Source organism: Pollicipes pollicipes, unplaced genomic scaffold (genome assembly GCF_011947565.3).
Source record: "Pollicipes pollicipes isolate AB1234 unplaced genomic scaffold, Ppol_2.1 Scaffold_7261;HRSCAF=8764_pilon_pilon_pilon, whole genome shotgun sequence".
Classification (NCBI taxonomy): domain Eukaryota; kingdom Metazoa; phylum Arthropoda; class Thecostraca; order Pollicipedomorpha; family Pollicipedidae; genus Pollicipes; species Pollicipes pollicipes.
Window position 1 is genome coordinate 59,152,639 of NW_023597054.1, and position 69,727 is coordinate 59,222,365.

The 69,727-nt window shown below is 52.6% G+C and overlaps 4 protein-coding genes across 8 annotated transcripts; 2 read left to right on the forward strand and 2 right to left on the reverse strand.

Moving 5' to 3' along the window:
* The first annotated feature begins 1,271 nt into the window (after positions 1–1,271).
* LOC119111976 (melatonin-related receptor) lies at positions 1,272–2,351 on the forward strand. Its single transcript, XM_037235887.1, has one exon. It carries the CDS (start codon positions 1,415–1,417, stop codon positions 2,246–2,248), a length of 834 nt encoding a protein of 277 aa, XP_037091782.1. The 5' UTR covers positions 1,272–1,414; the 3' UTR covers positions 2,249–2,351.
* A 1,771-nt stretch (positions 2,352–4,122) lies between these two features.
* LOC119111978 (SET domain-containing protein SmydA-8) lies at positions 4,123–8,654 on the reverse strand. Its single transcript, XM_037235888.1, has 4 exons — positions 7,452–8,654; positions 6,193–6,319; positions 5,705–5,823; positions 4,123–4,934 (listed from the first exon to the last, which is right to left on the reverse strand). The coding sequence occupies exons 1-4, from the start codon at positions 8,613–8,615 to the stop codon at positions 4,773–4,775; spliced, it is 1,572 nt and encodes a 523-aa protein (XP_037091783.1). The 5' UTR covers positions 8,616–8,654; the 3' UTR covers positions 4,123–4,772.
* Positions 8,655–12,906: 4,252 nt separating this feature from the next.
* LOC119112448 (oxidoreductase NAD-binding domain-containing protein 1) lies at positions 12,907–18,365 on the forward strand. Of its 5 annotated transcripts, XM_037236644.1 has the most exons (7): positions 12,907–12,994; positions 14,248–14,374; positions 14,574–14,663; positions 15,258–15,399; positions 16,081–16,323; positions 16,843–16,936; positions 17,997–18,365. In XM_037236644.1, the coding sequence occupies exons 4-7, from the start codon at positions 15,304–15,306 to the stop codon at positions 18,158–18,160; spliced, it is 597 nt and encodes a 198-aa protein (XP_037092539.1). In that variant the 5' UTR covers positions 12,907–12,994; positions 14,248–14,374; positions 14,574–14,663; positions 15,258–15,303; the 3' UTR covers positions 18,161–18,365. The 5 variants fall into 5 exon arrangements, with proteins under 5 accessions (XP_037092539.1, XP_037092536.1, XP_037092538.1 ...); XM_037236641.1 differs by lacking the exon at positions 14,574–14,663 and having other exon boundaries at positions 14,248–14,412; XM_037236643.1 differs by lacking the exon at positions 14,574–14,663 and having other exon boundaries at positions 14,248–14,405.
* Positions 18,366–44,754: 26,389 nt separating this feature from the next.
* On the reverse strand, positions 44,755–53,225 carry LOC119112697 (uncharacterized). Its single transcript, XM_037236954.1, has 4 exons — positions 53,204–53,225; positions 52,208–52,419; positions 49,510–49,689; positions 44,755–45,510 (listed from the first exon to the last, which is right to left on the reverse strand). The coding sequence occupies exons 2-4, from the start codon at positions 52,313–52,315 to the stop codon at positions 45,397–45,399; spliced, it is 402 nt and encodes a 133-aa protein (XP_037092849.1). The 5' UTR covers positions 52,316–52,419; positions 53,204–53,225; the 3' UTR covers positions 44,755–45,396.
* Between the last annotated feature and the right edge of the window lie 16,502 nt (positions 53,226–69,727).

Consider the following 69,727-nt stretch of genomic DNA (forward strand, 5'->3'; position numbering starts at 1 on the left):
ACCTTTCAAAACTTTTTAAAAACATTCGGTGACATGTCTGACGCGAACGTGACAAAACGATTGCAGTATTCTGGCCGCGTCGCTGTTCATAGGTACTTACGTAACTTGCACGCCTGAGCATGATCCACGATGAATGATCCTTGAATTGAATGATCCTAAAAGCCTACCTTGCTTTACACAGCACTGGTGTGAACAATACCGGCGCATTCGGCATTTAACGCCCTCGACCGAACCACACGGCTGATTGCCAGGCCTGGTATTTGCTTAGAAATAGGGCAAACTAAAGGCACTGACTCAAGAGAAATGGCTTTAAAAAGTATCATTTTACACAATAAACTCTTTCTTAGATACACGCAGTTGAGCTATTGAATGCCGATAAAAATGCATGCAAACAATCAATTTGTGTCAGAGGGTAAAGTTTATGCTATAACTTCACAAAAACATCTCGCAAACTTTTTACAAACTTTACAGCGCATCAATCCATCATAAAAACGCGTACTGCGATAGTTTGGAATGCCTGCTTTGCTTAAACCAGCTATTTTGAGTCCCAAATTTTGAGCTTCTCTTTAATCAAGCACCAAAAGATCACGAGATGGTTCTCCGCAACACAACTTCATCTGGTTCCAGATTTCTGGAAGCCGGGTAAACTACTTCCGTTCTCCGAGAGAGGCCTGGAGGCATCAAACCTAGTGGATGAGCCCCTGAAGTCTCGGGGCCTCCACAAAGCCCCTTCGAGACGCGTTCTTCCAAGGCGTTTGAAGAGGAGCGCGCAGACAGCACTCAAAGACACCCGAGCAAGGAGAGCAGCACAGGTATACGGGTTTTCATTCGGAACCGCCCACGACAATGACGGCGCTGGCGCGGGAGACTACTCCGTGGCGGTAGCACCGGCGTCGGCGGCAGGCGGAGCTTCGCAGCGCGATGGGCCTGCGACGAAGCGGGAGGTGGCATCGCCGAAGGAGCCGGAGGAGACAGCCACCAAACGGCCGTTGCCACGGTGGAAGCAGAGAACGCCTGCAACAAAACGGCCTTCGACTACAACCAGGCAACCAGCCGTCACGACCAAGCGGTCTTTTCCACGGTGGAAACAACGAACAGCTGCAACGAAACAGCCACTGACTACAACCAGACGACCAGTCGTCACGACCAAGCGGTCTTTTCCACGGTGGAAACAACGAACGACTGCGACAAAACAGCCTTCGACTACAACCAGACGACCAGCCGTCACGACCAAGCGATCTTTTCCACGGTGGAAACAACGAACGACTGCAGCAAAACAGCCTTCGACTACAACCAGACGACCAGTCGTCACGACAAAGCGATCTTTTCCACGTTGGAGGCAACAAAATCCTGCAACGAAACGGCCATTACGATCTTCAACGACATCAGCCCCAACAACTAAACGATATGTGGAATGGTGGAAGCCACGAACAGCAGCAACAACAAAACGGCCTTTAGTCACAGCGAAACCAACAGTTTCTACGACAAAACGACCTTTACCTCGCTGGAAACAACGAACTACCACAAGCAGACCAACATCACCTACAACACCAGCCCCACCAATAAGGCGATTTGTTCCCAGATGGAAGCAGCAAGCTTCTACGACAAAACGGCCTCTGCTCACCACGAAGCGATCTGCTGTTCGTCCAGCGTCACCGCGAAAGCCACAAACCACCACAACAAGACGGCCACTGCGCACTACAACACGGCCGCTGCGCACTACAAAACGGCCGCTGCGCACTACAAAACGGCCGCTGCGCACTACAAAACGGCCGCTGCGCACCACAACACGGCCACCGCGCACTACAAAACCCCCGCTGCCCACTACAAAACGCCCACTGCGCACTACGAAACGCCCGCTGCGCACTACAAAACGCCCGCTGCGCACGACAAAACGCCCACTGCGCACTACAAAGCGCCCGCTGCGCACTACAACACGGCCGAGAGTAATAACCAATCGCCCGGTGCCGAGGGTGCAACAGCGTCCTACAACATCGAAGAGGCCAACAGCAAAACCTACCACCACCACAACCAAGAGAACAGTCCCGACAACGCCGAAGCCGCGACGGACTACGGCGCGTCCCGCCCCACCGCGCCCGAGCGCCACGCCAGCGCGGCCGGCGGCCCCGCAGCGCCCGGCCGTCAGCGCCGCCCGGGCGCCGGCGCCGCTCGCGCGCCGCCCGAGCTCCTCCTCGCCACGCCTCAGCGACAAGATGGCCGAGCTGCTGATGCGGATCGCCAGGCTTGAGCCGCGCCGCACCGTCGGTAGTCCGTCGGTGCTGCTAGCCATCGCCGCCCTTGCCTCGCCGGTGGGCGAGGCGCCGCCGGCGCTCGAGCTCGACTCCCAGCTGCGGGGCTTCCAGCGGAGCCTGCGCGTCAAGCCGGAGGGCCCCTGCGCGCCCTGCATTCCCACCTTCGTCGTCGACCCGGAGAACTGCCAGCCTTGCGTGCTGATACGCTGAGGGGAGGGGGGTCTCGCGAAATGATGGTGAGGGTTTGTGACTTACCGGGGTCAAGTCCCGAGTGAGGATTAGGAGCATCGTGATTCGGACCAGGGTATCCTGCCTGTGTCTTTGCCGGTCAGACTTTCTTTGCCTGGTACAGCGTACACGCCAGATGACGTGCATGATTGGTTAAGTCTAGCTGGCATGACCTGCGGCCTCTAAATTGGGGTTTATCGTCCGGTTTACAACGATTGCCTGTCCAAACCATAGGATCATGCGCATTCCTGTTAGATGGGAGACGGGTCGCTTCCATATGCTCCGCTGGTAACCCCTGTTTTGTCATTAGATATGGGCTCGCGGTGGGTCACTGTTGGCAAGATCGCTCCTAATATTTAGGTGGCAATCCAGCAACAGGTGACTTGGTCTGCACTTGTAGCATACGACGCCGAAGGGTGCCCCTGAAAGGCACACGAACAGCACGCTGAATGAGCCAGGGTGGGCAGGTAGTTCGCTGTCGCTGGCTTTCCACGTGATCAGTGTCTGCCAAATTCCAAGTTTAGCTCGTCCATGCGCAGAGGCACACGAATGTACCTTGCTAACGAATTACTGCGATGTGTCTGTTTGCCCCTCGGCCCGGTCGCATGGACGTGTTTGGGGCATTGAACCACTTCCGCTGAATTCGGACGCGACAGCGATCAGGAACATCTGCATGTTTTGCTGAGTTTCGAGCCCTCGATATGTGCGAAATTGCATTTGTTGAAATATTTAGCCCAGCCATTGGAAGTGTTCTTGCCGCGTAGAGTGTGCTGTAAAAGTGTGTGCCAACATGCCGTAGTGGGTAGTGCCTAACGATGTAAATTACTGTCCGCTTTCCTCGTGCAATGCGTAGAATACAGCTTTCCGCCCGTGCAATGCTACTTTGAGACTGCTCGCGAACTTTTGCTCTCGTGATGCATCGCTATACATGCGTTATACATGTTCAACAGCTAACGCAGTTTTTACATCGAAAGACGGTGTACCATTGCGATTTCACTTATCTCGCGGAAGGCCACCATTACACCCGACTCGTGTTTTCCTTGCATGACGGTTTGCTTGGTACTCTCTTGTTTCGCACTAGTTGTTTTTGCTTAGACTCACTGGGTTAAATGTTTTTAGGCGTGTGTTAACCTCTGATTAAACTTAACCTAATGCACATAGTTCTTGTCGCAAACAGTTGCCCTGCATTAGTAAAACCTTTCCCTCAGAAAAGTATTTTGGGAAGGCTTAGCATGCTCATATTATCAGGATTATGTTACACCGCTTAGAACTGCTAAGCCGTCGATTCCCCCCATTCGGTGCCGGCTCTTCCTGTCGAGGCGAGAGGCATGTGATGTCATAAAGCCTCAGGTGATGTCATAAAGCCTCAGCAGCCGACGGCGTCGTATAGCCCCAATGGCACATACAGCTGCTGAATCGTTATCACTCCGCACGATCGTTTAGCTGCTTGGCATAATGACCGTTACAAATTCCTCGACAGATAATGACGTTTGGTCTTTGCAGCTGAGTCCAAGCTTTGAAAACATTTGTCATATCCGACCGCCTCGTTGCCTTCCAATGTAGGTAAAGCGTACCGTATCTACCGCCCCACGAATTCCTACATTCTTACATACGAGTTTCCCACTATTTCAAACCAAACATGCTCCATCAAACCGACCATGTATTACAGCATGCCATGTAGGTTCCTGATTGCTAGGGTTTTCTTGTATGCAGTGAAATAAATCCAGAAGTGGGTCAGCGGCCGTTAGGTTCGAGAAACAGACAAGCATTTCACTGGACACTTTTGAACTCTATCGACAAGGCGAGTTGGTTTAAACGCTGTTAAATGAATAACACTTTTGCCCTCATCTTGCTTTGAGGAGCAAGACAGTGACGGCATAAAGTCCACTAATATTGAAACCATACGTCAAATGTCCCAAAACAGCATAGTGGCTGACCAACCAGAAAGCTTACGCTTGTAAGTGCCGTTGTATAATGACCAATCCCCACCATGAAGATGACATAGTCTGCGCATGCCTGACACCTGGCACGATGCCGTCCCAAGTTTCGGATGACGCCCGTGCCCCGACACAGCAACAGGCGTTTACATGAACAGCCATTTACAAACCACCCCAGCGCGCCAAGTTTGACGGACCACCGAACCGTGTGCACGCGCACACACACCCCCATAGCCGCCCCCTGTCCTACCTACACCCGATGCTGGACGGAGTGGCTCCAGGCGCGGCCTCAGGCGTCGCCAGCCCCCGGTCCTGCCAACACCCGATGCTGGACGGAGCGGCTCCAGCCGCGGCCTCAGGCGTCGCCAGCCATGAAAGCCCGCATACCAGTGACGGCCAGCACCTTGGTGAGCGCCTCCAGCTCGCCGGAGGCGCGCTCCGCCAGGTGATGCTCGCTGCTGGAGGCCGGCTCGCGCTGCAGCACCTCCACGGTCTCGTGCAGCCGGTCCATGCACGCCTGCGGACGGGAGGCCCGCGCTCAGCAGCGCCGGCCGTCGGCCCCCGGCGCGCCGTCCGCACGTCAGCGGTCGCCGGGCTGGCCGCGTTTTTGCGGACACGGCAACAACACGTCACAGCTGCGGTGGTGTGGAGTGCGCCGGCGAGGGTGTCGCTTGTCATGCAAAAGCTGCGGACGTATTTTGATCGTTTCTTGCTCTCTGCGTCACCTTGCAGCTTGGATCACAACACTGGACCCCGTACCATTCGTCAGCCGCCATCGCCATTTCGGTTAAGGCAAGGTCTCCGCAGATAAGGGATCCTACGCACGCACCCAATCGCAGCAAGCTCTTACCCAGCTAAACGTGCGGAGCAAGCGTGATGGCATCTCCCTGCTTAGCAATCAGGATAGGCTACCGCAACAAACAGTTCTCCGTAAGCGCTTAGTGAATACGAAGGGACACGTCCGAGGTGGGGTCTGAGCCGGATCAGCTCAGGGCTCCGCACGACATCCGACTGCATCGAGCATTAGCCCCGAACTCGTTACTGAAACGGATGCCCCCCCCCCCCTTCAATGACCCCGCGACCCCTAATAACCCCGATGGCCAGAGGCGTCGCAAGTGGGTGTGGGAGAAGAATGAGACCCGTGGCAACCCAGAGCCTTGTCTGGCCCCCTGGTGGGGGCGACAATCCTGACGTTCAAGCGGTTTGCATCGCCCCATTTTCTCAGTTGCTTTCCCCTCCCCGGGCATCCCATTCTAGTGCCGCCATCACTCGCTACCCATCACTAACCTGCGCGCGCATCCGCCAGTCCAGCGCGCTCAGCGAGCCGCTCTCCACCTCGATCTGCGCCTTCCGCATGATGGCCGTCTGCAGCTCGTACAGCAGGATGCCGCGCAGCCTGCTCTGGCCTGTGGCAGGGAGGGCAGGTCGTAAGGTGACCCGCCCAGGGAGCCGCAGCATGCCTCGGGGACAGGACCGGGTCGGCCTCCGTTCGGTCTTAGATCCGGCCGCCCGCTGACACGTCCTCTTGGCGCCAGATCCGCTCGGCACGTGCTGATCGGCGGGGGGCGGCGCGCTGGCCTCGATACGCCATCAACTCCGCGCCGCCGGCACGGCCACGGAACGGGTTTTGCGTCATTCCTATCCGCGGGCTTTTAGCGGGAATTGGGTAACTGGGAATTTGCCAGAGTTTGAGAACGCCAACATGACAACAGATAGAAAAATGTGTTTCAATCAATCAATCAGAAACAATGCGAATATCTTCAACGTGATCTTACCAGGATAGACCTTTTCCAAGACGGCCAGCAGCTCAGAGGCAATCTCCTCCTTTCGATCTGCCTCGGCGCTGGTCAATACCGTCGTTTCGTCTTCCGAGTCTTTGCCGTACAGCAAGCACAGCGCCGTCTGGAAATGGGGCGCGTTAGTAGAACTAGATTCAGAACCTCAGAGCGGCTCAGCCCGCCTGCCAGGCAGTTTGTCACGTGATGCGCACGACTGACGGATAAAGTTATGACAAAACGTGACGTTCCCGGAGGTGTTAGCAATCGGAGACATAATTCTACCCGTCAGGCCAAGAATGCTCAGTAAACACTACACATTTTGGCCTAGCGCCGCGAGAAAATCATCTGTTCTGCAATGAAATGGCCTTAATTGCAGACCTCGATGAAAAATGATATCGTTTTGTATCATATCATTACAACAATGTCATTTGATATCACAATATCAAAAACATATTGATCTTTGAGAGATCGAATCAGGTCACATTGTCAGATTAGCATTCGTTAGACTTCTGTTATCTCAAGGACTAACTATACCATGGCAAGCGGAAGGAGGCATTTAACAATATGTTGAAAAACTATTGGATGAACATTGAAAAATGTGACCTAAGATGTGTCATGTCAGGCCGAAGGAATGAAGGCTTTGGCTGCATGAGGACAAACGGCTTAATCAAGAATTAAACAAGCCACATCAGTGAGGAAAGGGAGTCAGAAATACATTTCCAAAGCTATAAAATATTTGACATCAGGGTTGACATCGTACAACCTACCAGTGATCAAATATATTAAGTAGTGACAAAGGGCTAAGTTCGACCTATCTAGGCTTAAGATGATCTGACGTTACAAAAGCCCCCTGAACGGTAACAATGCACTTCAGAATGATATAGTTAGGAAAAACAGTCTTAAACAGCTTTGGAATGCATTTCCAGCGATAAACCAACGTCATTTGTCACTTTTAAGCAAATTTTCACCAACATCGCACCAGTAACAGGTCATAGATCACAAGCTCTCGAGGTCGGACTTCAAATTACACATGACTACGAATGATCTAACCTCAGCCATCCGAGATCACAGTACCGTGTCCAAAACAATTCTGAACTCATAACCGAAAGTATACTCAGGAGCCTCCTCGTAGTGGGGCAGTTGGCCGGTATTCCAGCTTGTAGCACATCCGCATCGTCTCGTACAGTAGTGGAATCAGCCAGCAGGCCACTCACCGCCCTCGAGCCCTGGCCCGCTCCTGCTACGAGGTCACCCACCTTGACATCGCACATGTAGAAGTGCGTCGGCGCGAGAACGGGCGCGAACGCCTTGATGAACGCCTCGGCGGCAGCCACGCTGCCCTTCTCGATGTTGACGAGCTTCTCGCCGACGTACTGCACGATCTGGCTGACCTCGGCGCCGGTGAGCGTGCGGTCGCAGGCGTCGCAGGCCCAGGGCGCGTCCGGCTCCAGCGGCGCCGAGCAGCGCACGCGGCCCTCCTCGCACTGCGGGCAGCGCAGCGTGCTCAGCTCCGAGCCGAACTCGGTCCGGTCGGCGCACCGCAGGCACATGCAGTCGAAGAACTTGGACTGGCGCAGGAAGTAGCGCCGGTTGTCGGTGCCCCAGAGCGGGTCCGTGTAGCTGGTGGTGATGTGCGCGCCCTTCGCCACTGCGCTGCTGGCGCGTACCACCAGCGTCAGGTCGTCGTTGAACGTGCGCGTCGTGTTGGGCGAGCAGTTGTGCTCCAGCAGCGCGGCGCGCGGGTACAGTCCTATCACGTTGTGTAGGTGGCCCTCGAAGCCGTTCACGTCGAGCACGCCGCACACGAAGTAGACCATCTCCTTGTCGACGTCGACGCCGAGGTACTGGAGGAGCTGGATGGCGTGCTCGTCGATCTCAGCATGGCGGCCGCTCAGCTCCCTCTCGCGGTCGTGCGACTGCAGCTGCTCCAGCTGGCGCCAGGCGTCGGTGTCGCGCAGCGCCAGGCAGCGCAGCAGCGTCACCGCCTGGTACAGCGGGTTGGGGCTGACGCTGACGTCGATCTCGAGCTTGCGGCCCGAGCGGCGCGTCGCCTCGCACTCGGGCTTGTGCGCGTCGCTGGCGGCGCAGCGCTGGCCGCACATCGGGTAGCCGCACGCGCAGCGGTACGAGTCGGCCGTCACCGGCTGGAAGCAGCCCAGACACATCGCGTCCGAGAACTGCTTGGGCCCGACGACCAGCGGCTGGTTGGTGAGGATCACCTCGCCCGGCTGGATGTTGCGGATGGCCACCAGGTGGCGGCCGAGCTCGGCGTTCTCGGCCACCTTGTACGGCACGCACGCCGCCTTGTGCTGCTTCCAGTGCTGCTTCTGGTGCGGCTTGCCGCAGTAGAAGGCGGCATGGCAGCCGCTGCAGCTCGACTTGGCCGGACACTCGCACACGGCGCAGCGCGTCTCCGTCATTGCGCGGCGAGACCGTCGCCGACCACCGACCAGCGCCACTGGCCCCCGTACCGGCCCGGCCCGGCCCGGCCGGCACCGGCCCGGCCGAAACCAGAGCTGGCCGCCGTCGCAGACGCAGCAAGGGCGATATTCCATCGCTGGCCGGGGCGTGGTCGGCCCTTCGGTGCCGGCCCGAATGAGCCGCTGCAGAGCCAAAAATAGCGGCCCCATGCGGTCCCCCTCCGCCTGATTGTGACACGCGCCAGCGTTCTAACGTACTAAGGGCAAGGGTCGCAAGACGGGTTCAGGATGTAAACACCTCACACACCTGTGGAATAGTAACTCGCATTGACTGTAACTATCCCTGGCGTGAAGCGGTCGTTTGCACAGCGTGTTTGGGAAATGCTAACCTGTGAAGGAATACATCCGTACAATCACGCAGCATGCGAACGCATTTGAATAAACGGGGACGACTGGCAGTCGTGTTTGCCGTCTTTTCTCATCGCCAGTGGCAGTTCCATAAGGGGAAGGGTGCACGCAAAATTTCACAATGAGAGGCGCAAACTTTTCTTCTTTTTATTTACTGAAAACCGAGTTTAGCGTGCCGCACGCAAACGGAGTGTCTGGTGTCGTAAAGGTACTTTGCATGTTCTTTATATTCTAATCTTTATCTGCATATCATGGACTACCTAACTGTCAGTATTAAGTCACGTACATAGTAACGCATGCCATAAATTTGGTAATGGGGGACACGTGTCCCAGGAGGCATCTGTCTGGCCATGGGGCCACGGTCGACTCCCGGGCTTTGTATGGGCTGATTGCCGACTAAATAGATGCATATTCTTAACAAGGCGCAACAAATAAATATGACCGTTTTCGAGCCTCCAGTCGACCACTTACGGTCCGAAGCGGAGACAAGGCGCCTGCGAGCAGACAAACGGAATTCTTAGCTAATTGGGATGGCTGTGGTTAGGCAGGTTTTAGGGCTCATGACGCTGTCCACGGACCGGGGGAGGGGGCATATGTCCACTTGCCGGGCACTTGGCCGCTCAGTCCCTCCTTTGCTTCTTTTCTCGGAATGCTGTACGCTACTACCGGGGCCTTATATTTATATCCGCGCGGCGCTCTTGATCGGCCAGGGCTTTCCGTGCTGATTTTGAGGGTTATCCACTTGTTCGAAAGGCCATGCAATGTTGCTGAGACCCTGGGAGTAAATCTATCGAGACACCAGCGATGTTCATGGGTCCCTCTAAATTAGTATAAAGTTCATGCATTCAGTCATTCATGGATCAATGCATGGTTCATAGTGCTTGGTATGAGGTATCATATGGTATACATATATATATATATATATATATATATATATATATATATATTACCAAGGTATTCCCGATCATTCAGCAGCACAACACATTGGCTCTTGTGTTGCTCTCGCTTGTTCTGAGGACCCAGCGCTGGTGACCGGAGCCCTATTCGCCGACCTGCCGCACCTGCCGCGGCACCCTCGATCGCTCGGGAACCATCCACATTGGTTTCGCGCCTTGCTTTATCTCGGACAGCGTTCACTGCTAGCGGATGTTACCGTATGGTAATCACCTGGGGGATTCTTAATCGTTGCAGCATCCATTGACTTTAGACTCTTCGCAGTTGCACGGAGCTGTTTTGCCGGCCAAATATGTTGACTTTCCACTGGCACACGGGCTTCGAGCGCGGTCTGAACTGTGACCCTCCAGTGAGGTGAGGAAAACCTAATGGGTGTGATCAAGTTCGCCCTTTGACCTTTCTGACCTGCTTCTTATATTCCTTCTCTGTGTGCACTGGTACGCTCCGGTGTTTTATAACATTGATGATGTCCGGGTCAACGTGAAATGCTCCGATAAACATCATACATAGTATGTGACTTAGTTGTTTGCCAATGGTTGTTACAGATCCTGCGTGCATTGCCCGGATACTCGGTCGTGTCAGTGAGTGTCAGTACTGCTGTCATTGTCAAGGAGTGTCAGCACTGCTGTCGTTGTCAAGGAGCGTCAGCACTGCTGCCAGCCATAAAGCGATCAGCGAGTTTGGCCTGCTCACGGGTGTGAAGTGGAGCCGTCCGAGTTGTACGGAAAAGGAAGGCTGTATGTAGCCCCCAAACACCTCAACGCCTTCATTTTTGTTTTATCGTTTTAAACAGTGTGAAACGACTTGATGGCGGAGGAGGGCAATTGAACATATGGACCGAATGGTTTTCGTTTCTAGGCAATGAAAAATCCCTCCTACTTCTAACCATCGTTGAACATCAGTACTCGGGCGTTTTGGGCTTCCGCGTTCGCAAGATGGCCCGCCGCGGACACCCGGCGTCGCAGTCTTCGTTGGCTGCGCGGCGCCCGTCGTCGCAGCTGACACCCGGAGGTGGGACGGGCGCGCGGGCACATCCGTGCGCCGGGAAATAATGCTTCCAAATGCTTCATGAATTAATCTGCATGAGCTTAAGGTCGTTTAGAACGTTTATGTCCCCTTTGCAATCTATAGATTGATCCTCGGAACGGGTAAGCTGCCGTTTACAGCAACACGAACAATCGAGATTTCCCCACCACGCCAATGCTTACGAGTGAATGTGAAGCGGCGTTCGTCCTAATCTCAAGTAACGCCATTCTGGTCGTTACTGGTGCGTCTCGCAACAACTCGTAAGAGATAAGATGTCATGGTTAACCACGCCATTAAATCTACGACCCCGAACAGGCCGGTGCGGCTAACGCCTACACCAGAATACCCAGTTTGATGTCACTTGTGAAATTTATTGGGAGTCGCAGCGTGCATGTTTGATTGGGGATTACGTGTCATCCGCATGGTAAGAAAGGTTCCAAAATTTATCCCGCAGCGTCCAGCTAGTCAGAGCTCTGGTTCCGCCGTTGCAGCGCATAGTCCGACGAGCTATCCATCGCAGTGGCTGATGAGCTCATACGGAAGTCACTGCTCTGGCAATCCTCGCTGCTCCTGTCGAGGAGATTCGTCAGGAGGTCGTGACTAAGACAATCTCGGTACCAAGAGCAGGAGTGCGACGAGGTGCGGCAGAGCCAGCCGTCGCACAGTGGCTTCGACGTCATTGCGTACACCAACTTAATCGATCAGTCGAAACAGCTAGTGACCAAGCCGCCACGCACTGCGCCAGAGGACGTAACAGGGCTACTAACCGGGCTAACAGGGCTGCTAACTGCAGGTTAGCGGTCAGCGGTTGCAGGTTATCTTCGTACCCAGTGCACACTGAAGCCGCACACCGACGAGGGCAGCTCGTCACGCGCGTGGCGTCTGCAGGGATGGGACGGGACGTACGTCATGGGTACGTGCGCAACAAGTGCGGCACCGGCGGGACATGCTCATGCTCTAGTCAAAGCAGTGCTAACTTAACCGACGCTGTCTTGTCCGAACCACATGGTAACCGAACCACATAGCTACGTGTGAGTGATCTTTTACATTGCCAAAAGCTGAAAATATTACGACTGTTTCGTTTTCAACGCCACCATATTCTTTGTACAGTCGGGATTAGAGCCCTTTCAGCCAGCAACATTGTTCGGCTATGCATTGCCTCGAAATGTCCCATAGGCTGACCGCGGACACATTCCTTATTCCATGGGATATGGAAAGCATCCACAGACATGGGATAAAAAGAGAGATGGGGCGGTAGGGCAATGCTGCGGTCATCACAAGAGGCCTTGACTAACGGTCCACAACCAGCAAAAAGCCCCTTATTTGGGGTTGTGCTGGCGCTCGAGGAGGGCTCCTGCCAGGGCTGTAGTAACCAGAAAGAAATGGCCGACAGCCACCATCAAGCTTACTATAAAAATGTCAAAAGTACAAATGAATTCGCAATTTAAGCGCCAAATAACTGCATTATCAGGAGCATGATTTCACGCAATGAATTGGAGGCTGAATATTGGAAAATGACCAAACCAAGCCCTTAGATGCGTCAGCAAAAAATAGATTTCTCCCCTGATTTGACTTGCTTTCCTCCCGAATGTGGGGAAGGGGCTGGGGCCCAAGCTGGCGGCTGAACCCCCCTCCTTCCAAGCGGAAAGGAAGCTATATCCCTGGGCATTATTCCTTTGGAATACTAGGAAAAACATACCGTACGATCCGGCTCAACGTAGGTCTCGCAATAAGCAGCTAGGGTCTCTGGTAGCTAGAACGTTTTAGGAAAAAGCCTAAAAACGTGAAATTTTGTTGTTTTAGCCAAGATTGGTTTCTAGAAACGAGACGTCTGTGCCGCTCTTGTTACAAAATAATTCAAGGCGAATCGTACAACTCTTGCCTTTACTTCCGTCCTCAAGTTGCTTGAGATTGACTTGTGGTGCTGGGTCTAGAATGCTACCTCGTGCTGCAAGGCAATTTCTTCGTGTGTGGAATTTCACCACCTCAAGGTATGCCACAGAGTGACATTGAGTTTATGTTTTATAATGTCGTAGTAGGAATCAATATTGGCGTTATTGTCAAATTGTTACGATGCAACGTTTTATTGATATCTTAGTCTGTTCAGCTTCATAGTATAGCTCAATCTTCTTAGTCTGCGTACACTGATCCCAAGAAATGTATTCAGCTTTTGACTGGCTGCTTGTGCAGACTTTGTTAAGGTGTATGTATATCTGTTCTATCATGTCATGATTTCAGTTCTTTTTAAGATATGATTTCTGCTTTAACATGTGCTCGGGTGGGGGGTCAAATTGACCCCAAAGGTTTTTCTAGAATGATTTACAAACAATGTGGCATGGCTGCTCCAAATTTTGCATAGTTCTAGACAGTTGAATGGCAGATCATTTGGTATAAAATTTCAAATGTCCCTTGTAAGGTTGCTGACCTTGCAGATCAGCAGGTCAAGCTCAGACCATGTATTCTGATTCCATGAAGTCAGTTTCTGGGGAATCATTCAATCTGATGCAACAACAGAGTGTTAGACAAAACCTTACATTTCTGAGATACTTTAGTAGGCAACACAGCAATTGAATGAACAAGTTCAATGAATGTAAAGTCAGTTTTGAAGGTCAGACCAAGATCAAAACCAATCTGTTTTAGTACTCAGGCTTGCTTTATGGGCTAGTTTCTGGCACTCATTTTGAATTTATTGATAACAGGAAGCACATTATGCATCTACCATACACTTCTTGAAGGTCAGAATAGGTCATTGACCTAAACTGGCCCAGGTCAACATTTCGGTTTTAGGAATATACCACGTAGCATAATCTTTGTTACTGTATTCAGATGCAAAACACAGGACAGTCTTGTGTGATTTTGGTCACCATGACCTTAAAAAGGTCAAGCAAGGTCATGGACCTTAACTGATCATGTGAGCTTTTGCTTGGAGCAAGTATAAAGGTTCTGGGGGCACTTTGGAGAGCAACCTGGAGATTGACCTTGTTTGACCTTATTTTTCCTGAAGGTCATGACCTAGAAACCTCAAACTGTGATCTTAGTGAGTTCATGTATAGGCTAACACACCCTGCAATTTTGGTGTCTTTAGCTCTCTTAGTTCCGGAGATCTCAGTGGGGTCAAATTGACCCTCACTTGAGCAAAGGGCATCCAGTTGGCGGTCCGGACGCATGTCGAGGTATGGTGTTATGGACGGTGTATGAAGTGCATTAATGGCAAGTGATGGTAAGGAAGTATTGTTTATTTCAGAGGGATGTCAGCCAAGAAAGACCATCTGAATGTCACCGCTGGACAGTTTCGTCATGAAGTTACAACATCAGCAGTGGTTGCTGATATGATAACTATTTCACCAACAGTCTGCAGCCTCATAATGAAGGTTGAAGATAAAACTTTTGGCTTTTATGCAGGCCAGTGGCAAGTTAACAGATTTGCAATTTGAAACTTCTGTGGGTGTGTGGGTGTTTTTCTTACACTTTAGTGTGTGAACCTAGATTATGAAATTAATTGCTATTAATTTAAATAATTAGTGCACAGCTGTTATGTTAGTCTAACAAACTGCATGCACATTGTTTCAGTTGCTGGAAGTCACAGCTATGGTAAATATTGTTATTCATTGATGGTTGAAGTAATGGAAGTAAAAGATTGTATTGTAGGCATTCCTATCAGTGAGTATAATACTTTCTGAATGGCTTGCACATAAATTTCACATTCAGGGTACATGTTAAGCAACTTTTGTTGCTACATCCCCTAGCCCATCACTAAGTTACTGCACTTTGACTTGTCAGCTAATTCTTCATCCTGTGTTTACAACTATAGAAAACCACAGCAATATATCAATGTATGATCTAGTGCTTCAATGAATCTGTCATTGTTCAGCCGAGCCTGTCAGGTGTCAGCTGACTTGTCATACCAGCTGTCAAATTGCAGTGCAAGCCAACTGGCAAGCTAGCAATGCACAATCCTGGAATTGGTCCCCAGTACCAATTTGTAACAAGTTATCATCTTTCTCCTAAACCAATGGGGCTTGAACTGATATGTATGTTGTGGCGCAGCTTTGCAAGCATGGTTTTAGTATTTTTAGTTATTTTGAGTTTGTGTGCCACTGTCAACTTTGTCAACCTGGGATTACAAATGTTGATGCATCTCAACAAAATGTTATCATGTACACATTTTTATGTTGGTGCCTGGCCCACACTTTCCACATGCAGCACATTGCCAGGGCCCACAATGCTGATGTAATGTCTCACCTGTCTGCACAGGGTGGACTTCGCCATCCCTGGCACAGACCTGGTGGGCGGGTACAGCATGTGCTCAAGCCCAGGCCAGCTGCGGCGTGATGGTACGCTGGAGCTGGCTGTCAAGCGGTCCAGCTGGCCCCCTGCTGTCTGGGTCCACGGCCAGGTCAGGGCTAACACGCAGCACTCTGGCAGGAATATTTCCAAGTGTTCATGAGTGTTCCTGAGTTTCAGAAAATGGCATGAATGTCGCCGAGGGGGGGGGGGGAGATGAAGGGCTTTGGGTGCGTTTGCAGCAAGCCATCATTCAGGCAGTTTGTTCACTGCGCTGCTGTACGCAGCACCTATCCCGAGGTGTCGAGAATGTGTCAGCACGTGGTACGTTGGTGGGGCAGAGCCCGAATAGTATCCCACCACATCGCTCATGTCTTGCTGGCGACTCCTCTCAGTGCTTGACACTTATATCAGTATGGTCTTCTTCAAATGCATGAAGTGTCTGCTACGTCATGAAAAGTGATGACATATTTCTGTATTGTTGTGCTCACTGGGTACAACGTTGTGACGATTGTGACGAGGGCAGACCATACTCGTGTCAGAATGCATATGCAGCGCATGTTGGTCTATTCTGATGCTGTCCCATGTCCGTCTCTGTGTCCTTCCATGGTAAACTGATCCCAGCCTGCAAGTCTGATGCCGTGCTTGATATTACGTGACGCTGACAGAGCGCTGACGAGAGCTCTCCTTCCGCAATCCTAGCGGATGCCAACAGTTCCGGTCGCGCTGCTGATGCCTCCGACGGCACCAGTCGGCGAGCAGTTATCTTATCGTCCTCCTCTGCGGTCGACAGTGTCGTGTCGGCAGCCGCGTGACGCTGAAGGCGGGCGGCAGCTTCTTCTTCCAGCCGTCGGCAGGCGCGCCGGTGCGGCCGCTGCTGCTCGTGGCCGGCGGCGTCGGCGTCAACCCGCTGATCTCGATTCTGCGCCACTGCCGCGACCTGCGCGACGAGGCGCGCCACACCGGCCACGGCTACACGCCCATGCCGGTCGCGCTCGTATACAGCGCTAGAAGCCCCGCCGAGCTGCTCTTTAAGGTAGGCGGGAACATCAGCTCGGGCTGTGGGCTGTGAGAGCTGTTCCAAAGTTGTGACTTGGAGGGAAGTGTGCGATTGTGTTGTGGGACGGTTTCAAAGGTGTGACTTGGAGGGAAGTGTGCGATCGTGTTGTGGGACGGTTTCAAAGTTGTGACTTGGAGGGAAGTGTGCGAATGTGTTGTGGGACGGTTTCAAAGTTGTGACTTGGAGGGAAGTGTGGGAATGTGTTGTGGGACGGTTTCAAAGTTGTGACTTGGAGGGAAGTGTGGGATTGTGTTGTGGGACGGGGGACGTTAAGAAACTACACCCAGCCTCGGTGGGGATATCCTTTTCCCAGCGAAAGCTCCTGCTCATCCGCCGTGGTATTGTCGTTGGCAATCATCTGAGGAGCGGCGGCATTGTCTCAAGATGTCGTGCGCTATCAACAACTGATCGGTCTAGGGATTAGATGCACATGGGAGTATGGTGTCCACTTTCGGAGCTGCTGGTGATATGCTTGTGACAAGCGGCTGTCAACAGGAGTGCATTGGTGCAATGGAGGAGGAAGGTTTGGTGACAGCTCACCTGTTTGTCACTGGGAAAAGTCTTCCCGCGCAAGACGGACGCTATCACCGTGAGTAGGCCACAAAGGCTACGATTCGTTTGTTTTACGGCTGGGCTAGACTTAGATATCGTTGCATTCATTTAAATAAGTAATGTTCAGGACTGGGAACGGAGGTATGTCCTGTACGGATTTACCCTGCCTGGAGACGAGTCTACAAAGCGTTTTGCTGTGGGTTAGTCTGCTCTGCTTCCCCACGTCACAAGGCGTACTTCGCCGTGTTTTTAATCTTATTTAGTGACCTGAGTTGGCTCTTGTGACGTCATGATCAGTCATCGTTAAACCCAGCCTGTCGCGTGGATACCGACATCGCTATCCAAGTGGTCCGCCCTGGGCTGGTATGATCCCTGAATGGTGGGTCACAGCATTCGCGCTGCGTCCTGCAAAGAAATCGTACTCTTCCGATGGCAGAGTTTTTTCTGATTGCGTGGGAAAGGCGACAGATCGTGTGGGAGTTGACTCATGCCGTGGCTAACCTTGAAATCACTTTGTCTTGCGCTTGCTGCGAAATAAGACGGCCACAAAACTTTGTGCCACAGCCTATGATCACGACTCAAACCATCTGACGCACCGCCTGTCGGATTTGGCGCCTCCATCCCCTGCTGACGCACCGTAATGTGCGCCACGCATGGTGGCCGCGGGAGCTATAACTGTTTGAAATGTTGGAACAACGCTGCAAAAGGATTACTGCCGGAATGGCGAGTCGCGGTCTTCTGCGGCACGGCCCGGCGGCGCCGGCGGGGTTCGGTCGGCACGGCCGGGTGGCGCCAGCGGGGTTTGGTCGCTCGGGCCGTCACGGTCCGGGGTCCAGTCGGCTCGGGCCGTGACGGTTCCGGGGTTCGGTCGCTCGGGCCGTGACGGTTCCGGGGTTCGGTCGACTCGTGTCGTGACGGTCCCGGGGTCCAGTCGGCTCGGGCCGTGACGGTCCCGGGGTTCGGTCGTTCGGGCCGTGACGGTCCCGGGGTTCGGTCGGCTCGGGCCGTGACGGTCCGGAGTCCAGTCGGCTCAGGCCGTGACGGTCCCTGGGCTCGCTCCCCTCGTGTCGTGACGGTCCGGCCGGTGTCCGTTGCAGGCGGCCGGCTGACGAGCGCTGACCTGCGGGAGGTCGTGCGGCGCCTGGGAGCCGACCCGCTCTGCTACCTCTGCGGTCCCAGCGCCATGATAGCGGACGTGGAGCGGTGGCTGACGGAACTCGGCGTGCCCCCAGAGAGCGTGCGCTATGAACGGTGGTGGTGATGGCCGGCCAGCTCACCCGGCCTGTGCGGCAGACACTGCTTTGGATTGGTGGCCGTGGTGCCCGGTGTAACACTCCGGCGCCTGTGCGGTATTTCGCCGGTTCGAATTACACGGCTGTTTGGTGTCTGGATGTGGAATGTGATTGGGGGGTTAAGATTTTGACTAAAGCATATGTTTACCCCGAATATATGAGTCCGTTGTCGTGTTTTTTTGTGCTTTCGATAAGACCTTGAAAATACTGCATATTGTCATAAGTTTGTATTGTAAACACAAATTTTGTGCTGGATGTTTAACCTTCCTACGATCTTGCATGATCAAATTATATATTATTTTAATGTAGACGCGCGTCAGCTTCCTTTCGGATGTTGGGGTGCGGAAACATTTTCGGTCTCTGTTACGAGTTCTTTTTCTCCGGACAATTAGTTATAGTAAATAACCTGCGATGTGCATACGACGATAAGTGTGGCTAAGCAGTATTTATCAGAAGTTTGATTGCTATATTTTCAGTATTGAAGCTTTATTTCATATTGTTGACATGCTTGTAACGCCTCGGCCAGGACCATCATCAGGAATTGCAGAACCCAACACGTCATTCGAGTCACAAGTTGACCCGTGCGATCGGAAACGGGTGAATCCAGCGATGCCGTATATCGTCGGTATGCTGACACCGTGCGCTGTTTAGGACAGCACGCGCCTCACTGTCCCGCTCGTGCTGCTCTCGTCGTCCCAACGGGCTCCTTGGTAGGCATCGGGACCGTTCACGGCTGGGATGGGCCGCTGTCTGCTGTGGCGTTGATCGCCCCGCCTGACCACTTCGCACCGGCTCATGGGGAGAGGAGGGCACACGCGCCACCGTCGCTGCCGGCGTGTTTTCAAGCGCGCTGTAGACCAGCTGTTACAGAGCACATGAGGATTGCAGTAGGTGGAGGTGGCGCCAGTTGGAGAATGGGCAGTCTTATTGTCAGGCCGACACTCATATTGCCTTATCCCCATCGATCTGAGTGACGGGCGCCATACGAGCGCGCAGCCGCAGCGCCCGACAGCACACTGACCAACCTGCCCCTCAGTCTGAAGCTGAGGGATTCTCCTCACCAGTGACAATGCTCGGGTTCGACGCCCATTCATTCCCGTCGCTAGATGGATCACGCGGTCTGAAGCTTCTCGACGCCAGCTGGAGAGCAGCACCCTTGGCAGTTGGCTGCACATGCGACGAGTCGAAACGCACAGCCATAACTGACTTCGCATGCTGTGGCGGCGTCTATGAAAAAGACACCCAGGCTGTTCCGGCGTTGACCTGATCTCTTAAGATCGTCAACAGCGCTGTGCGTGACCCCCTAATTTGTTCCGAGGGCTTAGATTGGGTTGTCTGTACCCCCTGCTCCCTAGGGAGATGATCCGGGATGACGTCGGCGTCCGGACGGGCCACCTGTGTCGTATGTGGTGGCGTGCCGATCGTCGAAGGAAGCTTGGATTCTCGCTATGCCGCTAGGTGGCAGCAGGGAGCAGACGGCACGTCCTCAATGTTCCAGACATGCGCTACCGCAGGGTTACTAACGATCGTGTCGGTCGCGGTGGGCTGATCTGTGTGCGGCCGCCTGAAGTGGGCACGTCAGCACGCCTGTAACGTGTGGCGCTCGCGGGTGCAAGGTGCGCGTCGTACCCCAGCCAGGCTGCGGTCAGCGGCCCTCCCCGTCGTACCCCAGCCAGGCTGCGGTCAGCGGCCCTCCCCGTCGTACCCCAGCCAGGCTGCGGTCAGCGGCCCTCCCCGTCGTACCTCAGCCAGGCTGCGGTCAGCGGCCCTCCCCGTCGTACCCCGGCCAGGCTGCGGTCAGCGGCCCTCCCCCCCCCCCCTCTCCGATTACAGGCGGCTTGGGTGACACCATCTGATTCAGAATCTGAAGATAAATCAGGTCACCAAATTTCGCTTGGTGCCTCCTAATGCGAATTTACATCAGCCAATCAAACGCATTAGACAAAGATTTGAAGATGCTTTTGAACGCAGGCATTTACACCTATTATTGTTCATATTTCAGTCGTTTTTTTCAGCCTACACCGAGCATCGTGCTCGGAATCACCCCATGGTCCATTTTTCATGCAGCACACTGTACGAAGGAAGTGTGCCAAATCCGGGGAGAAACTATTTTGCAGGTATTTAGGGTAAGGTTTCTTCATCGTTCACTGTTCATCCACCTCGCCCCTCCACCTCCCAATTCATTTCGTGGAACTACATCCTCGCGTCACGGTATAATTCTGACTGACCTGAGGCGAAGGGAGTTGAAACGAGGCCAATCCAGAAGAGGAATCATTGTCATGCGTAACAAAAAAGGTGTTCAGGTCCAGTTTCCTGGCGTGATCTGCGATGATTATGGGTTCATTAACATCAAAACATTCCCGTTAACGCCAAATTTTCTATCTAGTTAGCATTGCATCAAAGCTGCTTAGAACATGCGCGCTGGCCTTTCAGGCCCCGCGCCGCTACGCGCCGCGGCTCAGAGGGGCTGAACGACGACCGAAGCGTCCGCGGCCGGCACCGGGGCCAGCTTCAGAGGCAGATGTGGGAGACACCGGGGGCGAGCTTCAGAGGCAAATGTGGGAAATACCGGCGCGGGCTTTGGAGGCAGGTGTGGGAGACACCGGGGCCAGCTTCAGAGACAGATGTGGGAGACACCGGGGGCGAGCTTCTGAGGCAGATGTGGGAAACACCGGGCGGGCTTTGTGGGCAGATGTGGGAAACAGCGGGGCGGGCTTTGTGGGCAGATGTGGGAGGCACCGGGGCGAGCTTTGGAGGCAGATGTGGGAGACGGGGGGGGGGGCTTCGGAGGCAGATGTGGGAAACACAGGGGCGGGCTTTGTGGGCAGATGTGGGAAACACCGGGGCGGGCTTTGTGGGCAGATGTGGGAGACACCGGGGACGGGCTTTATGGGCAGATGTGGGAAACGCCGGAGCGGGCTTTGTGGGCAGATGTGGGAAACACCTGGGGCGGGCTTTGTGGGCAGATGTGGGAGACACCGGGGAAGCTTCGGAGGCAGATGTGGGAAACACCGGGGCGGGATTCGGAGGCAGATGTGGAAGGCACCGGGGCAAGCTTCGGAGGCAGATGTGGGAGACACCGGGGCGAGCTTCGGAGGCAGATGTGGGAATGAATAAATATCACTCCGAAGTGATTCTATCACACAAAAGTGTCCATTGTAAACATTTAATTAGGTTAAGCCTTACTGCACGCATGTATTAAAAGTTGTTGTCATGAAATACCCTTATTTTGCGGATGGCATGCGGGTGAGTGACGAGCATTTGTGCACGCGCTTATGGGACTGAAGACATAAAGGCATGTTCGTTCAAACGATCAGACGCACATGACGGCATTTACGCCGCCTTTTCTTCGGGCCATAAGTTTCCTCCGTCGATTTCGCGGACCACTGCCCCGGTCAGGAAACGCAAATGATTCTTTTATGGCCTGTAATATTGGTGCTCATTGCCGGCGCATCGCATGTAACGGTCGCTGACACAGGTACCTTGGCAGCAGTGCAAGGTATCGTATCGAATGGCGACACTCTGTCATCAGCTGGCGGGCCTCTGTCGCGGACGCGAAGCCCACACGTGTACGCCGGAGCGGGCCGGCCGGCTGGGGTGACGTAAGCCGGCGGCCGGCCGGGAACGTCGAGGACCAGGGAAGTTTAGCTGCAGGCAGGCTCCCCAGGCTCACGCTGGGCGCTGGCTGCAGATTGGTTTGCGGCCGGTTTGGTCTATTGGTCTAGGTCTATTTATGCGCAGGGATTGAAGGTAGTTTGCCGTCGATCGGCTACCGCAGGGCTCAGATTCCTGTTTCTAATGCTAGTTAATTACTATCACAGCCGTCGGTCGCGTTCAAAAACGGACAAAATCGTCGATAACGCGACCACTGTTTACCTAATCCGCAAAACCTGAAATACTTTAAGCAAGCTGAAAGCAGCAAGACGGTCCCATTCGTACGTGAACGGTTCTGCTTCGGTTTTAACAGTGACGTTTTCTCCAAGATCTACCACCGGCTGGCTCCGCCATAGCGGGAAATTTCTGGGCAAACAAAAGGCATCTGGATCCATTCATCTGTGCTTTGATGCGACCTGATGTGGCCAGGCCTGTGCTTGACACCAACGGAATGTGGTCCGATTCCAGAAATAAGGCTGTTGTTGCCGGAATCAGGTCCAAATTCGCCAGTTTTTCAGCTAAATGGCATTCGAATTGGATCGCATAGCTTACGTCAGAATACAAAGTAGCTCACCTTTCATTCGAAAATATCAGGTTCACAAAAAAAATTTCACTTCAGTCCATCGGGCGTGTAAAGTGATGAATTCGCACCTTACAAGGTGAGTTATCTAGCCAGTTGGTGATGAGCATTAGCTGCATGAGAATTAACCATAGCGGCGGCCTGCTGCCTCCTATTGTGCAACGGCTGGAGGCCACCCACGTGTATGTGTGATGAAGCCGCTGCTACGCTGGGTAGCGGCCTCCTCTCTGTGATGGCGTGGGTCCCCCGCAGTGCGGTCGCATCTGATCCACACCCGATCATTTCATAAGTGGGACCTAGCCTTGATCACTACGGCATACGCTCTCGCTCATGGACGGACGCCATCGCTGCTAATGATTATGTGTGTTGGATGCATCGGCTTCCATGACTTTGAGGATTTTCCTTCCCTTGCAGGGTGGGCAAAAACTCCCGTCTGCCCGCCTTGTCCGAGGGCAGGATGCGTACCTCTTCACCCCGTGGCGTGGCCCCCTGCTCCTAGCCTCGGGGACCCAGGTTCGATGCCATGCCGCCAGGCCTGCTGCGGCCGTTCGGCAACGGCGGTGGTTGAAGCAAGAAGAAATCACTCTCTGCATGAGCCCAGTCAGGGTCTGCATAGTTCACTTTTGAATTTATTAGCATGGCATTCAAATCGTGACGCGATCAACGGACGGATACGTTGTTAGCTGTTCTTGTAATCCCTTTGCGCTGCACTTGGCTGTGTTGGCTGCCGTTTTGCCCTTTTCTCACCCACTGGATGGCAGTCTTCTCAACTGGAACTTGATGCATTTCCTGGTCATAGGGTCATCAAGCGAAGTACGTCGTGTTCTATACCAGAGCATCATTTCGTTTCGAACGCCAACAACAATAAGGGGACACGGTCGATTGGCGTCTTAGAAATGACCGTAGGTCCTAAAGAGCAGCGCTTTAATCAGGAGCCATCAGCGTTAAGAAATGACAGCGTTTGGGCGCCAATGTCCGCTTTGGTCGCACAGCGGTCAACTACAGCTTGACCATCGAGTCATGTGAATAAATGCCTTATCTGGCCGCAGATGGATAAAAACAAGGCATATGTTGAAAACAAACACTTCTTGTTCGTCGTAAGCATGAAGACAGGCGGAACGTTTGATAAAAGTAACAATTACCGCTATGGAGATCCGAGCTATTGAGGAAAGCACTCACCTGAGCCGTTATTTTCGCGGATGCAACGGCTGAGTGACGACACTTTGGCTGACTAGCTGGTGTATGCACGAAAACCTGGACAGTAACGAATCGGCAACTCATGCTGCCACTCATGATAGTTTCAAAATGAGTCACTTGAGAACCTGAAGAGTGCCCAAACAAAACGGCACATTCGCGAACAGTTCAGAAACTCTACGGTGCTGCTCATCCGCCTGACAATGTTACGTTGGCCGAGCGACAATGTCACGTGGCAGGTGATATATATATATATATATATATATATATATATATATATATATATATATATATATATGCATTAAGAGTTGTTGAATACCTTGGCACATGTATTTGCAATGGGTTTGTCGTGCTTGCTCACGTTTCGTATAAGCCAACCCACGCAGTGACAGCTGAACCACACCATCGTGCGACACGTAAATCCCTCCGCCGACGACATACGGCTGAAGGACTGAAGGGCAGAGGCTCAGTTATTCGCTGAACCGGACGGCACAACTTGGCTCTTGTGTTGAAGGTACACAACAATGCAATGAGAACGCCGAGCCTAGCTGGTAGTCTGAACCCAAAGTCACTAACGTGAAAAATTCATGATAGATGTGCTTAAGAAAATAAATAAATGACATCGTTTCACGTACCATATGCAGCGCCACTCTCCTGAATGTTGTCACGAAAGGCTCTGCGGATGCATGTAGCCTCCGAAATTAGATTGTGTATTTCCTTATCCTGCTAGTGGGTGGTTAAAACGCAGGGCAATCCAGCAAATAGCATAAGTTCTCATGTAGATCCAAAATCTTATTATTCAAGGCGTACCGCAACAGATGTAATTACTTTCTACCTGCTAGCATTACGATGTGGTGGATATATTTTTTTTAAAAACCCATGTCATTTTACAAGTCTGAATGCTTGCATCGCCTCTTTCACTTGTGCAACAGCCCATTGGGATGAGCTTCATGAACATTAATTCATCAGGTGATGATGGACTGACCTGAGAGGCATCGAAAGACTCTGGACTACATGGTTGTCACGACGACGGTGTGGGACATGGCGCCTCTGGAATGGACAGAATCGACGGTGTGGGACATGGCGCCTCTGGAATGGACAGAATCCTGCCAGCGACCAAACGTTCCATGCTAAAATGTTGCAGCCGGTTCGAAAATCGTCTGATGGAACAGCAAATCAGTAGTTCTGAAAGGAACAACAGGCATGGTTTAGCATGACAATTGGTTTGGAGCGCGTCGTGCGCGCATCAAAAGCAGGTGACGTCCCGAGGCATCAAAAGCAGGTGACGTCCCGAGGCATCAAAAGCAGGTGACGTCCCGAGGCATCAAAAGCAGGTGACGTCCCGAGGCATCAAAAGCAGGTGACGTCCCGAGGCATCAAAAGCAGGTGACGTCCCGAGGCATCAAAAGCAGGTGACGTCCCGAGGCATCAAAAGCAGGTGACGTCCCGAGAAAACTGTGACGTGTAATGCACACCTGAGGATGCTCAAAATGGGATTCAGGACCGCTTGTTCGTCGTATTGCGCATCAAATCTGAGGTCGAGGACCTGCTTAGATCTTCTTAACCACTCAGGTGCACAACAAAGGTGTACGACAAGGTATATAACGAAGCCGCAATCTAAGAACCACCACTAATTTTTCAAATATGTCAAAATAGTTGCGTGCTAAGCATTCAAATATGCAACCAAACTTGCTTATGGCCCTTCCACCCAAAAGAATGCCTAATAGGAGTCGACGAGGGATGGAAAAAGACAACATGTTCTGAATGCAAATGCGATAGCTGCTAAGAAGCGCCTCAAAAAATGTGTTTGCGGGGTTAAGAGAAGTTTTTATCATAGCCTGTAACAACCCAAAAAAAGTCACTTTGGCAGTAACGTTTCGAGGCCACCGCAGCGACACGAAGCTACCTCACCGGAAGACGAGGGAATTAACAGCTTCACATCTCTTAGAATTTCGGAAGTTCGTGTCACCCGGAGCTCCTCGGCGCCCGAAAATCGGAGATGTGATATTACATGCTGTCCGATGTTTCCTAAACTGCGCATAAGAAGCGCACACGGGACCTGATTATGCACAATAACCTCAAGAGCAGTCGGGAATCAGGGCAAATGTTATTTCCTGTCGAGGTTGGCGTATGGATCAAATGCGCTACGGCGTGTTACATGAGTGAGGGATCACAAGGAATGACAAACGCATCACATTAAGTAATGATGGCCACATATATGTTCAAGGTAACCCAGGTACAATCTGAAATGTCATAAGCGACAAGTCGCCACAGGCTTGCATTGGCGTGCGTTTTGGGGATCGCCTTCAAAAATGACGCTTGAATTTGGAACGTGGGAACAAATTTCATTATTGGAAACATATTTGCGGCTTGGTACATAGCGGGTGGATAAATGGACCAACCGAACGCACTCTTTTTTCTACAGAAGTGAAAGAAGTCTGGCAAATGCATTTGAAATTCACAGCCAGCCAAATGTTTCTACTTTATTATTCATAACCTGGCGTGTGGGGATGAAGCCTGCATCGATGTACGACCACACAACGGTGTGATAGAACACACTATAGTGTTGGCATCGCAATCTTCTTAGATTAAAGATTAAATTGTAGACTGGATCATTTTGCCCGCAGAGCAGCAATCTCTCTCTCTCTCTCTCTCTCTCTCTCTCTCTCTCTCTCTTCTCTCTTCTCTCTCTTCTCTCTCTCCTCTCTCTCTCTCTCTCTCTCTCTCTCTCTCTCTCTCTCTTACTCTCTCTCTTCTCTCTCTCTCTCTCTCTCTCTCTCTCTCTCTCTCTCTCTCTCTCTCTCTCTCTTCTCTTCTCTCTCTCTCCTCTCTTCTCTCTCTCTCTCTCTCTCTCTCTCTCTCTCTCTCTTCTCTCTCTTCTCTCTCTCTTCTTCTCTTCTCCTCTCTCTCTCCTCTCTCTCTCTCTCTCTCTCTCTCTCTCTCTCTCTCTCTCTCTCTCTCTCTCTCGCTCTCTCTCTCTCTTCTTCTCTTCTCTCTCTCTCTCTATCCTCTCTCTCTCTCTCTCTCCTCTCTTCTCTCTTCTCTCTCTCCTTCTCTCTCTCTCTTCTCTCTCTCTCTTCTCTTCTCTCTTCTCTCTCTCTCTCTCTCTCTCTCTCTCTCTCTCTCTCTCTCTCTCTCTCTCTCTCTCTCTCTCTCTCTCTCTCTCTCTCTCTCTCTCTCTCTCTCTCTCTCTCTCCTCTCTCTCCTCTCTCTCTCTCTCTCTCTCTCTCTCTCTCTCTCTCTCTCTCTCTCTCTCTCTCTCTCTCTCTCTCTCTCTCTCTCTCTCTCTCTCTCTCTCTCTCTCTCCTCTCTCTCTCTCTCTCTCTCTCTCTCTCTCTCCTCTCTCTCTCTCTCTCTCTCTCTCTCTCTCTCTCTCTCTCTCTCTCTCTCTCTCTCTCTCTCTCTCTCTCTCTCTCTCTCTCTCTCTCTCTCTCTCTCTCTCTCTCTCTCTCTCTCTCTCTCTCTCTCTCTCTCTCTCTCTCTCTCTCTCTCTCTCTCTCTCTCTCTCTCTCTCTCTCTCTCTCTCTCTCTCTCTCTCTCTCTCTCTCTCTCTCTCTCTCTCTCTCTCTCTCTCTCTCTCTCTCTCTCTCTCTCTCTCTCTCTCTCTCTCTCTCTCTCTCTCTCTCTCTCTCTCTCTCTCTCTCTCTCTCTCTCTCTCTCTCTCTCTCTCTCTCTCTCTCTCTCTCTCTCTCTCTCTCTCTAAACGGCAACGCTTTGCAGAAATACAAAATGCGGCTTGGCTGGAATCAATATAAGACCAGCTTTCAAGACCTCGCGAAGCCGCTTCTTTTCTCTTCTGACGGACTCGCCGCCCGCACACGTTAAAAGCCTCTTTGACCTCCGGACTCGGGGCATTGCTGTTCATTTATACTGAGTTTACCCGATTAAAACTCCCGCACGAGGCTGGAGAGCAAACTGAATGGAACAAAAGCGCTGAAGAGACATAAATTTATGGGGGCATATTCGAGAAAGTCGGTCCCATTACGAAAACCATTAGACGTGATCGATATGGCTCGCAAGTCCCTTGCAGTTTCCGATGTGTTTGCTATGTACATTACGTCTAGGAGGCAAGATGCGGTGAATATTTTTCGTTGGGCCCGCTCGATATTCTGCAGCAGTTGCTTTCAGGTGCAGCAGACGGCCTTCCATCACGTGTTGTTTGCGCGTGACAGCTTGCATAGAGTGGCGCAGCGGTCGCCGTTTGCCGTCCTTCCCCCACGCAGGCGCTGCCTTCGTCCTGCCCGCCGGCGCTGCTGTCCTGCCCCCGCCGGCGCCGGCGCCGCCGCTCGTCCGTTGGGCGCCGCGGCGCGGGCTGCGGTCAGGAGCCGGCCCGTTGGCGGCGGCGATGGCGGCACACCGATGGCTGCGGCGCGGTCTCAGCGCCGGCGCGCTGCTGGCCAAGCTGGCGTGCGTCGGCCTTCTGCTGGCGCTCTGCCTGCAGAAGTACGCCGAGTTCCGCAAGGGCCTGATGGTCACCTCCGTGCACACGGAGCCGGGCCACCTGCCGGCCATCAGCGTGTGCTCGCTCGCGCGTGACCCGGCCGCCGTCGCCCGACTCGATGACGCCTGGCAGGCGGGCAACCTGACGCCGGCCGATTACCTGACGCAGACGGCGTTCCCGCTGTCGCAGCTGGTGATGACCTGCCGCAGCTCGATCGGCGTCTGCGGCACCCCCGGCGGCGGCCTAAGCACGCAGGCCGGTCGCTGGACTCTGCGCCACCTGCCGCTGAACGGCGAGTACTGCTACACCCTGCCGGAGCAGACCAATGCCAGCGGCATCCTGTTCCTCCACATGATGATCCTGGTGCGCAGCGGGCCACCCACCCTGGCCCCCTTCATCCGGCTCCACGGTGACGGCATGTTGACCCGCTACATGGGTCAGGGTGCGCCCAGCCGACACTTCCAGGCGCGCTCGGACTACGACGCGGCCGAGATCGAGGTGACACTGAAGGAAAATCGCCGACTAAGTACGGCTGCCATGCCCTGCGTCGACCGGCCTGACTACGACTCGATGCAGGTGAGGCGCGATGAGTCAGGGCTTCTTCCAGGTGAGATGCGAACGGTGTTCGTTTTGTTCTAGGTAGGCTGCGGGGGGCCGGGGCTGCTTCCAGTTGAGCTGTGGTGAGTTGTATCTTCTACCGGTTGAGATTTCTACCGTGGAGTGGTCCAGTTCCTTCTAAGTGACTATTGCGCGTCGGTCCATGAAATCTGCGAGAGCTCCGTTCAGGTGAGCTGTGAGGTGTGAGATGTCGGTGAGCTCTGTCCCAGTGTACTTCAGTGTCACGGGATATCCCTTAGCTGTCTACCAAAATGAAAACGTTCATATATTGTGTCCCCGTACGCTCCCGTGCACCGCTAACAGCCGGGACCGGCCTTCCGGCAGTGTTTGATGGAGTGCACGGTGCGTGACCTGGCGCCGCGGATCGGCTGCGTGCCGGACCACCTGTCCGCCGGCGGGCTTCAGCTGCCGCTGCCGCCCTGCTCCAACATCACGCACTGGCGGCGGTTCGCGGCCTCTGTGAGGGAGAGCGTGCGCGGCTGCCAGTGCGTGCCGCGCTGCCGCTACCTGCGGCCGCGGCTTGAGGTGGCGGTGACCCGACTCGACGGGCCGCCCCTGCCCCTTGGCGTGCTGCCGTTTCATCTCACGCTGGTCGACTACATGGAGGTCATCACCGAACGTGCGGCCACCAGCGTCGGTGACGTGCTCGCCAACTTCGGCGGCAACGTCGGCCTCCTGTTGGGCTACTCGGCCTTCACCGTCATCGAGTTGGGCGCAGACCTGCTGCGCAGGGCGCTCCAACGGCCGCGTCGGCCGCCTGTACAGGTGCTGCCGCCTCCCGGTCAGACCCAGAAGCACTGAGCCAGAGAGCGTTCAGAGAAACCACGGGCCCGAGTCTAGCAGAAGAACATCTCCCAAAAGCCTTAAATGGTGCTGACCGCTTACTGGTGCCAGACGAGGTGCATAGGTTCCGGCCAAGCGAATGACAATGCTTGACTGGAAGTCGGTACTGATATCGGCCTTCAGCGCAGGCAAGAGAGTCAGGCAAATGTCTTCGGGGAGCTACTGGGGAAGTCCCAGCATTGTCAGTTGTGTGAACTAAACTGACACCACCGACACTGATTTAGCACCAGCTGCTTGTAACACAGCACCCGAATGTTACACGCTTTATCTGTACAAACGCCGATGGCCACCATCGAATCCGCTGATGGCTAGCATCAAATCGCACAGAGTGATCGACACATCAGCCGGCGCGGTACATAGGGGCGTATAGATGGCAGCACTATAGCGTTGAATTGAGCGTGCGTGTCTGTCGGAGATCACAAGCCACATTTCACATAAAATTGTTCGGCGACAACCGTAGCTCCTTTGATCGTTGATGTCACAAATTATCCTGCCGACAGAAACGGGAAGCATAGCGCAGCTGATTGGTGGTCACAATCCCACACCATTGCAGCCACAGCTGAAGCATATGTCAGGCAATAACGCAACTGGGGTAGGCACGGTACAGTTGTTACGTTCCCAAGTTTGCACTTTCCTGGTCACTTTTATTCAGGAAGAAGCTTTGAACCCGAAGGCTCTCTGTGTTGCGCAAGCCTCGGGTGTGGTCTTTTGAGCCCCGGTCCACTTTGGCTCATAACGATCATTGTCCAAAATATTGGGTGGGATATGACCAGAAACGTGATATAATGACGTCATATGGGACATTATATGGAACCGAGGAAGAATGCTGCAGTTGCCTGGTTGATATTGATGTACTATGAAACCGAGAAAGGCTGCTACAGTTGCCTGGTTGATTTATCGGCTACTGATGCGACTTTTTGGAAGTGGGTGCAATACTTCAAAATTATTCCCATACACTCATTTAAGTTACATTCGTGAACTTTTTCCCCTTCTGATCGAATGCAGAAAAGAGGCTTGCAAAAGTTTTAAGATCACGTAAAGAATACGTTTTTGTTAACCGATGAAAATGTGTTGCTTTTCGTGATGGTGCAAATGGCATTTTCCGGACACTTCTGCATGCACTTGATGCTTAGAGACCAAAAATTAGACTGATACCGACCCCACTCCTTTTACCCCCCAAAATCGCGTAACGGCTCATCACGCTACTATGCCACCAGTCACGCCTCAACTCAACTACCTACCTATCACACACGCTTGTAATTTTCATCAGCCAAATCCAAAGGAAAAATATGTAGGTGACGATTTCGATTGTGATGATAAATCAGGTTCCGAAATTCGCAAAAAGCATGTTCGACAATAGCAACAAGAGCGTCCCGAACCTAGGGCGGGACGCTCATTGGGTACTGGCGCAAAACAGAACCACATTCTCGACGCAACCGACCTTTGTTATGGCATCGACACCGTATTTTATTACTCGTATAGCACCCGGACCCGGTTTATCCTGTTCTGCCCACGCTTATGTCGTCCTCGATCACAGTTCATGCTCGAACATGATGCTTGCGGTTGCGCTGATGCTATGTTTAAGTGGCTATTATATACAGGAATGTTTCACTCATCGCGTGCAGAAACCTGCCTGAGTGTGATTTGTTTCTCGACCGGCACAGCTTTGGAAAAGATTATCTCAAGGATTCATGTGTTATGAACAAGCCCACTACAATTGTCTGTGCAAATGTGATGTGGCACTACAACTGTGACAACCGGGTGTGCTTAGTAGCACGAGGTTATCCGTTGCATTCGGTGATCACGTGTCAAAAACGGACGACTTCGGCATTTGCGATCTACGCACGAAGTCTGCAAGGCACTAATGTTATTCAGGACCCTACCCTCTCTATGCTTATATATGTACAACGGTATTTCCATATTTAATAAAATTATTTCTGACGTTGCTATGGTGCAATAAGGCCACTACCAACGCTGATGACAATCTGTGGGCACACAGTAATGCAGGAGCGACATTGTTGCTGACGTTGAGGTTATGTTAAATAGGCGACGCCCCAGGACAGTCAAACAAATACTGGTGCGGTGTCAGGTGACAGTCTGACAAATACTGGTGCGGTGTCAGGTGACAGTCTGACAAATGCTGGTGCGGTGTCAGGTGCAAAAAAGGCCGAAAGTCACGACTCTGCTGAAGAGCTAGCCAATATAACCTCCAGTCCTGAATTCAGGCGTGTATATGCATATATATATATATATATATATATATATATATATATATATATATATATATGCGTGCGTGCGTGCGTGCGTGTGTGCGTGTGTGTGTGTGTGTTTTTTGTTGTCATATCATTGAAAATACGTACAAATAGCCGAGTAGCAAGTTTGAAGTTTGAACATAGCAAATGGGGTGCAGCAAACAACACCTCTCCTGTAACCTGTAACCTGTAACCCGTTAACAATGCACATTTATATTACCTGCAGCTAAAAAAACAAGAAATGATAATTATTTGCCCATTCCAAAACCGGCAATAGTCGTTGATGCAGTCCCCGTAAGGTCACATTCCGCGACACACAATCCGCGTATGAGACGAAACGATATTGCCACTACTGCTGTCTTTTCATGCCTCAGCAATAGCATTCTTACAGCGCTTCAGATTGTGAATAAGGGGTCAGGCATGGATTTGTTCAGTTGTTATAACAAATGACACCGCAGAAAGGTGACGAGCCCTTGGATTTATAGGTGGCAGACAATCCTCCACTGCTTTAACCATAGGATTTGGGAAAAAAGATGTCGGTATCTTGCATTATCCTCTGGTTCCTGGCTGAGGCTTAGCAAACCTTAGATCAGGATCAGGATCAGCAATATTTGTTTGTTGCTTATAAATTACAGTCACAGGCTTTGTGCTGATTTTGTAAAAAGCTATAGAGCTAAAGCTGCATGTTGTTCATTTTATTACTCTGAAATGGGCTGCTAATTTTCTGAGACCTACTGCGCTTCCTCATTTTGCCATTTTCATTTGAGCCGTATGGTTCAATGAAACAGCATTTTTAGAAATGATCGGCTCACGATTCATCTTATGAAACTTACGAAAAGTATTATTCGGTTCTTGGCTCAAGGGGGCATTTTTTTCTAAGGAGTCAACTCGGCCCGCGACTCACCCCAACAGATTGGCTCGCAAGCCAATCCACGATTCAGCTCGAGTCGAGTACATGTCAGGTCCCGATTCATCTTCTTCGTAGCCAACGAGACGTTGAACGGACGCTGTAGTTTCATTACCTCAGTACCAGCTAAATCAACAAACACGCGTCATCGGAGATGGGCTCTGCCTGTGATGACGTCATTGGAGAGGGACTCTGTTTGTGATGACTCGGTCATTGTGACGAGGACCTGTCGACCTGCAGACCACGTGTGCATGGCATGGTGCGGAGGGGACGGAAGGGAGGATCGCCAGTGACGGGCGCCGCCCTCGTCTCAGCTCCCCGGCCGTCTGGTGCGGAGAGGACGGGACAGAGAATCGCCAGCGGTGGGTGCCGGCCTCGTCTCAGCTCCCCGGCCGTCTGGTGCGGAGGGGACGGGACAGAGAATCGCCAGCGGTGGGTGCCGGCCTCGTCTCAGCTCCCCGGCCGTCTGGTGCGGAGGGGACGGGACAGAGAATCGCCAGCGGTGGGTGCCGGTCTCGTCTCAGCTCCCGGCCGTCTGGTGCGGAGGGACGGGACAGAGAATCGCCAGCGGTGGGTGCCGGCCTCGTCTCAGCTCCCCGGCCGTCTGGTGCGGAGGGGACGGGACAGAGAATCGCCGGTGGTGGGTGCCGGTCTCGTCTCAGCTCTCCAGCCGCCACAGGCGTCAGACACGCGTGACTGCCAGGCCCCCTGTGAATCAGCAACCGGGAAAAAAAACGCTGCCTTGCCTTGGTTGGCGTGGCAGCGAGCTGCAGGACCGCAGGCTCTCCGCTTGTCTAAGGCGCAGCGTACGTATGTGGATACACACAGCAAACGGCCGTACATAGATTATTACGCTACGCTGCAAGGCTAGACGAAAGTGCTCACCAGTCTCAAAAGCGGAAGTGGCTGTTAGCCCGAATCAGTCGGCATGGAAAGGGCACTGACCTCAGCAACATCGATGCACGAGATGACAAGTATGGGTATTTGGCTGCAGGGGTGTTGGAATGATTTTGGAGCTTGGGGGGCAGGATTGCTCCGTGACTTCTACCGATATAAGCGGAGTCCACCGCTTCGGAAGCGTTGGTACGCATGTTTCAGGTGATTTGTGCGTTAAGAGTACAAGTTTCGGCAGGACTATGAGTGGATAGGTCCTTTAAACTGTGAATATAGCACTGAATCAGGAGCCCTAAAACATTACGTGATTGAGGACTCAAGGCGCGCGCTAGCATATGTTGAAAATTTACCTCCTCTTATCAGCGATGGACAATTTGATCGGCAAGACTAGTTTGCGGCCGATGTATCACATCTCTGGAGGGCTTTCGTTTGCTCGAGGTGCATGAAATCAACAAACTCGACATTCCATCAGGTGGCATAAAATGAAACGGGCAGATTCGTTTTCCAGGGGTAGAGGATGGGTAGCGTGCGAGTGAACAGCAGTTTACGCTCCAAAGCTCAAATGGAATCATTAGAGTCTTAATGCCCTGCACTAAATATGCAGGCACTGGTGTTTGGAGAGATGATTTGAGATTATGGCAAGTTATAACAAAACTGGTGATAACACACCAGCTGGTGTCAATGAAGCAAGAACCCTAGCCCCTTTTTTAGGATTTTTTCCAATTATCAGCAAGACTGAGTTAAATGCCTGCAGCACATTAAAAACCTCCACCTTTTTGCTTGAAGCAGCGTAGCCGCGTAGTTTTATACAGGGCTTATACAGGGGTGTAGTTTCGCAGAATAAGTTGAGGAGCTGAACAGTGAAAAATGACTAGCCATACCCCAAAACGCACCAAAAAGAGGACATCTCTCCGAACTTGGCCCACTTTCTTCCTTAAGCTCGGGGGGGGGGGCGGGACTGGAGCTTATCCAACTGAATAAGGAACTGTATCTCTGAGTAGCTACCGAGGCGACATGAATGTATTGAGCACCAAACAGCAATGTGACTCGTTTCTCTTGAGCTGATTTTCAAATTAATGTGTTAAGGGGCCCAGGGACTTGAGAATTGTGATTTAGTCTTGGGGCACTGAAGGGACGCAATTGACCCCACTTTTCCGTTTTCAACGTTCAGGTTAGTTTTGGTTCACTGGTTTTTAGTTCGGTGGCTAGCTGACCCGGTATCAGCGGGTGGTCGGCTCACCGATTCTGTTACCAGATGATGGATAATGACTACTGCAGAGACTGAAAATTGCTAGTGCTGTTGAGTGAAAAGTAAAAAATGGCACTCAATATGTTTCAAATGTACTCAAAAGAAGCTAACTTTGCCTAAAAATCCAAAGAAAAGACAACTGCCCAAGGTCTTAGTAAATTTCGCAAGGCCTGTCACACTTTGCGGATGTTACAATCTCTTGGTAAACAGTGCAGTAGTTTGGCGATGGTGTAGGTTACATCTTGCTACCCTGTACAATCAGTAAATCTTGGATAAATGGCCATCACAGATCATAACAATCTCGGCATCCCCTAAAGATAATCCATTGGTCGGCTTATGCCCGGCTTTTCACTGTGTTTCCGCCAATCTAACGCCATACTGAGCCCCACTTTACTACGCAGTGATTCATAAGGACCTTGCCAATGACTAATTCCGGCCCGTGTTCTCGTTCCGTGTTCTCTCCGCGGCTTGCATTTTTGGGCTATCACTCACTGACATCCCGGCGAAGAAAATAAGCCAGGAATGCAGCACATCTGTTTCGACTTGAGGCCTAAAGGTAGGGTGGTCCCGGGGCTGTGATACGGTATGAAGCCTGTGTATTTACGTTCGCTATACCGAAGTCTTAAAGTTAAGGAATTGTATTGTATTAATTATATTAATTGTATTGTAACTGGATTGTATAACCGTGCCGGTACAAATGTATATTCTGACGAAAACTAATAATACCCCAGAACATTTAGGTAATCTCTTTCATTGAACGGTGACCGGAAATAGGTTCGCATAGCATTTATCCGTATCGTACTGGTTTATACGCAAAACTTCGTTCTCAGATTTTCGTATCGTAACTTGGTGTACGCAAACCTTGGTATGGGAACCTTGGTATCAAAATCCTTATATCTAAAATCCTAGCATGCTATTTCTTGCACGCAAACATCGGTACCCAGAAAACTTTGTATGTACAAATTTTCGCTTATTCAAAACTTCAAAAGATTCATTCGCATAGATCCATTACCGTCGGGGTTCTGGCTACTACAATACTTGTATTCGCACTTATGTACTGACACCATTAAGAAGACACCCCCAGCCTGATTTCACTGGTTCAAGTGCTTCCATGTCTTCGCTCGCTTCGGGGTCTTGGTGAGGCTTAGCATATGATTGGTGCTGCCTGGTATAATCTATGAAGCATGGCCTGCATCGCACGGTACGAATGTCATGTATGTGGTTTGGCAGTAGACGTAATGACGCTTTAAGTAAAGACTATACAAGTTTTTGGAATACAGACAATGACGGTTATAATTTTTGCAAGTGTATGTTTTGCCGATTAGCACTATTCACACATATAACTCTGCAGCATAAGTAATGTTGTGTTGGAGTATATGTCTGCATCTGCATAAGTCTTTGCTCTACAAGTAATGGTAGGTATATGCTTTTAAAGTAGAAGTTTTATCGTGGTGCTCTCCCGCGGTGTACATGTATTTGCGGCAGAGGTAATTGCGCGAGCACTAGCGTCGTACCACTCTTGTCGGTAGTTTTTCCTTAGCACTACTGTCGTGACACCATCGCCTGAAACGTGCGTACAAGCGCTGTTTATGGTTGACCTCATCCATATCGGCATACATGCTCAGAATAATCCAGCGCTCCCCCCCCCCCCCCCCCATACTTGTTCACATGTTCCCTGCAGTCAGCATGAGTGCGACGCACGCAGGACACGAGATGCTATAACCCGGGGCCAGGCACGTGCGTCTGACGCGCGTTTACAAGAAATGCCCGTTTCAACAGTCTGTTATTCCTTTTAGCACGGCCTATTCTCTCCACTAATGGTGTAGTCAGCCCTGCCTTGGTGCCTATTTCACATCAGGTCAAAGATGGCTAAACCACGTGTGATTTACTGAGCAGTTGCACTCAAAGGGAATGTTCCACGTTTGAAGATATTCAAGCAGACATCAGATATAATGAAATAAGCTCATTTATAATTATTCGAACGCTTTAAAGTGGAATGGATTGCTCTAGGCAATACAAATTCTCTTTTTAGCAAATGGGTTTCTCCATACGTCGTTGTTTGATCGAGTCAGTCGCATTTAATGCAAAATTGATCAAGAGCCAATTGACGGCCGTTATGTCTGAAATCGTGCTCACGAACGCCAGATATGAACGACTAGACAGTTATCTTTGTCTTGGCTTCGATTTCCGCGCAGCCAATGGAATGGCAGAACTTGAATAATGTTATTATGGCGTTCGGGATGTCTGGGTGACCTTGAAATAGTCTGCCTATTTTCGCGGGCGTGTAGCTCAGAAACTAGAGGGGTTTGGGTCCTTTGAAGGACATGCCTGTCAACTGCGCCGAATTATCTTCAGGGTGGATATTTTAGTTTAAAACTATGTCAAAATGAGGAACATTCCTGTCCTCCATGTCCTGCCCGTCCAGCTATGATTGCTGATCAGCACAGCGCGCTGCGTTTTATTCTGGCTTCGGTTTGGCCAATCGATTATACCGATTCCGGAACCAGAATCGGCTAACCTGAATCGGTTGCACTGATTGACACCGGACTCAAGGACTCTGGCAGGGGGACTTTCAGGCACGACTCAAATTACACCTGTTTTCAGTGGTCAATTTTGTTCAATGTGCAGAAGCTTGCATCAAGAGGAAAGATGATCCCGGCATATTTCACAACTTTTTCGGGAACAGTGTTCTTGCCGACCCACCACAACCACCACCTTTGACTGTAAGGGGTCATTGTAGTTTATGCTAGTGCCGCATCACATTTGCATCTTGTTGCAATGAAGCAAGTCTCTTACAGCGTTCTTTTTCCTCTTTTCTCAGTACCTGATTCTGCGAACACCAGTGCATATTTATGTCTAAGGTTTTACGCCGAAACTGCAGTTTGTTTTATACCGAAGCCCATTGTTTAATACGTCATGCTACAGTGGTATCCGCGATGCCTGCCTCAAATACGGAACGGAGTGACGATTTTTCTAAAGCTTAGAATACTGACTTGCGGAATTATCTGTGCCTTGCGACAGTGCACCGAACCAAGACCTTTACGTAATATGATGTGAAGAAAACCGCTCCAGCCACCCACAAAATACAGAGACCTAGGTTCTTCCATGGATTTGAGCCCCTTTTTTCTCTGGAGGGCAGCTCCTCCCCTCCCTCCCCCCCGACAAAAAATGAATAAAATACTTTTTCCTTGCACTCCACATCCATCATTCAACGACCACCTAGTTCGCATGGGCATGATAAATATACTCGAATGTGAACAGCTTTAGAAATCCTACCGAACCCTTTTTCGCCAAGGCCGGTTTCATGAGCAATGCGAGTCATGCATAGAACACGCCCCACCCGCTCCAAATTTGAATCTTCACCGGCCCGCCCTCTAACGGCCGTGGGTTTCGCGCCCGGGTGACGTCCCTCATCGGACTTGGGACTTGGCGTGGAGGTTTCAGCTCGCGTCCTGCGTTGAATAACTGACGGTTACGTTATTTGCATTGCATGATGCCTTTTTGAAAGAGGCATCATGCAATTCATCGTGTCAATTCATCACGTCAATGTTCTGTTCTAACAAACGGAGGGAACGCTGGTGCAGTGCGCTCGATCATGCTTCGAATCGGCGGTGCTTTTAAAGGCATGGGACCCGTGCAAATTAGGTAACTGTTACCTTCATGTCAAGGATGCGACAGCTACAGGGGCCGAACAGGCTAAGATCCCCCGCCCGCCGCCCCACCACCACACTGTTTTGAGGTTTGGTATCAGCACTGCGGGCGTTCACCAAAACGAAATGGTCCAAATATTGCCACCATCGCCAACCTGGAAAACTTCCATTGCTCCCGCCTATTGTGTGCCTTCTTCGACAAATTTCTGAGACGTCACCCGCTTGATCGTTTTCATGAGCGAAGGCATGGTCATGGCACATCGTTATTTTCCTCTGGCACCTGGCAGCATCTACATTCACATTTTCAGTGACAGCGTGTTCTGTTCATCGAAAACGATTGTCTAGGAACAGGCTACACAGTCGTCACTATGTAGACCGTGTAGCTTGATTCTGAGGTTAGCAAATAACACTCAGTTGGCTTGATCATATCCCGTAATATTGTTTAAGGTATTGCAGCATTACGCAGAACCAGATCACGCGGCAAGTTGTCGGCATACTTTTACCATTACCTAAGAGACCGACAAACCTCAATACATCACTCACGAACACTTCTGCTCGAAGAGCGGACCGCGCAGCCTGGCGGTCCTCGCCCCACCCGCCGCCTCCGACGGGCGGCAGGACGGGTCACGTGACCACCAAGTGCCGGAGCGCCCGGGGCCTATCGCCGGCGGCCACCAAGGTGTTCGGACTGGCGCGGCGGCAGCCGCCTCCGCCGCGCCCCGGGGCAGCGACTCCCCACCGGCCCTTATCAATTCTCCGTCCAGTTGTCAAGCGTCAGACTGGCGCGGCGAATGACAAGGAGACGTGGGGAGGGGGAGAGGGGCGCGGCGCGTCGGTCGTACACCCCACCCTGGCCGAGGGCGGGGCGAGGCGGCCGCTTCTGGCCACCATCCACGCCGTCGTCCAGGCCCTGTTCCCCCGGAGAAGACAGCGCTGCACTCACGCCCGCGTCTCACAGACGGCCCGCCCTTCAGCTCCGCGTCCCACCGCACCGCGCTGTCACTGCAACCCGCCGCTCCGCAGCGCTAGCGGCGGCCCGGGCCGACCCCCCGCCGGGAGACTGGGCCGCGGCCGACGGAGTATCGACCGCGCACAGCATCCAGAGGCGACGCCAGGCTCGCCGCCGGGGCGGGCCAGCGGCGGGCGACGCGGCGCCGGCTCTGGCTCTGCGCATGTGTCGGCGCCGGCGGTGACAGGCGCGGAGCCGGCTCTGGCTCTGCGCATGTGCGTGGTCGGACGCCGGCGACATGAAGATAACGCGCGGCAGACTGACGCGACGCTTCGCGCGGACGTGGAATGGGCTGACGGGCTTACGGTGGCGGACGGGCGGCGGGGGGAGGGGGGGGGGGGGGGCACCAGGGCGTGAAGTGGCCCACGGGCCGGCGTTTACATGCGGCTTACAGACCTCTAGTGAAATCAAGCGGCATGGCTGAAGGCTCTTAAAGTGATCAAAGGAGACAAGGTGGGCGGTTTTGTCCTGCTGTGTTTACACGAGAGCCATAAACACGACGCTTTCGTCAGGCCGTCACCGCTGGCCACGAATGAACACTGGCGGCGGACAATGTTGTGATAAGTCTCGCTCAAGTTGTTCCTTTTTGAAGTCCAGTGCGACAGTAACATTTTGCTTCGAGATGCAGAGGATGGGAGGTCGTGTCATGGTCCTTCGTATTGCGTTTTTTTACGCACAATGTCTACCATCACATATGCCCTGAAATAATGCATTCTTAAAGGGAGTATGCCACCTTTTTGTGTTTTCCATTTCTTGTTAGATCAGACGCGTCAAATCTGATCGGTAACATGAGTTGTTCTGGAACCTGTACTCACCACTATGAAAGCAATACAGTTCATTTGCCTTGTTTTTTCCAACATGTGTATGCTGTTATGACTGCATCACACCAATTTGTAAAAAAACGCCAATGTAATTGATCCTATGAAAGCTCGAAGCACTCCGTTTAGAGAGAAAGATATGCAAACAGGAGGCTGTTATCCGAGGAATGCAATGGAACGATATGCTATGGTTTTTATTCCTCTCCATATGGTGTTTACCACAGCCGGTCTTTTCAAAACGCACTGACGTTGGGAAACGGAGCATCGCATAGTCCATTGTGGCGCACTGCTTCAAACCTCAATCGATGCGTCTCTCGCTAGCTGGCCCTTGCCGTCCGCTGTGCCAATCACGAGCGTTCATTTGTGCTGACGTCATTCATGCCAGTAGAGGTGCTACTTTTCAAGAGGGCATTCTGCATTTGGAGATAATAAAGCAAGCATCAGATATGATGCAAAAAGCTCACTTACATTCATTGATATTCTTAAAGTGAAAAGACTGCTCTAGAAAACATAATTTCTCTACTTTTTTAAATGCTCTTCAACACGCCATTGTTTGGCTACGTCATTGCACCCTTCTCAATGCTGATTGAGAGCCATTTGACGGCCGTTATGTGTGGAAATCGTGCTCATGCACGTAAGGTATCAACGAATCGACAATTGTATGTTGCATGACCTTGATCACCGAATGATTAACGGAATAGCAGGATTTGAATGACGTGTGTGTGTGTGTGTGTGTGTGTCATTGGGGCTTCACGACGCACTCAGCTGCTGAGGCTATATGGCGTCGCCTGCCTCTCACCCTGGCAGGAAGGTCGGGCACCGCGAGGAATCGAACCCCGTCCCTATTTGAATGACGCTATCATGGCGTTATGGATGTCTGGGTGACCTTGAAATAGTTTCCCCGGAACAGTTTATACATCTTTGCGGTCGTGTAGCTCAAAAGCTAGAAGGGTTTAGGTCTCAAAGGGGGCAGGGCTGTAAACTGCACCGAATGATCTTCAAGACAGCTGTTTTAGTAATAAAAAACATACAAATGTGGAACACTCCCTTTAAACCGCAGCCCCACGATGTGTGGGTTAAAACAGCTCAAAGGTCTTTCCTCATTCGAGATGCGTCGTGCGGACCCGGGGTGCACTCTGGGGCTACCAAGGAATGGAAAAGTGTAGCGCTATTACGAAGGGTGGGCGGCGAAATTTGGAGTCACGTAGTGCGAAGGTTTTACTAGGGCATGTTCTTGAAATATGTCGTATAGGAAGGACATTCCCTTTAAGAGGCGTGCGCTACCTTTTCGTATTATTCACTCATTGCTAGATTAGATGCGTCCGATTTGATCGGTAACGCCAGGTTTTTTTCGAAATCACTCCGATTAGATCAGAATTTTTATTCGAAGTAGCCGCTCCTGCGTGAGAAATTGCAATGGACTCCCCACTCACAACAAATGTTATGTCATGGCTTTGATTTCCCCCCTTTTTGGTGTCTACCACAGTCACTCTTTTTGAGGCCCACTTTGGCTTTGGAAATGGGTATACCACCTGACCCATGTGGCACACTGGCTCAAACTTCAGCCAATGTGCTTCTCGGCAGCAGGCCCCTGCCCGCTTTGGCCAACCACAAACGATCTTTTATTTACACCAAAAGAGGTGCGCACGGTCGTTAGTATGACGACGTTGGTCGCGATTTCAGGGAAGAAGAGTAGTGCCGTTGTGAAGCGTTGACAGCTTAATTTGGGCTCAAAAATAAGTAAAACTGATATTCTCATTATGTTTTGCCGGTGCTACAGTAACACTACCCAGTGCTACTAGACGTAACTGGTCCCGAGCTTTCATTGGAGTTTGCTTTTGAATTACTATATATAATCGAAACAGGTCAAAGCTGCATCTCTAACCCGTAACAGCATACAACGGCCTTCAACAGATTCTGTCGTCGTCATGACGACGGTGGTTGTGATGACGGCAGTCGCGACAGCTGCAGTGGTCGCGGAAACGGGGCGGACTCTGGGGCTACCTCGAGGGGAGGAAGTGTAGTGCTGTTACAAAGCGTTGACAGCGTAAGTTTGACTCGAAAATAATTAAGATGTCTTTTCTTATATATTAATGGTGCTGCAGTGGCACTACCCAGTGCTACTATTAAACGTAGGCAACATCATACGAAACTGATAAAAGCGGCAAGATACACTGCATTGGAAAACACAAAACGGATGGCGGAAGAAACCCCTCCATATTGACGGCCACCTAATATCTACGAGCACGCATGGGGCATGCATTATTCCACATCACTGGCGGCGCCCAAAACCCGCATGGTGGCAATATATAGAACTTCCATACCTTACGTAGGGGCTCATTGTGGTGGTTGGAAGCGGTGAGCCGGGTGGGTTCCTTTGCATTTATTCTGCTGTGTGTACCAACATGCTGAGATATTGATCACATTTTCGTGATCCTGCCCTGGATACACTTGCCATCGTAGCGACGGTGTGAATAATTTGTTTGTCTATGTTTTGGCATGGTTATTTTTTCCATTCTGGTTGCAGGCTCAGAGGCAATTGATTTTCGTGAAAACTGATGAGAGAGTTTGCAACATGTAGATTGGTTGCAACATGTAGATGGTTAGATCATAGGTCGGACTCCTTGGCCACAGTCGACAGTCTACATGACCTACCATGGTAATTGGTGCGTTGCATTGCTCCTTGTCTCAATAACGTTCTAATAATGTCCCAGGCCACAAAACCGCCATTGGCACCGAGCTGGTAGCTGGAGGGACGTCACTGACCGCCACTGGTACGGTGCTGGTAGTTGGTAGAGGAGTGTTACTGGCAGACAGAGGGACGTCACTAGCCGCCGCTGGTACGATGCTGGTAGTTGGAGGAGTGCCACTGACAGACAGAGGGACGTCACTAGCCGCCGCTGGTACGGTGCTGGCGGTTGGAAGAGTGTTACTGACAGACAGAGGGACGTCACTAACCGCCACTGGTACGGTGCTGGTAGTTAGTAGAGGAGTGTTACTGACAGACAGAGGAACGTCACTAGCCGCCGCTGGTACGGTGCTGGTAGTTAGTAGAGGAATGTTACTGACAGAGGGACGTCACTAGCCGCCACTGGTACGGTGCTGGCGGTTGGAAGAGTGTTACTGACAGACAGAGGGACGTCACTAGCCGCCACTGGTACGGTGCTGGCGGTTGGAGGAGTGCTTCTGACAGACAGAGGGACGTCACTAGCTGCCGCTGGTACGGTGGTGGTAGTTAGTAGAGGAGTGTTACTGACAGACAGAGGGACGTCACTAGCCGCCACTGGTACGGTGCTGGTGGCTAGAGAGACATCACTGTTAGCCAGAGGAACGTCACCAGCTGCCGTTGGCATGGTGACGGTAGCTGGAGGGACGCCAATAGTAGCTGGAGGGACGCCAATAGTAGCTGGAGGGACGCCAATAGTAGCTGGAGGGACGCCAATAGTAGCTGGAGGGACGCCAATAGTAGCTGGAGGGACGCCAATAGTAGCTGGAGGGACGTCACTGACAGCCGGAGCGGGTCACTGACGGTCGCTGACATGGGAGGAACGTCGCTCGCCGTCGCTGGTTAAGTAGAGGTGCCTCTGACAGCCGAAGATCTCAAGGTTTTTGTCCTCTCGTTTGCCCCTCCTTGTGTTTTTTTCTTGTATTCTCCTTTTTCTTTTATTCGCACCAGTAGAGGTGTGCACGGTCGATGTTGTGATGGCGATGGTCGCGACTGCAGGGAAGAAGAGTGGTGTTGTTATAGAGCATTGATAGCGTAATTTGGATTCAAAAATGAAGGACATCACTAGTCCTGAGGTTTCACTAGAGCATGTTTTTTAACTATGCCCCAAAGGTGGACCCTCCCTTCAAGGGTGTCCGGCTCGCCCTCGGGACTAAGACCACTGGGGCGCCCGCATTAGTCCTCGTAGGGCGCCTTCCAGTCCGGGGCTTGCGGCATCCTTTTAATTTTCAGGGCATTTTTCTAGACTCCTAGACTCATTTTCAGACCATATGGGTGCTCTTACAGCCTTATGGGGCGCCTTTCTCCTCCCCCAAAGCTTGGGGCGCCTTTGGATCTTCATGGTCATTAAACATCCTGCCCCGTTCCGGCCCGCGCCGGGCGCCCCTTTAGGAGTGCCGTCACAGAAGGGCGCCTTTGGCACCCTAGAGAGGCCCTTAGAGGACACCTTTTCACTCCAGTCGGGGGGAGGGGGCGGTCTCGTGCCTCCAGTGCCTCCCCCCTCTGGATCCGCCCCCTGACAGCAAGCAATTCGCGCATTGTGGTCTCTGTGAGATGCGCATCCCGACTTCTATGGGCTATTTTAGGGATTAAATGGGTTAATTTGTGTCTGCATTAGCAGCTACATCACTTTATTCAATAAGGAATTGAGTTAAGTGCGTCTTCTGCTTACAGGTAACCAAAAATGTACTGAACTGTGTTTACATGCACAGCAAACAAACATTTTTGGAATCATGTATTGCACTCCGGTTCCAGTCTCCCTTGTTAATGATTGTGATTTAACATACGCACGTTCTAAGACATGTGACTAACAACAATATTAGGACGAGACATCAATCATCCCAATGAGCCGATTGCTCAGGCTGTTGTTTTCGTCATATTCCTCAAACATTAGCACAACACTTCAGCGGACGTCTGGCCCCGGGGAATGTTGGCTCGGTCTAAAAAGGCCACGAGAGGCCTATCCTTTCCTGAGCCCATGCTATCGGCATGCACCAATCGGATCTTCACGGATCCGTGGACAGCCAGCTACGCCGTCAGCGAGCGCAAGGGGCGAAACGGTATGCAAACGACGCGTGGCAACGAGGATGAGCCGGCCGGTCAGCAGACACTCTTGCGTCGAACGTCTATGAGAAGCAGCTTCTCCGCTCCGACACATCGCAGTCACCACCAAGCCGCTTGACAGTCACCACGAAATCCTACTTAACAGTGCTTTGGCAGCTGTGTGAATAAATGTGATATTTGCCGTAACGCATAGGAGTACGGAATAACGATCGCGTATTGTTCACTGCCGGCATTGGCTAACTTTCAAGATCAAGACGATGACACAAGCGATAGCTGTCGATATAGTATGAAAGTCCGGGCAGTCAGACTAGCATGGACGATACTGACGCATCAGCGTGATCTCCAGGTCGAACCTCTGCTTCAGGGCGCTGATCCAGCACTGGTTCTGGCCAATGTCGTAGAACGGGAAGAAGAACAAGCACTGGAAGTGGAAACAGAGTACGAGGGTGATATTCGCCTCGGCTCAGCTGATCAACGCCGCACGGTTAGGCCCCGCCCCGTGTGGGCAGACGATATTCTTGTTAGATGTGGAGTCGAGGTGATGATGCGACGACCTGCTGTTCTTCTTGAGGTCATACATCGTCTCGTCTGAGCAAGTGGAACCGCTGGCCACTGAACTGGTCCGTTAGAGGCCTTAACGAGACATTTCCACCTGTAAGCTCGAAATTGAAATGCGCAGAAATGCTGCTTGGTGTGCGTGTCTGAATTGAAATGCGAACTATGTTTTCAAAAAGATATTTTCCAAAGCTTAGAAGTGTGAGTTGAGGGAACGGTTGTCCGGACGCTTTTATGTTGGTGGATTTCACTTTTGATCATGACCACTCAAGGTATTTAATTAGCTTACATTGGTTTCAGTAAGCATCCAGTTTCAGCCAGCTTGGTATAAAAAATTATATTTAGCTTGCAGTGCTCCGCAAGCTCAACAAATCACACTTAATGCCATTAAAGTGTCTCTTGATATTTGAGCTGTTACAGTGTATGCTCAATGTTGGTTCGGTGGCTTAAACACACCCAAATGCGCATGGCAATCCTGTTTTAAACATTCGCACAATGAGGGATGCGGCTGCTCGGGGCTTGGTTCTTACTGCCGCCTTCAGCTGAGCGACTGTCCCGGGTTACGTTCATAGGCAGGGTCCCTCAGGCGCTCCCACAGGTCCTTCAGGTTGGACAGGATCCTGCAGGTGCTCCCACAAGAAGTCGATGGGTGACAACAGATCAGGGTGACGCACCACCCGCTGCACAACGAATCGGCGGATAATCACTGCAGCGATCTTGAAGACGCCCTGGTGATTTGAAGGGACAATGAGGGGTGGTCTGCCCTGCTGAGGCCACTAGCCAGGTGGCCTCAGCAGGTGCCAGCCAGGTGGTCTGCCCGTGCAGACGTGCTCTTCCTGCATGCCACCATGCCCTCCCTAACACCTGACAGTACCACTCCGCATTCACTGCATCCGCGCGGCCGTTGCCGGCTCGAACCGAAATGATCAGGTCGCACCACGCTTGGACATTGCCATCGGCGCGGCACACTTCAGTCGGTGCAGCGATCGCTGCCGGGCAAAATCCGGCTTGGCTTCTCTCCAGTGCACGTATAGCTCTTCGAGTTAATATGGCCAGATGTGGTCAGGCCTGTTGGAAATATTTGGTCGTAGCTTAGTTTTCAAAACGAAAAATTTTTTCTCGATTGCAGACCAAACATACGTCATACGTCCGCCAAACCACAGCTCTAGCACTAAGAAATGTTTCAGCTAAGCCGTTATGCCATGCGATGTGCTCTGCATGTGGACTGATGCGCGAAAAAGCAAATTTATCCTCAAAATTACGCCTATCAAGAACAAAGGTAGGTGGAACGCGCCTTTGGGACATCCGCAGTCCATGAAAGCCTGCTTCGCCTTAGGAAACATCCCAGTGTCATTTGCGGACCATCGAACACTTGGCAGTCACTGGGTGTAGTCTAGCGCGCCGGAGATTCACGCATTTATAAAGGATATGTTGGCTACAAGGAAGAAACGGCTTCAGCTCCTGTTTTTTCGGTATTGTGAGTTCGAAGTTCATATGCTGAGTTAACGAGCTTTAGATTATACCGCCATTTAGGGTAACTTTAGCCTTCAGGGTAACTTGAGCCTTCAGGGTAACTTTAGCCAAACTGTGGTTCAGACTTTAAATCTATCATGTGCATGTTATGTTTCAAAGTGGGGAGTATGAACTTTACCCATGTAAGTTACATTCTTATCAGACTAATTTGTAACTGAACAGCAGTAATTTTGTCAATCAGAAATCACTATTTCGCGGCTTCAAACACTGTTCAAATTTCCTCAAAAATGAGGTGAATTTGATGGTGCCCTAGGCAAGTAGGAAAAGCTAATACAGCAAAAGTAAGCATTTTTGCACAACCTTTAAAGTCTCCGCTGTCATTGCCCACTTAGTATTACATGATTGATTGGTTCTTTTTTACTGGAGCTGCGACTAAAGGTGGGGAGGGGTGACTAAAGTTGGCATCATGCAAACTTTAGCCACCCCTATTTCTTTAAATGGGACCCTAGGAGGTATGATATCATCCATTAAATAGTGGATACACAAGTGAAACTCTACATAATGCTATACGTAACTTTTCCATGTTTTTTGTTAGTGTCATGACCTTTCCTCATCCATGTGTTTCTGTTCCAGGTCAAAGCCTAGTCCATAAGGTATCCTGATTTGCACCACGCCTCGTTCTCGTCCCTAAGCAAAGGGGAAGAGAGCATTTGTTTCCCCAGATGCAGAAGATGTTGCCGTCATTGACGCGTGTGCTGTGGTTGGCAAAATCACCAACATCGTCCCTGACCGGCGTGGGTGTACCTGGACCCTGCCGTCTTCGCTTGACAAGATCGTGTGAGACGGTTATTGTTACATGTGAGTGAGACAGACAGTAATTCTATTGTTTGTACTTCAAGTTTAAAAAGTTACAGGCTCAGTTTCAAGTTAACTGATTCAGGTTTCTGGAAGCACATTTGTGGCAGCTTGCAACATTAAGGCTCAATGTCACAAGTAATACACAGCAGATTGATTCCTGATGTTGGTCATGATTTTTTAAAAATTTTGAACTGGCTTGAGGTAAACAGATCTGACCTATCTTAAGTCACCGCCCAAAATTTTTCATGAATCCTGATAAGTGACTTTGGGTGGCTAAAGTTAGTTGGGATCCGGTTAACTTTAGCCACCGCATATTTTTTTTAATCAACATTCAACAAGCAGAGCCAACAACCTGTACATACCAAGCAAAAGAACCCACCTCTCCAATAGTTCTCCAACCAATAATTTAAATCTGCTGGCCCCAACAAAACAAGGAGGCATAAAAATATCCAAAAATATGCTAAAGTTACCCTCAATGACGGTATTTGGTACCCTCAATACTATCCTTATATAGTGCTAATGCGCCGCATAATCGGTGCCTGTTTGCAAGACTGAAGCTTGCTTTCTCAACAAAAAACTCATACTCATTACACCCTCATGGAGGCGCTTGGCAAAAGTCTGTCATGATCCAGCGCGACGAACCCGAACATTTGTGGGGGTGAATACACCTTGCTGGCCATGTTTGTCGTGAAAACGCCCTTAGGCAGAGCATGCTGGCGAACTTGTGGACATTTGGATGCAGACACAGAATCAACCATCGAAGCATGCCGAATCTGGGTAAAGCAGCCTTGATTTGGATTAGTTTGCAACTAGGTGAGATGAACTTATTGCGAATCGATGTTTTCTCTGTGTTTCGGTGCTGGTTGGAATCAATGCAGTTATTCCCTCAGGTCCGCGCATTATGGATGCGCACACCACTGACGGAAGGCGGGCAGCGATGTTCCCCATGCATAAATGAGACGATCAATGCGTTAGAAATACAAGACCATGACAAAACAACCCTCTTCAAAATGGACTTGCATATATTAGTTTTGATGACTGCCACAAGACGTAGTGTTCTTTAATCCTGCTTTCATTTTTCGAGACCGCAGGTCAATATGTACGTTTAGGGCACGCACGCTTTAGCCTACATGGGCTTTACCTCTGTGGTTATGCAAGCTGGGCGTGCACTTGACATGCTTAACTCGCGTATCAGAAGGTGAAAAGCTGTATGGATTGCCATCACCGCTCGAAAGCAGACTCTACTCCATATGCGTAGCTCTCAATATCCTCAGGGGTCAGGGTAATGTGCCCTTAGCATGTTCAATGTGACCAGAGTGGGCCAATTTCCTTCAGAACCCACGCCAGGGCTCAGGTTCACCATGTCCAGCAGCGGCGTCAGAGGAGAGCTCAGCACGTTTTGGAGCGTCGCCAGAGGAGGGGGGGGGGGGCTCACCACGTTCAGGAGCGGCGTCAAACGGGAGCTCACCACGTTCAGCAGCGGCGCCAGAGGGGAGCTCACCACGTTCAGCAGCGGCGCCAGAGGGGAGCTCACCACGTTCAGCAGCGGCGCCAGAGGGAAGCTGACTGGGAAGAGGCCGCTGGAGCAGGAGCGCAGCGTGATGAGCGTGGATCCGTCCATTGGCGTAAGGCTGATGTCCACCACGTCCAGCCAGCCCATGGAGTCCGTAAAGAAGTAGAGCGTCGCTCTGGCCTGGTCCGACCACTCTGACATCTGGCGGGAGGAATCGGAACTCCGTCGAGACGGCGCCAGCGGCGGGTGTTGCAGGCAAGTTTGTGCATGAAAGCTGAAATGAGCGGGAATGACGAACGCTTGCATTTCAAACTGTCGAACGAGGTTGATATTCTGGTGCCGATTTCACATTTTTCACCTGTTCGCCTACGAAAGGTAAATAAAATTCAAAAGCGTCCCAGCCATTTTCGGACATGACAGTTCGTACCAGATAGAACACCAGTGTTGTGATTGTAACCAGGCAGTGGTCTACAAATAACACCCAAGTTAGACGTTTGCTGGATGGATGCTTGTTATGTAGCAGTCTTGATGCTTCAGTGCTGTCTGCTTCGTGAGCAGTCGTCGAACAATCAGTGCCTGGCTATTTAAACATGCATTGACTGATGGGTTGTAGTTGACACTGGCCTTCAAGCTCGATCCCCTGCTGACCCTTTGGTGCGCCCTCAGTGCAACACGAGCGTAGATCACGAGTGTTCACACGTGAACGTGCCGTCATTCTGACCGGACGGATCGGCGGCCGGCGGCGGCGGCGGCGGCGGCAGCAGCATCTGCCGCAGCTGAAGTGGATTTTAGACGCCAGGAAATAGTGTTGTTAGCCCCGCGGTCCACCCCTAGCGGCGACGCCCATGTTTGCCGCGTGGCCAGCTGGCCATGACATCTGGCAGAGTTAATGGCCGTCACCTCGACCTCATTGCCCTGCACCTGCCCCGGGTAATTCCTGCCACAATCGGATAAGGCGCACGGGACCGCGACGACACCCTGACTCAGACGAAAAGCTTTGAATTATTTGAAGCTGAGCAACGTCACAGCTGGCTGCATGCACTTCTAGCCATCCTCTCTCATCTTTCACTAATCTGACGCTCAGTTTTGGTCAAAGGATTGTTGGGCATTTCCAGCACGTGCTTATCGCAGCTCACAAGCTGCAAACCCCGGAAAGCTGTACTCCGTGGGCTAGCAACCGTCTACAGTCACTTCATAAAGTATGATGTACTGCTTGGTGCTTCGAATATCGCACGAGAGCTCGCTTGGTCTGCTCAGTACTCCTTTCTGTGTGACTCATCCGATGGTTTCATCGGCCTCCTGTCAGACTCCGGCCTCCAAGACTTCAATAGACTCCAGCCCGACGCTACGTGCCCAGCAAGCCTAACCGTCCAACTCCCACGTCCGATGCGTCTAGCTCTCAGTGTAGTCTCTCTCGCGCACCGCTCCGAGCTGACCCCCCTCTCCCGTCTCTCCCCGAGCCGTTCTCTCTCTCTCTCTCTCTCTCTCTCTCTCTCTCTCTCTCTCTCTCTCTCTCTCTCTCTCTCTCTCTCTCTCTCTCTCTCTCTCTCTCTCTCTCTCTCTCTCTCTCTCTCTCTCTCTCTCTCTCTCTCTCTCTCTCTCTCTCTCTCTCTCTCTCTCTCTCTCTCTCTCTCTCTCTCTCTCTCTCTCTCTCTCTCTCTCTCTCTCTCTCTCTCTCTCTCTCTCTCTCTCTCTCTCTCTCTCTCTCTCTCTCTCTCTCTCTCTCTCTCTCTCTCTCTCTCTCTCTCTCTCTCTCTCTCTCTCTCTCTCTCTCTCTCTCTCTCTCTCTCTCTCTCTCTCTCTCTCTCTCTCTCTCTCTCTCTCTCTCTCTCTCTCTCTCTCTCTCTCTCTCTCTCTCTCTCTCTCTCTTCCTCCCACCCCTCCCCCAAGGTGGCCCCTCTCCCTCCCCTTCCTGGAGCTGGTCCCTCTCTCCCGCCCCTTTCCCGAGCTGGCTCCTGTTTCTCTTGCCCCTCCCCCGAGCTGTCTCACCTCTCTCCCGCCCCTACCCAGAGATGACTGCTCTCTCCGCCTCCCCCAACGTGACCCCTCTCTCCCTTTCCTTCCTGGAGCTGGCCCTCTCTCCCGTCCCTCCTCCGACATAGCCCCTCTCCCCCTTCCTGGAGCTGGCCCTTCTCTAACGCCCCTCCCCGAACTGGCCCCTCTACTTCGCCCTTTTCTCTGAACTGTCCTCTCTTTTCAGCCCTTTCCCTGAACTATGCCCTCTTTCCCGCCCCACCCGAGCTGGCCTTCTCTCCAGCTCTTGCCCCGAGGTGGCCCCTCTCTCCCGCCCCTTCCCCGAGCTTCCCCTCTCTACCGCCCCTCCCCGAGCTGGTTCTCACTTCCGCCCCTCCCCTGAACTGTCCTCTCTTTCCCTCCCCTCCCCGAGCTGGCCCCTCTCCCCACCCCTCCACTGAACTGTTTCTTCCCTCCTGTCCCTCCCCGAGCTGGCCCCTCTCCCCACCCCTCCACTGAACTGTTTCTTCCCTCCTGTCCCTCCCCGAGCTGACCTCTCTCTCCCGCCCCTCCACTAAACTGTCTTTTCTCTCCCGCCTCTCCCCCGAGCTGGCTCCTCTATTCCGCCCCTCCCATAAACTGTCCCCTCTCTCCCTTCCCTCCCACGAGCTGGCCCCTCTCTCCCACTCCTTCCTCGAGGAAGCCCCTCCTCCCCTCCCCTCTCCTCCCCTCCCCCGGCCTGGCCCGCCGGCCGAGTGACTCACACGGTTTTGACCTGGCACTTCATGGAGCGTCGCAGCTGCTTGGCGGCGCGCACGGCGGCGAGCAGGCACACGCTGGGCGATGAGGCCACTCGCCAGCTCTCCTCGTACATGTGCGGCGTGCGCAGGCCCGGCAGCCAGCGGCCCGGCTGCAGAGCCCCCTGCACGTCCGCCTGCCACCGCGACAGCGCGGACAGCTCCGGCGGCGGCGAGCCCACTGCGGAGGAGAGATGAGGGTTGGCGTGTCAGGCGGCGAGGAGGCTGCGTCAGCATCCTTCAGGCCATGTGGCGGTGAGCCCACTGCGGAGGAGAGACGAGGGTTGGCGTGTCAGGCGGCGAGGAGGCTGCGTCAGCATTCTCCAGGCCAGGCGGCGGCGAGCCCACTGCGAAGGTAGAGAGGCAGGGCTGGCATGTCAGGCTGTGAGGTGGCTGCGTTAGCGCGAGCAGAAGAGGTGAGGACTGGCTGGAGTGTGACAGGTGTGCGCAGTGGTCGGCTGGACTACGGGGTAGCTCTACGCTGATGCTGATGCTGATGCTACGCTACGCTGATGCTTATGCTGATGCTACGCTACGCTGATGCTGATCTGCGATGACCGGGTTTCCTCGGCTGGGCACGGGGAACGCTGAACAGCGGTGCGTACATTGCTTGGGTGATATGCAGCTGACCATGTCGTTTCAAAAGAAGCGTTTTGAGCCCACCGTCAAGGCCAGGAGGTGACTGTACTCGATCGATAGTCCAAGGTCCTACCAAACAAAGACGCTCAAGCATGCCGAAGAGAGTCCTCCCTCAGATCAGCTAGAGCCGTCATCCCAGAGCGGTGCAGAGCAGGGCAGGGCCGTAGGTGGCTCACCTGGCCGCAGCGCCCCAGCCCGACAGGCTTGTGTGACCCAAGCCACGACTTAGGCTGCATGCAACACCGCAGACGGTTAGCCGCACGACGAGCCAGGCCAACCGCGCCTCACCCCACTGCTGAGGCTGCCCGGCGCGCCGGCAATCTCACCGTCCAGGGCCAGCTCGTTCCAGGTGGGCGGCGGCGTCGGGGCGGGCCCCTCCATGGCGAGGCCGGCGTGCGTCGCGTCGAGCCGCGCCGCCCGGTGACTGCCTGCTCCGCGCGCTGTGGCCGAGGTCCGTATCGGGCCCGCGTCGCCAGATACCGCCGCCCAGCTGATAGCGAGCAGGGACACGGCGATCGCGACGCATGAGGCGCCAGGTGACGATATCAGCGGCTGCATAAACCGACGGTCGCCCTGCCGTGCGTCACCGGGGCACACCGCGGTGGAACGCTGCGATACGGGCCGATCTAGTTTCGCTTTGCCCTTACGTCTCAGCGTCCGGCTTGCCCACTTGGAGGTGTGAGCGGGGTTGGGTCAAATGAGTGTGTGCTCCTCGCCTAACGTTTTTGAGGCTGTTTTTAAATCAACACCCAGCTCTGCGCAGTGCTCTTAGTTTTGACATTCGCACGTTAGAGGCAAACAAAACTGAAGGTTTGTGGTCGGGGTTCCTGTTCACTACGCACAGACGCAAACAACAGTTATAGCGGATATCGACAAGCACACGATGCAGCATCGGTGCCGCTAGGGACAAAATACCGTGTTGTCCACCACTCAAATAAGGCAACACATCAGCATCAAACCAAGCGGCTTCAAGGGACTGGCCAGCTCAACGATCGGCAAAACGATTCTTCCAACGCAAGGGCGTTGAGTGGCTGCCCCGCTCTCGCTGTGACTTCTCGGCGGGCTTCAAACCCGCTGTGAAGCCTCTGAACCGTGCAGATTACAAGTGTGGCGCATGCACATCCGTGACTCGCATGTGCGGATGAGCGTGACCGCTCGGGACCGGTCGACTGAGGGCGAAGGATGCCGTGCTGGTAGATTACGGCAAACGCCGGTCCGTGTGATTGATACCTCAGCATTATAGCCAGACAAGCTACAACATATGCGAATGGCGTCTGTTTGCGCAATGGATTGGTTCACCGCTCGGTACGCTGTGAGCTGTTTAAGGATTATCGTCCGAAAAGCAGGATGCTCTGATTTCGGTGGCCGCCTCACGTGATGCAATAAGTGTCCGCCATGGGAACCCGGTCAGCATCGGCTGCACCGGCGCACCCAGCCGGACGTGTGGGCTGTGGCGACGGTAGGGATTCTGGGCGCTGCTAGCCTGTCTGGCGGCGCTCCGTGCCAAAATCCTGCCGCTGCACCTGCCGAGAGATGACCTGTTTGTGGACATGTATAATTCACGTGATCATGAAAGAAACGGCCCTCCATGCAGCTGCTAGGGTGGGCTCGTGAAATGGTGGGCGGGATATCGGAGTCGGTCCATAGGCTCCCGGTGGGATGCGCTGACGGTTGCACCTTCCTATGACGACGGTCAGTGGCGAGTGCGGCAGCGCGCGCGGCGCTCCCGTATTCAGAAGCTGCCAGGCCAGTCTGGCAGACCCTGCTCGCTCCGTAGACAGGGCAGGAGCGCGCGCGGCTCTGATGACCTTAGAAGCTGTCAGACCAGTCTGGCAGACCCTGCTCGCCTCGGAGACAGGGCAGGAGCGCGCGCGGCTCTGATGACCTCAGAAGCTGTCAGGTCAATCTGGCGGACCCTGCTCTCTCCATAGACAGGGCAGGAGCGCGCGGCTCTGATGACCTCAGAAGCTGTCATGTCAATCTGGCGGACCCTGCTCGCTCCATAGGCAGGGCAGGAGCGCGCGCGGCTCTGATGACCTCAGAAGCTGTCAGACTAGTCTGGCAGACTCTGCTCGCTCCGTAGACAGGGCAGGAGCGCGCGCGGCTCTGATGACCTCAGAAGCTGTCAGACCAGTCTGGCAGACCCTGCTCGCCTCGGAGACAGGGCAGGAGCGCGCGCGGCTCTGATGACCTCAGAAGCTGTCAGGTCAATCTGGCGGACCCTGCTCGCCTCGGAGACAGGGCAGGAGCGCGCGCGGCTCTGATGACCTCAGAAGCTGTCAGGTCAATCTGGCAGACCCTGCTCGCCTCGGAGACAGGGCGGGAGCGCGCGCGGCTCTGATGACCTCAGAAGCTGTCAGGTCAGTCTGGCGGACCCTGCTCGCCTCGGAGACAGGGCAGGAGCGCGCGCGGCTCTGATGACCTCAGAAGCTGTCAGGTCAATCTGGCGGACCCTGCTCGCCTCGGAGACAGGGCAGGAGCGCGCGCGGCTCTGATGACCTCAGAAGCTGTCAGGTCAATCTGGCGGACCCTGCTCGCCTCGGAGACAGGGCAGAAGCGCGCGCGGCTCTGATGATCTCAGAAGCTGTCAGGTCAATCTGGCGGACCCTGCTCTCTCCATAGACAGGGCAGGAGCGCGCGCGGCTCTGATGACCTCAGAAGCTGTCAGGTCAATCTGGCGGACCCTGCTCTCTCCATAGACAGGGCAGGAGCGCGCGCGGCTCTGATGACCTCAGAAGCTGTCAGGTCAATCTGGCGGACCCTGCTCACCTCGGAGACAGGGCAGGAGCGCGCGCGGCTCTGATGACCTCTTAAGGACGGCAGGACGGAAGTCAGTATAGACAGCCCAGCCAGCGCGGTGGGCGACGGCGGTGTGACTGTGGATAGTTCTGATCCACAGTTGATCAGTGGATAAGCGCTGCCAAAAACCGGAATTATGTAATATGTGTGGTGACATGCTAGCACACACCCGTTCTTCATGCTTTTTGTCAAATAACGAAGCTGGACAGGTAAAAACCGCAATTCGTGCCGGTCATGCCGCGGTCGGAGAGCCGACGTGCCAGGCTAATTACGGCACAGTATCTCCCATGAACAATGGCTTGTCCAAACATGCGGTGACTTATTTGTTTTCGCAGATGTTCGGGCCAGGCGTTCGGTCCGGGGCATTGCCCGTCCACTTGTACTATGTGTGCCTTTTGCATGATACATGCGAGCCGCTGGCATACAATAACTGGCACCCAGCTTTGCGGGCGGCTCTGGTTCATTATAGCCGAGATTGGATTCGACGCCTCGTGCATGTGCTGCGGATCTGGTGTGATGTCAGCCAGCCGGATGCAGAGCCAATTAAGGCATGTGTAGTCGTGATGGTGCTAATGGCTGCAGTCGTATCTGTTGCAGTCGTATCTGCCTTTAACAATAGCCGCGTACAAGAAGGGCTCGTAGTGCAATGTTCTTGGACGGTGATACTTGTGATGTTTCATGGTGTGAGAACATATCAACACGTTGTTTTCTACGTAGCGGTGGAAAACACAGCGGAAAGAAGAGACGTGACAGCCTTCAACTTCACTGGTATATGCGTGATGCGTGTGATCTTGTATAGCAATCGGTATAATAACCATCCGGAGTCCAATAGCGACGCCAGCAATCGGTATAACAGTCTGGAGTCCAATACAGGTAATAACAATCGTTATGATAGCAGTTAGGAGACCCGAGGCGGTAGCAACAGGACCGGTTCCAAGGACGTAGGAAGGACGCGGTGGGCTGCACATAATCTGTCTTATTTTACCCGGGAGTGGGACCAGGGACGTCAGTTTGTCTGCTTCCGGGGGGGAGGGGTACTGCCCCCCCCCCCCCCCCCCGATGCTATTTTCAGAACCCCACCCACCGCACCCTAACCTCCGACCTCCACCCCACGAATGTCCCTCTGAGCCCCCTCAATGCAGCTGAGCAAAACGAGAATATTGCGCAAGAAATGCAGAGAAAAACAGCCTAGCTTTTGGCGCGCGAGGTGATTAGATGCCTCATTAGCATGCTCATTTTGCACCAGATAGTATCCCGAAGCCACCCAATGTTTTTGTCATGCTATCTCCCTTAAATGGCGGCCAGTCTTGGCATGCTTAACCAATTTTACACACGAAAGCGCATGGCTTGGGATAAAGAACAATTGACTGCGATATGTATTCAGCTTTCAAAAGTGTGCGGTGAGCTGATATGCAAGCCAAAGGGAGTGTTCCACATTTCTAGATGGTATTGAACTGAAATGGCCATATTGAAGATAATTCTGTGCAGTTAAGAGTCCTGCTCTTTTTTATCCTTCCGTTTCTAAGCTACTCGTCCGCGAAGGTGGAAATATTTTTGGAGAGAGTACTTCAGGGCCACATTGGTAATCATGACGTCATCATAGCGTCATTTCAATCCTGTCATTCCAGAAGCCATGCAGCGATCAAGCCCCCAAAAAAGATCATGGTCGAGCCGTTCGTATCCGGCGTTCGCGAGCACGATTTCCAAATAAAGCAGCCGTCAATTGACTCTCAATTAATGTTGTGCAAGATACGATGACGTAGTCAAACAATGACGTATCGATGAGAATATGTCCTAAACAGAGAAGTTGTGTTGTTTAGAGCATTCTTTTCTACTTCAACGTATACCAATTGTTATGAGTAAACACGTTCGACAATCACTGATGCTTGCTTCAATATCTTTAAATGTGAAAAATTGTCTTGCCCCCTCAACAGTAGCAAGTGTATTTCTCGCAAAGCCGTAGCCGTGGTGGTAGTCGATCGCCAATTAAATGGCAAGAGACCACGAGTGAAAGCGGCAGTTATCAGTGGTCCCGCATCCGTCAACTCCTTAACAAAGGGTGCTTCAGGTGACCACCTGGCGATCTAGGGTGCGTAACGGTTGAATCTGCTGCAGGTAGTCGATTGTCAGGTTGATTGTTCACTGTGGTGCGCCCGATTCTGGAATCGGCGAAATATTTGTTTTTGACATCGGGACGTGAATTCAAGTGGTCGAAATTCGGAGGGAAATCAGGTTGTGGGATAGCTTAAGTCAACCTTATCGGCTCAGAGTAACCCTCCCCCTCCCGCGCAACCGATTTTAGAAAGTGACGCCTATGGGTAGGACCAAGGCTGAAGGACCTGCCCTAACCGCAGGAGTTTGGTGACATCACAGTAAGTCACTGACGCATGTCCGACGGTACAGGACACCACGATGTCAACCGGGTACGGTGGACGCCGGGCTACTCCCTGAGTACAGCAAACCAGGCGCTCTGGCATTGGTATTGTTGAGAGCCACGGTGGATATGACTTGTTTCGTTTAAAGCAATCTGGGCGAAGCTGTAACTGAGTATCTTTAAGTCGTCGGTTTGAAGCGTAACTTTGAAACCATTGCAATGAGTGCATGTGATCCATAGCCTGCACCATTCATGTCAGCCACATTGCCATGGCTTTGTCCTGGTGATGGAGGCGAAAATCAGACAGCTGACCATCGGAGCTTGCAGCCTTGCTCGAATACCATGAGCTTCTCAACCTGTGTTGGTAGCACACTGACTGAATAACATAAGAATTACAGGCGCCGCCGTAGACCGTCTGACCCCAGGTGAAACGAAATTACCCATGCTGGCAGACTGCAGCAGAGAGCGCTAACAGAGGTGTACGAAATTGGCATGTGAGGTGCGGGGCCGCGTCCTTGATTTCAAGGCTGAGGAACATTCAGGGGCAACCATTCGTGGACAATGTGGTGGTTTTTTATGCACAATGATTTGTTGCTTTCGCTGGCTTTGTTATAGACCACGCAATGAACGTGTCGATGCTGTGTACAAGATGTGTTCTGAAAATGACTCGCCTCAAAAGGTGACTAAACTCCTTAGCCGTCGAATCCTGGATCAGTTAGAAGAATGAAGTTGAATTGGCTCGTAATCGTTACCGCACGTTACTGTGAAAATCGGAGAAAAAAGGCAAATGGAAATAGCACGACTTAAAAAGGCATGTTCTTTCGGTCTTGCATGCAAAGCTGATAATGCAATGAATGCGATGATCTCTCTTTGCAGCAAGAGGTCAGTGGCCGTGGTGTTTCTCCATTATCTCCAGAAAATGCATCAACGATCTGCCCCGTGGAGATTATTTTTTGGAACAGCCTTGATTCGACTTGATAACAAGCTCGCTGATACAGTCCCGAGCATGTGCCCACTTTCTTTAGCATTTTCTTGGCTGGCGGAAGTTTGTTATCCCACCGACCGACGCGCCACCTATGTCGACCCCTGCTGGCACTCCAGCCGCGGCGGCCGCTGCCGTGCGCCCGCGCGGCCTCAGGAGGGCGGGGGACCTGAGGCCGAGGCCACAGCCGGCCACTACCCTTCCCAGGACCGCGGCGACGCCGCCAGCCCGGGCCGGCTGGCTTTACGAGCGGCTAACTACACAGTGCCGCCACGCGGGGAGCGGCCGACGAGGGCGAGCACAATGAGCCGCCAGTCGACGCGATCAGAAATATGGACCTGTCGGTGCTGCGGCTCGTCTAGCCGGAACTACTGCTGGGCTGCAGGTAAAGCTCTACAAAAGCCCAGACAGCAGTTGTGACTATAAATTCCGTGAAGTTGGCATGGTTTTGTTCAGGTATCCGGCTGCGATAGGAGATCGTCTTCTCTTTCAATGTTCGAAATCCTTGCATCCAACAGTGGAAGTCGCCGATGAAGGCGTGATTGTTGAGGGCCTCCGCGACCTAAGTATATGTAGAGTGACTGGGTCCTGCAGATGTGCACATCTTTAGCTGGTGCATGCACGCGTGAAAAGGGGGGAATATACGGAGGCATGCCACTTATTCCGGACAGTCAGTGTGAACTTCCTCTCGCTTTTAAGCGCGGCAGGGTTCGGAGCTTGCACTACCGATGCACGTATTACACGTGTAAGGCTGACTCTCCCTGGGAAAACTAAGATTGCGTCAGCGTAGCTTTCGAGACAGAGATGTTTATGTGTTTGTGAGTGACTTTAGATCTAACCTGGTTGCGAGGAGCGCAACCACATTCCGTAAGCCACGGCTCGGTTTCATAGATTTAGCATCGAATTCGGTCATCATACTGTGGCTTTCGCGCCTTTCACAAAATCAGAGGTGTTCATCACATGACGCTTCGCAGTGCGTCTGTATTCATTTCCAGGACCTGCCTCTACGTTTGACCAGCTGGCACTCTTCCCACGTGTAACATGCTGCTTAAACCTTCTCACTCACGCGCATTAAATGACTGGGAGTAACAAAAAGATTCGATTGGCCCTTGCCGTGCGAGAGCTGCTTCACATTCGCTTTACGAGTGTGGCCTCAAAGGTCCCCTAAGATCTGACGAAGTAAGCAAGCTAGAGACACGGGAACAACGGCATTGGAAAGCTCATGTCAAACTGCATCAGACGTACGTGACTGAAAAAAGGTGAACTTGACCTTTGACAGATTAAATCAGGTCACATCAGGCCACTACAAGGTACTAGGCGCCACACTAGTGCCTTATAGTCTTCTTAAGAACTAAGCAGGCTACAATAACGTGGAAGACGGCGTTGAAAAACTCGCGGAAGACTTTTTCGGGTGGACTCCAATGACCATCAACAAATGTGACCTGTGACATGTTACACCAGGTGAAAGCGTGAAGGATGCTGTTGCATTGATGGTCTGATTATATCAAGGACTAAAAAAGACACAGGTATGGGAAAACATTATTAGAAAAGTCTGCCAAAGCTGTATGACATATGTCACATGGCGATTTTAATCGTATAGCGTTTAAAGGTCAAATATGGTCACAAGTATCAAAGTTTTTCCTAGATTGACCTTGGATGACCTGACCTTGCCATAACAGTCTGGAAAATAGTGATGTACTTCAGAGTTATAGCTCCTGTGTATCTGGAAAACATTTTTGGAGTACATGTACTACAAAAAAGTCGGAATGTTTGAGTTTCCCACATGTGTGAAGATGTTGTCAACTCAGCTACTTAAAATTTGAGCACCGTGCTTAAAACCATTCATAAGGTATTCCAAAAGAGCATTAGAAGATCTCTAAGGCCTCATCTCGCAGAGCGAGGGTTAAAGGACCTTAGGGCATTGCTTGGCTGATTTCATATTGATACTGGCCATTGATTTCCACTACGCATTGCAGAGCGCTAGTCAGACTTTCGGTGTGACTGACTATACGATCGCGTTGTTTGCTCTTCGATAGTATGTTTCACTGGTTCTCAAGTACGCAGCTATTTTGCCAGGTTATGCATACGTCATATGCATCTAAGCTTATTAATGTTAAGTAAATGTACTTTCTTGCAGCCTGATTTTGTCAACAGGTCTGTGACTTTTAGAAGAAAGCTGCCTTTCAAGGTGACGTACGTATTGTCAAGGGCAATGTCTCCCGAGTGAAGATGTCAACAAATAAGCTGTCAGGAGATTGACAGCTGAGGCTCACGTCTAGTCAGTGTAAAACACGATCTTTGTCGCATAAACCTGTTTCACACGAACGACGTTGAAAGGTTTGCCGGCGGCCTCTGGAAACTTCATCGCACAATTTCGAGACGACACTGGGACACTTTATTAAGCGTTCTTAAAAACGCCGTGCAATGCATTAACTGCGCGTTCTCAGGCTCGTCCCAGACTACTTCACTGGAATTTATTGAACGTGCCCTAGCCCAGTTCAGCAAAACCCCTCACATATCACGGAACACGTCTTTCGTCGCCTCCGTGAGCGTTGGGCTCTTCAGGGTTTTCGAAATACATCAAGTGCTATGCTAGACTTTTCGCCGTTTCTAGACGTTGCACTGTTCGCAGGGTTTTAACAATCTGTGAACTCAGCCATGGATGACCCAAGCTGCACGCAACAGCTGACCGCTGACCGCTGACCGCTGACCGCAGCCCAGCCTAGCCCAGCCCAGCTCGGCATGTTCATCCACGGTCACGCAGCGGTCCGATCGCACCGCCTCGCCCGGTCCTGACCCGACCCGTTCCGTCTCCCGTTGCTGACGGGCTGGGTCCCACCAGATCCGCCTCGATTTAATCCCCAGATGATCCGCTGTCTCCAGATGGGCCCAGTCTGGGGGTTCCGCCCCCTCTCCCAGAGCGCAGTTCTGTTCGGTGCTATGCCTGCACCTCTTCATCCCGGCTCGGGCTCCCGACGGAATGCAGTGCAATTTATGCGTTGTGTGTGGCGTGTGCAATCCGCTGTGCAGCGTGCTGAACATATTGCACGTGTCGGCTTGGTGTGCTTCTCATGCGAAGTGCTCGCAGCGGGGCTCATTATTTGTTACGTTGGACGTTAGCCAATCGGCTTAGATATCTCCCAAGACAGCAGGTCCCTAGCCTTGTCGGTGCGATGGGTGACACGCGTCATAGGCCTGGCCGTACAGGAGCAAACCGGACCTTTTGGACGTGACTGGTGCTCACATACATGCGGGGGAGTGCTGGAAGCTCGTGTTTGCATAAATCAGTAACTGGATACCTTGTGCGGTGTGGCAAGTATGACATTCCATTATTCCATTCCATTCCATTCCATTAGTATGGCATTCCATCATATCATGAAGCCATTTAGTGCCATGCTGTGTTTACAATAAACTGGACCGTCGGTGACATCACGTGACATGGCGGCGCGAGTACGCAGCGTCTCACGTGATGTGAACGGAAGCTCGGGGCTTCCCCGTCCGCGGGAATCATACGCGGCTACGATGAGCTGCAACCGTTTCCGCCAAGCATGTTGCGCTTTTTAAAAAAAAACATCATTTTGTTCGCAAAATATCACAACTATTAGGTGTGTGCTTGTGGAGTCATGTACGTTCATTGATCTAATAACGTTCAACGGATTATTCCCACGAAGAGGCTGTTATATAATGACATCTATACAGAGGTAAGGTGTTCGCCTACCCCATGTGTGGGGACATCCCAGCCACAGCGCGATACGGCGAAGTAGTAACAGACAGGTCTCCAGCCTGGAAAAATCCAAACGCCGTCCCTCACCTCGTCCTCGCAGGCCCGCTTACGTCCGTCGTCGGCAACGTCAGGCATGACGGCGGTCCAAACAAGAAAACGGCGCGGATTTCGTGCTGCTCGTCAGCGCACTGTCAGTGACGTCATCGATGGCAGCGAACCGAGCCGAGCTTACGTAGGCGTGCGTCGCCGCAGCTGTGGCAGCCACGTAAGCGTCCGTCGCCGCAGCGGTGGTACCCTCAAAGACGTCCGTTGCCGCAGCGGCGGGACCCACGCGGGCGTCCGTCGCCGCAGCGGCGGGACCCACGCGGGCGTCCGTCTCCGCAGCGGTGGGGCCCACGCGGGCGTCCGTCGCCGCAGCGGCGGTAGCCGGGGCCGGCCGCCGCCCGGGCCCGTGACTGAGCTCAGCGGCGTGTCAGCGCCCGGCCGGTGGACCGATGGTCGGCCTCGCGTGCTAACCGGGCGGCTAAGCCGGCGTGGGACGGCTGATTCGTGCCGCTCACGCCGTCCGATCCAATGGCTACTCGCCGGATCGGCCGCTGATCGCAACGGTACAGCGAGAAGAGCCGGCCGCGCGTCCGGTCGACACACTCGCAGGTGTGCCGACCCCGCCGCCCGGCTGGGTCCGCCGCCGGAACAACGACCCCCCCCCCCCCCCAGCCCCCCTGCCAGGTGGACCCCGTACGCTCCTCGCCGACGGCCGCCGCTCGGGCGTTGTGACCCGTCGTTGTGGCCCGTGTGTGCCCGGAGGTCTCTGGGAGTGTCGCGCGCTGTGCGTGGTCTACTTTGGCCCTTCGAGTCACAACTCCAACTTACATTAATCTCCTTTGTGCACTGCAAAAGTTGTGGTCGTGGGAGTTGCGAAGCATCTGCAGCCATGAGAGAAGTGACTCTAAAAAAGTATTCTGCACAGAGTGATTGGACGTCAAAAACCAACAACAGAGTGCGTGCTTTACGGCATACGTAACACCGTATCCCGCGCCCTGGTGCTGCACATTCATCGGGCGCGGTTTCGTTCTATGAGTCGCATTGAGCAATCATGGCTGTGGATTTAGAGTCATGCATGCAGCACAGCACACCAGAGTTTGTTCGGTAAAACTCCGCTGAGATGTGTTTCACGACTCGGCAGAGAAACGCTACATCAGCTCAGACCCGGGTCACGATTCAGACCGCTGTCTGAGCGCCGCGACCGTATGGCTGTAGCGCCGGGCGGGCCACTCACCCCCCCCCCCCCCACTTAAGGAGTCGCAGGTGACCGTGACTCTGTAGGTGACCGCGACAGCCAAGCCGCACAGAGGCTTGGCCGGGTGGGACAGCCCCACGGTGACTGCGTCCATGGGTCCGATATTCCCGGCCTGCTCTGAGGACGGCGAGCCGGGAGCTTTTGACTCCGTCGTAAACGCGGTGACTCACTCGCCGGGCACGAGGAATATTACTACACCCACTCGCGGGAGGATCAGCGACGCGCGTTCGCCGTAGCTGCCAGCAGGCGACACAGCGCGCCCCTCGGCCGAGTACCGGCGACCGACGGCCAGAGCTCTCAGAGGCGCCGCCAGTCGGCCGGGCCGGGGCGGGGCCCGGAGCGCCGGGGCGGCCGGCACGGGCGCCTCGCCTGACTCGGCTCGTCGGCTCGTGGCCGCTCCCCGCTGCCGCTGTTTCCGGCGACCGCAGGAGCGGGGCGGGCGTGCCAGGCGTGCCCCGTGCCGGTCTTCACGCGAGGAGCCGGCGGCCGACCCATGAGCCCCGCGCCCACGGACGGCACCTCCCGGCCGCGACTCACCCCGCCCGCCTCTGGCATGAGCCGGTCCGCTGAGATGAACCGGCTTCCATCCATATCGCTTAGGAACAGCATGCCTAGGAATATTTCCTATTGGGTCTGTTAGATTAATGTATTGCACTCACTTACTCACTGCACTACACTAATATAAAACACAACACAATACACACAATACACAATACGCTCACTGAGTGCACCCACATGAGTGGTGCACACTCGTCGATCTCTGCGCTACATCCCCTCACGCAGGACTCATCGGCACCTATACATGACAGGAGTGTCGTGTGTCGGCTCACATGGGATCATGCAGCACATGATCGGGACTTCCTCGCGCCGCGCCGGACTCAAGTGCTCTCGGCAGGGTGGAGCCCCACAGCGGCCATCCCCAGCGGGGAGCCCCTCGTCGGCACGTGTGATGCTCCCCTGGACCACGTAACACGTGCGGTGCATGCTGCCAAGGTTGCCGGCTGCAGCTGGGCACGTGTGCGTGAAGTTTGCAGGTACGCCAACGCAGTGCACCGGATCACCGTTCTCTTGCACCTGGGGAAACGCGACAGATCCATGTTTAGCGATTTGTTTTTGCACTTCACTTCAAAGAATTCATCCGTTTACACAAACGCGTTGTGGCATGCGTTATTGCGATGCTCGTGTTCTGGAGGACTGGATAGGCTATGACGAATTAAATCCAATGTCGACTGTATCAGCGTCGGAAAGGCCTTTAGATTGCTCGAAAGCGAGCTCAGAAATCAACGATTCGAAGAGTAACGAGCACACATTGAACTTGAAGTGTTTCCGATGTTTTTTTCCGCGTTATCTCTCAGTCTTGTCGGTTTCGATGGATCAGGGCGGCAGAATCTGCAGCTCTTAACGTGGCCTGTCCGTCGGCGCCAGGGGCGGATCCAGAATTTCGTCAAGGAGGGGCGCACGCACGTTGCATTCCAGCCATTAAATTTGAAGGCAAATAGTTTATATATATATATATATATATATATATATGATGAATACGAGAAACCATCTTACTGTGCGCAGTACTATAAGGCCAGGCGTGCTAGTATGCACATTCATGGAGCTCATTCATTTCCTACAGATCAGGGTAAACCCTGTAATTTTTAGGCTCGACGTTTCCGAATAACGGGCAAAATAAAGTCAAGGTGGCTGCTAAATACCATCAAAATCAAGCATGGACTTGATTGCTAGCTTTTTACGGCTAGCCGACTGGGCTTTGTAATCAGCTGATGGCTGACGACTAATGCAGAGTCTTTCCTTTGCTATAAAGGAGCACACAATTTTCTAGCATTCAAAATATGCCAAGAGTGTGATGCACAAGCATAGTAAGTTCACACACTCAATAGCCAAGGGAAATTACACATAGACGTCGGCGGCGCGTAAAATCACGTTCGAAATTTGCGCGCAAAAATTCATCAGCGCATATCCGACTGCCCTTCTAGGGCTGAGGCTGCAAGGACAGTATGGGTGGAGCCTGAGCGATCATGGCTGTCGCAGGAGACCAACAAAGAAGCTCCCGTTAACAAGCATAGGATCCTCAAAGCAAGCGAAAAGAACCCAAGACCAACGTAGTGGGCCCCTAAACAATGGTGGTGCCCTGGCAGGCTAGCATATAAGGCCCGACCAGAGCACAGGACCCTCTGAACGAAGGGGAGTTACTTAAGACCATGAATTAGTACCCCTGTGCGATGAAGAGTGCTTGGGCAGGTTGACAGAAGGAGTCTCGATAGGAGTAAAGGGTCCACCGTAAATGAGATCAAAGGAAAAAATCCTCGGTTAAAGTAGAGGGTCCCTGAACATGGAGTGTCTTGATGCCTTACCTTATATGAGCCGCAGCAACAGCACAAGGTCCTCCAAGCAAGTGGAAAGAATCCGAGACTTATGTGAAGGACCCCTGAAAAACTGAATGTCACCTGGCATATGGGGCCTTGGAAAAAACGTATAAAGCCTTTCGAGCAAGTGGGAAGAATCCGTGGAGGAAATCTGAACGATCAGGAGCGCCCAGTCATGTAAGCAGATAGTGTCCCAACAGCAGCGTTCGGCCCTGTGAGAAAACGCGAAGAGGTCAAGGGCAACGTGGAAAGCCCCTTAGCGATCAGATTGACCCGGCGTGATGGGACCATGTAGGTCCAAGGCAACACAGTGATGTCTCCAGACAACTTCATGAGCGGCAAAATTACCCAAAGGAACACTTTCTCAATTAGCGAAGAATTTACTTGATCTGCTTATGAACTCTTTACTTTTGCTGGCAACCGTTCTTGGTCGTCTATAGACCCAAAAACGTCCAAATTAATTGTGTTTTCGTTTGTTAGAAAATTGCATACGCCCGGCCGGTTATGGACCCCTCCGGAGCCTAAAGGTTCCCTCGGCACGGTCCATGGTGCATGATCCCGAGGTCCCCCCCCCCTCCGCCCCTTCTGTATCTGTTACCAGCCTGAGCAGCTTAATGGATGCAGCCCGCCAAGAACATAGGGTCATTGATTCAAAAAAGAAGTACTCAAGGCGCAGCATGGAGGGTCCGGGAATGGTCGAGTGTACCCGAGCAGGTTAACAGATGTCAGCCCCCGACGAGAGCACACAGCACTCTATCCAAATAAGGAATACTCATGACACATTGTGGAGGGCCCCCGACCGATGGAATGTGCCCGAGCTGATTACCGGAAGGGGCCGTCGAGAGCGCAGGGCCCTCGATTTAAATAAGTACCCAAAACCAGTGGAGGGCTTCCAAAAGATGGGGTGTGCCCGAGTAGATTATCAGATTGCCTCGACAGGGGCGTAGGGACCTAAATTCAAACGCTAAAACCCAATGTGCGGGGCCCCCGAACGATCCAGTGTGCCCGAGGAGGCGAACAGAGCGGCCCCGTCAAATGCGCAGGCCCCCCACCCTATTCAAATAGAACGTACCCAAGACCCTATGTAGCGGGCCCCCGAACGATCGAATGTGCCCGAACAGGCTATCAGATGGCCCCCGATAAGAGGGTAGGATTCTACATTAAAATACGCAATGTGCAGGCCCCAAACAATCCGCTGTGTCCGAGTAGGCAAACAGATGGGCCCCAGCAAATGTATAGGGTCCTCCATCCAAATAGGAAGTACCCAAGGCCCACTTTGGAAGGCCTCGAACGGCCGCCTGTGCCCAAGTGGGTTACCCGATGGGCCCGAGCGTATGGCCCTAAGCAAGTGGCAGAGGGTTAGAAATGCCCTAGATCAATGCAGAGGGCCCATGAGCATATCGCGAGTGTGTCGGTAGGTTAACCGTGACCAACGCGAAGGGTCCCTGAGCAGCCTACAATACCCCGGCAGGTTAACACTTGGGACCCCTGGCTAGGGCCCACAGAGCCTTTCTGGCGAAAATAAAAATCCGTGGAAGGCCTGCGATTGACAAGAGCGCCCGGCACGCTAGCGGGAAGCGCCCAGCAACAGCGCAGGGCCCCCCAGCAAATGCAAAGAAATCCATGGACACGTGGAAGGCTCCTTTGCGATCAAGTGGACTCCACAAGTGAATATATAGCACCTCCGGAAACAGTGTAAGCGGGCTTCATGCCTCCCAATCACCACACTTTCAATCAGCGATAACTTATTTGTGTCCTTCGTAGGTCCTTAACCTTCGCACGCGATTGTAATCGGCCGCCTGGAAATCCAAAGATGTCCAATTTTGTCGCGTTTTATGTCCATAAAAATTTCACCGGTTCGGCCGATTATGGGCCCGTCCGGAGCATATGGCCCCGTCGAGGCCCAAGAGGAGGGGGGGGGGGCTTGACGCGATGCCCCCTCTGGATCCGCCCCTGATAGGTGCTCATGATCACACGGCAACAGGATCTGGCAGCTCTTAACATGGCCCGTCTATCGACGCCGGCGATCACACGGAGTTTCCACGTCTTTCATCAAAAACAATCACGCCGCGGAGTTTTACGGCGGCTCATCCCGAGGATCTGGCGCTGCCGGAGGTTATCTGATCACAACGGGGTCAAGAGTTCACTCACAGCTCGCGGGCAGAGAGCTGCACTGCCACTGCAGATCTCAGGGTCATCTTCGTCATGACTTGCAGTCTTTCCATACAGTCACAGTGGCGAGACAACGAGAACAAATGCCGGAGATAACGGGTGCAAGACACATTCATAATCTCACTTTGGTATCGTTGTCACAGGGCTGACAGATCAGGTGGCTTGATCCGCTACCAACTGCGGCCGACAGACTGTTGTCAACGATCGTGTCGATGCAACTGACATCGCCGGAACCTGTCAGATGTCTGTAGTCACTAGCCACAACGAATGGCATACGGTTCTTCCCGTTCATAATGGCTGACCTACCGTTGGTGACATCGGTTTTGTCAATGCTGGAACTTACTGGCCGTTGTTGGCACATAATTAACGCATCAGACAGTCAGAGATGTGGAACTATCCACACACCAGCATTCCCTTTCAACAAAGACGGACGGCATCAGCTGTTCGTCTTCATATGCCCCAGAGAGAGTCAGTGAGCAGTTGGGCCGCCTGAGACATGAAGGACTCGTTCGAGGCCAGAGTCAGTGAGGCGTTGGGCCGCCTGAAAACTGACGGACGTGTTCGAAGCCAGAGTCAGTGAGAGGTGTTAAGCCGTTTGAGAACTGGCCGACGTGTTCGAGGCCAGAGTCAGTGAAGTGTGTTATGCCGCTTGAGAACTGACGGACGTGTTCGAGGCCAGAATCCGTGAGAGGTGTTAAGCCGCTTGAGAACTGACGGACGCGTTCGAGGCCAGAGTCAGTGAGAGGTTTGAGAACCGACGGACGTGTTCGGGGCCAGAGTCAGTGAGAGGCATCAAGCCGCTTGAGAATTGACGGACGCGTTCGAGGCCAGAATCAGTGAGAGGTATTAAGCCGCTTGAGAACTGACGGACGTGTTCGAGGCCAGAGTCAGTACGACATCGGTCTGAGTACCAGCTGGTTTTGTGTGTGCCTGCTCCGTGTTACAACTCTCGAAGCCGCCCATTGGGTAGGGGACGTAAGTAAGGGACATGTAATATCGCTGATGAATTTCGGGAAGTATCTGTGTCAACAGCATGCGAGTCTTGTTTAATTTTTTGGATACAAACGCATGATGGAGGCTCAGAATGCCACGCTCGCATAATTTACAGAAAGACAAAACATGTTTCG

Excerpts from the sequence above, each read along its gene's own strand:
- LOC119111976 (XM_037235887.1), top strand. The coding sequence starts at position 1,415 with ATGGTGGAAGCCACGAACAGCAGCAACAACAAAACGGCCTTTAGTCAC.
- LOC119111978 (XM_037235888.1), bottom strand. The coding sequence starts at position 8,615 with ATGACGGAGACGCGCTGCGCCGTGTGCGAGTGTCCGGCCAAGTCGAGC. Across the intron at positions 6,320-7,451 it reads TCTACATGTGCGATGTCAAG|ACGGCGCTGTGCTTGCTGTA; the intron begins GTGGGTGACCTC and ends CCCCATTTCCAG. Across the intron at positions 4,935-5,704 it reads ACTGGCGGATGCGCGCGCAG|GCGTGCATGGACCGGCTGCA; the intron begins GTTAGTGATGGG and ends TCCCGTCCGCAG.
- LOC119112448 (XM_037236641.1), top strand. The coding sequence starts at position 12,939 with ATGCTACCTCGTGCTGCAAGGCAATTTCTTCGTGTGTGGAATTTCACC. Across the intron at positions 14,413-15,257 it reads GGCTTTTATGCAGGCCAGTG|GGTGGACTTCGCCATCCCTG; the intron begins GCAAGTTAACAG and ends CTGTCTGCACAG. Across the intron at positions 15,400-16,080 it reads CTGTCTGGGTCCACGGCCAG|TGTCGTGTCGGCAGCCGCGT; the intron begins GTCAGGGCTAAC and ends TGCGGTCGACAG.
- LOC119112697 (XM_037236954.1), bottom strand. The coding sequence starts at position 52,315 with ATGTACGAGGAGAGCTGGCGAGTGGCCTCATCGCCCAGCGTGTGCCTG. Across the intron at positions 49,690-52,207 it reads TGAAGTGCCAGGTCAAAACC|ATGTCAGAGTGGTCGGACCA; the intron begins GTGTGAGTCACT and ends TCCTCCCGCCAG. Across the intron at positions 45,511-49,509 it reads TGGCGCCGCTGCTGAACGTG|TGCTTGTTCTTCTTCCCGTT; the intron begins GTGAGCTCCCCT and ends TTCCACTTCCAG.